The sequence below is a fragment of the Suncus etruscus genome, chromosome 14 (genome assembly GCF_024139225.1).
Source record: "Suncus etruscus isolate mSunEtr1 chromosome 14, mSunEtr1.pri.cur, whole genome shotgun sequence".
In the NCBI taxonomy this organism is placed as follows: Eukaryota; Metazoa; Chordata; class Mammalia; order Eulipotyphla; family Soricidae; genus Suncus; species Suncus etruscus.
The window spans coordinates 88238274-88290927 of NC_064861.1; the positions used below are offsets into that span (position 1 = coordinate 88238274).

The 52654-nt window shown below is 46.3% G+C and overlaps 2 protein-coding genes, 1 long non-coding RNA gene and 1 pseudogene across 3 annotated transcripts; all 4 read left to right on the plus strand.

Annotated features, from left to right (window-relative positions):
- Positions 1-2074: 2074 nt before the first annotated feature.
- LOC126028288 (zinc finger protein 45-like) lies at positions 2075-10144 on the plus strand. The gene is made up of 4 exons (XM_049787330.1): positions 2075-2117; positions 3272-3452; positions 5131-5226; positions 8148-10144. Exons 1-4 carry the CDS (start codon positions 2103-2105, stop codon positions 9944-9946), a joined length of 2091 nt encoding a protein of 696 aa, XP_049643287.1. The 5' UTR covers positions 2075-2102; the 3' UTR covers positions 9947-10144.
- A 10519-nt stretch (positions 10145-20663) lies between these two features.
- On the plus strand, positions 20664-29669 carry LOC126028219 (zinc finger protein 234-like). The gene is made up of 4 exons (XM_049787266.1): positions 20664-20968; positions 22714-22795; positions 24637-24763; positions 27645-29669. The coding sequence occupies exons 2-4, from the start codon at positions 22781-22783 to the stop codon at positions 29123-29125; spliced, it is 1623 nt and encodes a 540-aa protein (XP_049643223.1). The 5' UTR covers positions 20664-20968; positions 22714-22780; the 3' UTR covers positions 29126-29669.
- Positions 29670-30758: 1089 nt separating this feature from the next.
- On the plus strand, positions 30759-39985 carry LOC126028562 (zinc finger protein 226-like; annotated as a pseudogene).
- Positions 39986-40120: 135 nt separating this feature from the next.
- On the plus strand, positions 40121-45510 carry LOC126028293 (uncharacterized). The gene is made up of 2 exons (XR_007502415.1): positions 40121-40348; positions 45044-45510. It is a non-coding gene; the product is annotated as an uncharacterized LOC126028293 (long non-coding RNA).
- The last annotated feature ends 7144 nt before the right edge of the window (positions 45511-52654 follow it).

Consider the following 52654-nt stretch of genomic DNA (forward strand, 5'->3'; position numbering starts at 1 on the left):
TCTTTTATTGGTGGTAGGGGCACACCAGATGATGCCTTGGACTTAATCCTGATAGTGCTCAGATTACAGTGTGGGACTGAACTGGTTGGCTGCATGAAAGGCAAGCAACTTACCCACTATAACCCTACACCTATTCTTTGTGTAACCTTACACACAAGAAAGACACTCCCATTTCTGGGACCGGTTTTGGGGAGGTTATAAAAGGTTTTGCTGAGGGGCAAAAGGAGATTTGCCTGGATGGAGGTCTGAGGAGAAATAGCTGGAAGAAGCAAGACGCAGGGCAAGCTAACAAGACCGTGCTTAAATAGGTTTATGATATAGGCCACCATGTTGGCCAGGGATGAATAAAGCTGATATTTCCTGAGCCTGTTGGTGAGTGGATTTTCTCCTTGCCGCCACCCCAACAGCTGAAGGGGGTTGCAGAGCCACGTGGTCCTGGGCTGGAGGAGAAAGGCTTCCCTGCATCCTCCCATCACCATCCACTGCCATCCGAGCCTATCCTAAGGGCTCTGATACAACAACCCACTATACATCAAAGTCCTCAGGGGTGGCTCCAAGCAGTTTGTGTGGTCCTAGGGATCAGTCTGGGGCTCCAGTGTATAAAGCACATGTTCCCCTCCATTGGCACCATCTCCCTGGCCCCTGGCCTATCTCTTACTCTGAGTTCTTCAGTTCTCATTTCTCTCTCTTGTGAGATTCCTGCTCCCAGCTGCTGATGTTTGAAATATGAGAGAGGAGGGCCTAGAGGAACAGCTCTGGGATTAAAACTGCCATCAGGGTGCCGTTTCTTTTTCTTTTCTTTTTTTTTTGGTTTTTGGTTTTTGGGTCACACCCAGCAGCGCTCAGGGGTTCCTCCTGGCTCCACGCTCAGAAATCGCTCCTGGCAGGCTCGGGGGACCATATGGGATGCCGGGATTTGAACCACCATCCTTCTGCATGCAAGGCAAATGCCCTACTTCCATGCTCTCTCTCTAGCCCTCTTTCCTCCTTCGTTAAGGGAGCACTTTGAACCATCAGTATTTATCAAGAGCTTCTTTACGCATCAAGACCTTGCCTAGGTCCTTGTTTATTCTTCAAAGTCATCCTATGATATCCTATCCTAAGAATAGCCATCCTATTCTTCACAGTCACCCTTGTTTATTCTTCACAGTCACCTATGATGATCATTGTTTTGATGTCATCAGAGGTGGTTTTGCTAACTTGGACTAGTGTCCCATGGCTAATGCCGTAGTTTCTTCCCCCTTTGCATAGTCCTGATTAGACTATGGACCTCTGAGCTCTACCAGGGGTTTCCTCTGAGTACTACTGGATGTGGCCCAAAAACCTGGAAAAAATAAGACAAGGGATCAGAGAACAAATACAGCTGGTGAGATGCTTGCCTTGCCCATGGCTGACTGGGCAGAAGTCTTACCTTGCACAGGGCTAACCAGATTTGATCTTTGTCACCACATATCCTATGATCCTAAGTACCTCTTGTGTGACCCAGAAAACAAAAGATGAAGAGCAGAATATCAGACTCTGAGGCTAAAGGTGATGGGAACTATAGAGTGGCCACCCCTGAAGGCTTTTGAGGCTCAGCTGTGTGTTCTGAATATCACCTGCTTTGCTGCTGCCTTCTCTGCTAAGAGATAAGGCTTCAGACAGTATTATTAGAGCTTCTCTGTGGAGACTGGAGCCATCCTTCCAACTGATAAATGCTGCGTTCATGTCACCTTGAGGAAAGAGCGCCAGGGCCGTGTCCTGCCCAGCAACCAGAGCTCACAACAGCATTGGCCATATTCTTTTTTTTTTTTTTTAATATATATTTTTATTTAAACACCAGGGTTACAAGGTTGTTCATAATAAAGTTTTTTATTCCACATATAGTTCATGTAATGTATAACAACCTTCACCAGTGTACATTTCCCACCACCAATGTCAACAGAGGCAGGCATTTTTCTTCTCTCTCTCTCTCTCTCTCTCTCTCTCTCTCTCTCTCTCTCTCCATTGTGGATTGTACTACTCCAAATGAAGGGGTCATTGGCCAGATTCTAATGGCTTTTTTCTCCCTCTCTTCTCATCTTTCCTCAGACTCAGTCTTTCCAGAGGAGGAGGAGATCAAAATGACCAAGTTCAAGGTGAGTCAGGCTTGTCTTTCTGAATTTTTTAATTTTTTACATTTGGGGCTTATACAGGGCAGAGCTTAGGAGCTTGCTCCTGGCTCAACACTCAGGAGTCACTCCTGCCAGTGCTCAGAGAACCATATGCCTGGGATCAAACCCTACTCAGCTGCATGCAAGGCAAGCACCCTCCTCACTGTACTGTTACTCTGGCCCCTAATTTTTTTTCTAAATTGAAAGATGTTTGTTCATGATCTGATACTTACTGCCTGTTTTTCTTGAGAAGGATTTGAGCAGTGGGACTTGAGCCCCTCTTGCATGTCCAGTGAGAGGTACTGCTCTCCTTTGTACCTTAGTGTGGTCGCCTTTTCTTTTCTTTTCTTTTCTTTTCTTTTTTCTTTTGGTTTTGGGTCACACCTAACAGAGCTCTATACTCAGGAAATCACCCCTAGCAGGCACGGGGGACCATATGGGATGCTGGGATTCAAACCAGCATCCTTCTGCATGAAAGGCAAACATCTTACCTCCATGCTATCTCTCCGGCCCCAGTGTGGTCGTCTTTTCTAACTTGACCAGTCAATCGCAGTGGCCAGTGAAATAGGACATGGCCTAAGGCACTTGCTTGCATGTGGCCGGCACAGACTACATCCACTTAAGACACATTGTACCCCAAAACACTCCTGGGAGTGATCCCTGACCACAGCCAGTGTGGCCCAGAAACCAAAACCATCTACAATCAATTGCAGTGAAAAGAATCTCCACTTTCCTATTCCCTTACCAAAAAAACATTTTTTGTTTTTCTTTCTTAGCCGTCTATTTGTAGTCATCATATTGTAGGTTTGATCCCTGGCATCCCTACAGTCCCCTGAGCACTGCCAACACTAATTCCCAAGTGTAGAGCCAGGAGTAAATCCTGAGCATTGCAGAGTGTGGCCTGAAAAATCCCCAACAAACAAGCTGAAAGACCAGTTTTAGTCACTGTGGCTGATATGGTGGATCAGGCATGTTCTGCTGTCAGAAAGAATTGAGAGGGAATCTGGGAGAAAAGAACCTTGCACATTATAACTTGGAAGCTTCAAAATCCTTGATGCTGCTGTGTTTCGCCTTTTTGGGTCTTATCCTAAGGGAATGAATAGTTGGAAAATTGAGGTTCCCTGTGTTTGGGGTTGCAGGAGGCATTGACATTCCAGGACGTGGCTGTGATCTTTACAGAGGAGGAGTTGGGGCTGCTGGAACCTGCACAGCAAAAACTGTACCAGGACGTGATGCTGGAGAATTTCCAGAACTTTCTTTCCGTGGGTGAGGATGAGTCCCAAGGGACTGAACTTCACCTGCCTTGGGGGTGGCAAGCTGGTAAGCAAAGGGTTATGTGTCCTTGATGAGTCCATTTTTGGAGCTCTTGAACTGGCTTCCAGTTTGCTAGTACTTCTGAGAGACAGAGAGAGATGGCCTTTTTCCTAGTCTTTGTTTTCTTTTGATTTTGCTTTTTTGGGAGGTCACACCCAGAAGTGCTCAGGGGTTACTCCTGGCACTATGCTCAGAAATTCCTCCTGACAGGCTCTGGGAACCTTATGGGATGCCAGGAATTGAACCCAGATTGACTGCAAGTGAGGCATATGCTATCTCGGTGGCCCCCTATTTTGATTTTGTTGTTGTTCTCGTGTGTGTGTGTGTGTGTGTGTGTGTGTGTGTGTGTGTGTGTGTGTGTGTGTGTGAGTGTGTGAGAGAGAGAGACAGAGAGACAGACAGACAGACAGACAGACAGACAGATAGAGAGACAGAGAGTAGGGAAATTACTCCTGGTTCTGGTGCTCAGGGGACCATGTGGGGGTGCTTGGAACTGAACCCAAGTGGACCTCATAAAGGCAAGTGTCCTACCTGTGCTCTAGCTTCTAACTCTCAGGGTGGCCCTCTATATTTGGGTTCCTACATGTGTTTGCTTGCTGGGGCTTGCACTCTTGCTGTGCTGTCTACACACTTTAGTCTCAGTCACTGGACCATTTGTTTTCTGTGCTCTAGGGATCACATACTTGGTTATAATCCTGGATTCCTAATAACAGTTTCCAGGCTGCCATTCAGAGCATGTGAATGGTGCATGTGAAGGATTTCAAACTTGAAATTCTTTTTTTTTTTTTTGTTTTTGTTTTTGTTTTTGGGCCTCACCTGGCAGTGCTCAGGGGTTACTCCTGGCTATCCGCTCAGAAATAGCCCTTGGCAGGCACGGGGGACCATATGGGACACTAGGATTTGAACCAACCACCTTAGGTCCTGGGTCGGCTGGGCTGCTTGCAAGGCAAACGCTGCTGTGCTATCTCTCCAGCCCCCAAACTTGAAATTCTTATACTTGTAAGACAAGTATTCTACCACCTAGCTTCCCCAAGTCCTTCTAGACATTCCCCGCAGCTAAAGTGTGTTTTCTAAATGGACTACACACTGACAGCTTGCCCTTTATTTTGGCCTTTGTAAAATAGTGGTCATCTCCAATTAGCAGCTCAAGAACCTGTGCCAATAATTGGTAATGCTATATATATATATATATATATATATATATATATATATATATATATGTATGTATGTATATGTATGTCAGAGAGAGGACTTAAACAGCAGCCTTTTTGTCTCAGAATGAGACTAGACATATGATGAAATAGAATATTTTGGAGTGGGGAAAAAAAAGAAATAGAATATTTTTTTGAAAAATTTTTTTCTGCTGTAATTTATACTTAAGTCCATACCTCCTGGGTTTCTGTCCTTGATGGATTGTTTGGACATTTAACATATATTTGAACATTTATCTGAGGATTGTTTGTTTGGTCCACACCTAGCAGTGATCAGGGGCTACTCCTGGCTCTGTGCTCAGAAATCACTCCTGGCAGGTTTGGGGGACCAGATGGGATTCCAGGGATTGACCTTGTTGGCTGTGTGCAAGGCAACAGCCTACCTGAAATGCTACAGCTTCAGCCCCAAGCAGAGGATTTCTTGAGAACCCTGCAGTGTTGTGTCTGATGTATTGGTCCATGTCTTTCTTCAGGGCATCAGTTTTTCACACCAAATGTGCTGTCCCAGTTGGAGAGAGAAGAAAAGCATTGGATGCTAAAGACAGCCCCCTGCAGTGACAACAGCTTGGGTAGGAGCCTTGTGAGTTTGTGTGAGTCCTGTGCCCTAGTCCTTTCTTAAAGGCCAGACCTAGATGGGACCAGGCCAGAGATTACTGAAACCAACTTGGGTTGCACTTTTACTCTTTTACTTGGCACTTTTTTTGGTTATTGTTTGTGGGGGTGCAGTTTGGGCGACCACAGTAGTGCTCAGGGTCTGTTCCTCTCTCTGTGCTTAGGAGTTATGAGGTCTCAGCTTACAGTTTTGCACAGAAATCAAAGTCATGGGAAAAGGTTCGTTTCAGTCAGGGGATGTCGAGCAATTTTTGGATCTTATGGAGCCAGCCAAGCTTCTAGCTCTCTGCCGCTTTCCCTGGCACTTTTATTAGCCAGAGTTTAATATAAGTCATCTGAGAGTCAGCGTTGAAGTAATTAAAGTTACTTGTACTAATTGACTCGAAATAGGTGAAAGGAAAAAGTAAAGTGATTTTACAGTTGTTTGGCAATAGTAGTGACCCTGACAGTGCTTCGGGATTTGAACCAAGATCAAGCAGGATACAGGGCAAGTACCTTAACCTCTAGACTTTTTCTCTGATGGGCCCTAGGAGCCAATTTTAGGTTTATTTTGTTTTGTTTGTTTGTTTGTTTTTTAGACCACACCTAGCAGTACTCAGGGATTACTTCTAGCTCTGTGGTTATGAACTACTCCTGGCAGGTATAGGGAGACAAGGTTGGCTGAATGCAAGGCAAATTCCCAACCCACTGTACTACTACTCCAGACACCCTAAGAGCCACTTTTAAGGCAAGTTTCCTAAGAATATATCAACTTTTAATCTGAGAAGAGAAATTCTCAGAAGTTAACTTTCAGATGGCACTATCTCTTTTAATACTTATGGGGTAAAAAGGACTACTTACCTTTTTTCTTTTTTTTTGGTTTTGGGCCACACCCTGTGATGCTTAGGGGTTACTCCTGTCTGTGTGCTCAGAAATTGCTCCTGGCTTGGGGGACCATATGGGCCACCAGAGGATTGAATCACGGTTCGTCCAAGGTTAGCACGTAGCAAGGCAAATACCCTACTGCTTGCGCCACCACTTTGGTCTCAGGACTACTTATCTTTTTAATTATCTATGGGGTTTGTATGTGTGTGGATAGTATTAGCCAGTATTTTAATAGATACATCTTTAGTATTCACAAAGTACTACTAATATTTTTCTATTTTGTCTCAAGCTATTACATTTATTTTAATCTCACTAAATCTTACCCTTTACTAAAAAAAATTCACATAGGAGAATGTATTTGTATCCATCAATTTTATAGTCTACTTTACTAAGTCTCCACATACTAATTACTTGAAAAAGAAAATTTTCACACATAGCAAAGAGTGCAACAATTTCAGAGGTAATCCAAGGATTCATAGGCACTTTCAATGCCTTTTTTTTTTCTTCCCAAGTATTCTTGGCATGATTTTGTGATTAATATGATGCTTTTAAACCAGTGCCATCCATTTTAAGCCAACATCTGCGAAAACCTTTTAGTCACTCAGAAAAATTGCTTTTTAAAAAATCTTCTTCCAGTATTATGATCAATTATATGATGCATTTTTTAAATAAATAAAAAAATTAAAAATCTCCTTCCAGGTCTGGAGTGATAGTTATAGTAGGGAAGTTATTTGCCTTGCATGCAGCCAATCTGGCTTTGATCTCTGGCACCTTATATAAAAGAACCAAACAAATAAACAAAAGAACATTTTATTTATCTTATTCTTTTCTTTTTTGTTTTTTGGGCCACACCCAGCAGTGCTCAGGAGTTACTCCTGGCTCTGTGCTCAGAAATCACTCCTGGCTCCGAGCACCATATGGGATGCCGAGGATTGAACCTGTGTCCATCCTGGGTCAGCTCCATGCAAAGCAAATGCCCTACCACTGTGCTACCACTTTGGCCCAAAATCTTTCTGTTCTGGGGAGCAAGAGCTATCTTACAGAGTATGAACATAATACTCAAAGATGATAAAAAACAGGGCCAGGAGTACTGGTCCATGGTAGGAAGCTTGACACAAAGAGGGGCAGGAAGTGCAGTTAGGCAGAAAAGGGAGCACTGTGACTATGATAGTATGATAGTTGGGAATGATCATTCTGAACTATAACTGGGTGCTGAAAGGAAAAAAATGGCTGAGAGGGGTGTGTGTGTGTGTGTGTGTGTGTGTGTGTGTGTGTGAGAGAGAGAGAGAGAGAGAGAGAGAGAGAGAGAGAGAGAGAGAGAGAGAGAGAGAGAGAGAGAGAAGAAAAGCATCTTCAATAGAGGCAGGCTAGGGGGATGGAAGACTGGAGAGAGAGAGAGAGAGAGAGAGAGAGAGAGAGAGAGAGAGAGAGAGAGAGAGAGAGAGAGAAAGAGAGAGATTCAATAGAGGCAGGCTAGTGGGGAAGGACTGGAGATAAATTGGTGATGTTGGTGGCAGGAAATGTGCACTGGTGAAGGGATGGGTGTTGGAACATTGATTGCATTGCCCAAATAACAGAACCCGGGAACCTAGACTACTATGTGGAAGTGTCCCCTGTCCCCACCAATGAGACCTCATTGGGGCTGGAATGATAGCATAGCAGAATAACAACAACACATTTTTTTAAAAGGAAGAGAGGCCTCAATAAAGAGATATAATTTGAAGAAAAATTCACAGAGAAATGTTGCATGCTGGGACTAGAGTGTTAGCATCCCTGAGTGTAGCTCAATGCCCACTTTTCTCCCCTCAAATTGTGTGATTCTAAGGGGTTTCGTTTCATTCATGCATCGTAAGTGGGAGCATAAAAAAATCATCTCTTGCCTTCCAAAGGCCTGTAAATCAGGATACACTATATGGTGATAATGTCAAATGGAGTCTTCTCCTTGACGCCTGTGTCTAGTTTTAGCTTGATGGAGTGTTCACTTCCCATCTCCCCATTCTCTGTGTTCTTTCAGGAAACAAGACTCTGAATGCATTGGAGTCTCTTCAGGAAGTTGGCTCAAAGGCCCTGCCACCTGGAGAGACTTCCTGCTCATCAATGTGGCAACAGGTGACAAAGGAGTTGACCAGATGTCAGGAATCCATAGTAAATGTTCACATAGCCACCTCTCAGTTGGAAAAACAAGGTGATGCCCTCTCAAAAAATGAGAGCTGTGGCAAACGCTTCTATCCAAATACACATCTTCAGGTGCATCACAGGATTCACAGTGAAGATAAACCCCCTGAAGGGGAGGAAGGTCTGGTTCCCGGCATTCCTCTTCAAGAGAACCAGGTGGCCCTGGCAGGCCAGCAGCCCTACAGATGTGAAAAATGTGCCAACACCTTCCATTGGCTGTCAAGTCTTCAAGCCCATCAGAAAATCCACAGCAGAGAGAACTCACCCAGGCATAACACGCTGTGTAAGGGTTTCTCTCAGGAGATCCCATTTTCTCACCAACGTGTCACTCCCAGAGAGAACCCACACTTATCTGAAGAGCAGGGGATGGATGTACAAGAAAGCTCACAGGACCATGAGCTAGAGAATTCCCACAAGTGTGAGAAATGTGGGCTAGTCTTCAGTCAGGGCGAGTCACTGCGAACTCACCAACGGCTTCACAGACGGACCAGACCTTACCACTGCAGTGAGTGTGGGAAAGGCTTCAGCTGGCTCTCCCGACTCCAGGCGCACCAGCGGGTCCATACTGGGGAGAAGCCCTTCAAGTGCGAGGTATGTGGCAAGTGCTTTAGTTACAGCTCCCACTTCAATATTCACTGCCGGGTCCACACTGGGGAGAAGCCTTACAAATGCGAGGAGTGTGGGAAAGGCTTCAGCGTGGGTTCCCACCTACACGCCCACCAGACGAGCCACACAGGCGAGAAGCCGTACAAATGTGACGAATGCGGCAAAGGCTTCTGCCGTGCTTCCAACCTTCTGGACCACCAGCGAGGCCACACTGGTGAGAAGCCCTATCAGTGTGAGGCCTGCGGGAAGGGCTTCAGTCGGAGCTCGGATTTTAACATCCATATCCGTGTGCATACGGGAGAGAAGCCGTACCGGTGTGATGAGTGCGGGAAGGGCTTCAGCCAGGCCTCCAATCTGCTGGCCCACCAGAGGGGCCACACGGGAGAGAAACCCTACAAGTGCGACTCCTGCGGGAAAGGCTTCAGTCGGAGTTCGGATCTGAGTGTGCACTGCCGGATCCACACCGGAGAGAAGCCCTATAAATGTGAGAAGTGTGGCAAGGCCTTCAGCCAGTTTTCTAGTCTTCAGGTGCATCAGAGGGTCCACACGGGCGAGAAGCCCTATTGCTGTGCGGAGTGTGGCAAGGGCTTCAGCGTGCGGTCCCAGCTCCAGGCCCACCAGAGGTGTCACACGGGCGAGAAGCCGTACCAGTGTGAGGAGTGTGGGAAGGGCTTCTGCCGGGCCTCCAACTTTCTGGCTCACCGTGGTGTGCATACAGGTGAGAAACCCTACCGCTGTGATGTGTGCAGCAAGCGCTTCCGGCAGAGGTCCTACCTCCAGGCCCACCAGAGAGTGCATACGGGGGAAAAGCCATACAAGTGCGAAGACTGCGGCAAGGTCTTTACCTGGGGTTCGTACCTACAGGCCCATCAGCGAGTCCACACGGGGGAAAAGCCCTATAAGTGTGAGGAGTGCGGGAAAGGCTTCAGTTGGAGCACGAGTCTTGTCACTCATCAGCGTGTCCATGCTGATGCTAAGAGCGGTAAAGACTTGGCCTCATTAGGCAATTCCTGTCGGAGGGAAACTCAGTAAGATGCTCTTTATTTCTCAGACAGAGTTCCACAAGTGACCAATCCTCAGGCCTGTCATTGTTTTCTTTATCAACTATATCAGAACTTGGTTTGATCAGAGGGCATTATTCAGATCTGGCTTTGGGTCCACACCGCAGGAAAGTCTCATGAAGAATGGAGACATCAGGACTCGGTTTAGAAATGTGATACATGACAGATTCAGAACGAAGAAGACCAGTCTACAGAGAAAAATATAAAGAGCAAGACCCCAGAATATCTTCTACAGGATCTGGAGCGATAGTGCAGTGGTAGGGCATTTGCCTTGCATGCGGCTGACCCAGGACAGACCTGGGTTCAATCCCTGGTGTCCCATGTGGTCCCCCCAAGCCAGGAGTGATTTCTGAACGCATAGCCAGGAGTAACCCCTGAGTGTTACCAAAAAAAAAAAAAAAATCTTCCACAAAACATATTCAGTGAGTAGGGACAGTTTTGACTCTCACTCTCCTCTGCCCTTTCGCTGCCAACACCTTGTTGATGTTCCAGATACTGTTGAGCGAGTGAAAGAGTGGGCCATCCTGTGACCTTGCACTTTGCAGAGTAATTCAACAAGATTTGGAAGATGTGTGAATTAGACACAAGTTCATTTTCCCTAACCCTGCGGGGCCTGTGAACTAGTTCTCTCCTCTTGCAGAGGGCAACTCATGAGAGGGTCCAGAGAACATTTTTGCCTGGCTGTGACCAGCACTTTGAATGCTAAGAGTGCCTTTTCAGGTGTCATCTGCGCACAGGAGCCTGCATCAACTCATGTTTGTTTACAGCATCGTGAATTTTGACAAGTGTGCGCACTTGGCGTACTCGCTGAGATCAATGTACATAAGGTTTCTGTTAAACTACGGGTTTTCCTCATCACATTTCCTTTCAGTCTCACCTGGACTGGCAACAAGTACATTTCTGTTCCCTGGAGTAGTTTTGTCTGCTCTTGAGTTTCAAATGGGCTCCTTCTGTACTCCTATGATTTAATGAATTAATGCGCACTATGTATGGCTTCTTTAATCACACAAATGGTAATTTCTGGAGATTCAGAGAAAGCTTTTGACCAAAGTCAACATCCAGATTAAAAAAAAAAAAAAAAGAATTCTTCAGGACCAAAGAGACAGTACAGGGGCTAAGGTCTTGCCTTGCACGCAGCTTCTATCTCTCTATTGCATATGGTTCCCTGAATACTGCCTGAAGTCATCCCTGAACCCAGAGGCAGCTGTAAACCCTGAGCACCCCTGGTTATATAGTCCAGACCCCCTATCCCCCCAAAATTATTTAGATAAAAATTATTTGATGCTCAGGGGTTACTCCTGGCTAAACGCTCAGAAATTGCCCCTGGATTGGGGGGACCATATGGGATGCCAGGGGATCGAACTGCGGTCGCAATCTTTCCTTGCCTAGCGCTTGCAAGGCAGACACCTTACCTCCAGCGCCACCTCGCCAGCCCCGATAAAAATCATTTATAGGAAATCTTTAAAGCTAACCTTTATTTTTTTTTAGTTTATGGGTCACACTCGGCGGTGCTCAGGGGTTACTTCTGGCTCTGCACTCAGAAATCACTCCCGGCAGGCACAGGAGACCATATGGGATGCTGGGATTTGAACCATCATCCATCCTGGATTAGTTGAATGCAAGGCAAATGCCCTATCACTGTACTGTCTCTCTGGCCCCAAAGCTAACATTTTTTTTTAAGGAACAATTTATATATAGTGACATCAACTTATTTTGGGAGGGTGTGTGCTCCTGGCAGTTCTCAGGACTTACTCCTGGCTTTGTGTTCAGGAATCACTCTGGCAGCGCTGGGGAATAGAGGGTGGCACATTGGATGCTGAGATCATCTGTGTGAAGGCAAGTGGCCTGCCTGCTACATTACTGCTCCAGTAGAGAAGTATCATTCTCTCTTCTCATCTTGGGGTTGTTTTTTTTGGGGGGAGGAGGTTGGTTTTAGGGTCACACCCAGTGGTGCTCAGGGGTTACTCCTGACTCTGCACTCAGAAATTGCTCCTGGCAAGCTCGGGGGACTATAGAGGATGCCAGAGATTGAACCCTGGTCTGTCCCAGGTTGGCCGTGTGCAAGGCAAATGCCCTACTGCTGTGCTATTGCTCTAGCCTCGGTTTGTTTGTTTGTTTTCTGCCCGCCAGCTCGCCCCTGTTTTGTATTTGTTTTAATTTGGGCTACCCACAGCCTAGCTGGAAGGCCACCAAGACTACATTTGGGCATGTAATGTTGGGGATCCAACTTGGGCCTCATATGTGAAGCTCCATCTCTTCCTAAGCATCATTTCTGATCCCTCATTTTCTTGTTTTGGTAAATACTGTCAGATGTTATCCCTCTGTAACCAATAAGACACTAAAGAGTTCCAACCCCCTCCATCTACATTTCTTTGTTACACATTTCAAGTTGGCCTCTTGGGCTGGAGCAGTAGTACAGAGGGTAGGGGGCTTGCCTTGTATGTGATCAACCTGGGTTCTATCCGTGACATCCCTATGGTCCCCCCACCCCACCCCAAACACTACCAGGAATGATTTCTGAGTGAAGAGCCAGGAGTTACCCTCCACTTTGCCAGGTGTGGCCCCAAACCAAAAATAAAGTCAGTCTCTTTACATTCTAGCCACCACCCCATTGGCATCTGTTTTTTCTCTGTGTAATTTACCTTTTCCAGAATGTCTTACGTCAAATCCGACATTATCTCACAAAGTGCCTCACTTCCTTCACTGGATTCATCAGTGAATACTTGTGTTGTTGGTGGTTCTTTTATTGCTTTGTGCCACTCGAGAGTATTTTGTTCATCTGCTGTGAGGATATTTGACTTAGCAGTTTTAGTGATTATAAATAAGACAGCTAGTGTCCCGTCCTGCAGGACTCCGTTATTCCGAGGGTATAGAGGGGACCCAGCCTGAAAAGAGAATGGGGGGAAAGAAGAGACGGAGACCAAGTAAAGTGCATTATTAAGGTCTCCTTTATTGAGAGGTACAAGCTCTTTTAAGCATGATTAAGCAGGGGGTGGAGAGGAAGCAAAATGGAACAGCCAGCATTACAGACAGTCTCTACAGGGAGCATCCTGTGAGTAAACTTTACATGCTATATTTACACAGGAACCATTTTCACCCTAAGATAGTAAAGCTTCAAAGATGTCTCAAGCTTCCTGGAATGTGTGGCTGATAGGATGCTGCAGCATTTCTCTGATCTCTTGGGCTAGTTAATAGCTAATGCCTAGGTTACATATTCAGGCCACATAAAGTAGCTTATCCTGCAGAATTCCATATCAGGGTTTGGTCTCTGGCAGTCTCTGACAAGCTAGAATCTGGAGAGAAAGTACAGCATGTAGGGTCCTCTCCTTGCACATTATAGACCTGGGTTCAATCCCAAGTACCCCATATTGTCCCTGGAGCCCCACCAGGAGTGATCCCTGAGTGCAGAGCCAGAAGAAAGCCATGAGCACTGCCCAGGTGTGACCCAAAAGCCAAAAATGAAAAGCAGTTATAAAACACTAGGGGACAGGAGTATGTCAAATTAACGATTCTTTGTCTTAATACATAGAGATAAGAAGGAATACATGGGAATAGGAGGAATAGGATCTTTAGGTTGTAGGTAAGACCATAACTATGTAAACCTCACCAACTTTCTTTTTTTTTTTCTTGTTTTCTGTTTTTGGCTCGAACTTGGCAGTGCTCAGGGGTTCTTCCTGGCTCTATGCTCAGAAATCGCCCCTGGCAAGGCTCGGGGGACCATATGGAATGCCAGGACTCGAACCACCATCCTTCTGCATGCAAGGCAAATGCCTTACCTCCACGCTATCTCTCCAGCCCCTCTCACCAACATTCTAAAATGGGTATACTATCTTACATTCCCATGATCATTGCATATTTCTCTCCATCTTTTGCATTTCAAAAAACTTTCAATGGAGCTGCACTACAGTGGGTGAGGTGCTTATTTTGCATGCAATTGACCTTGGTTCAATCCCCATTACCCCTTGAGTCCCCACCAGAGTGTTCTCTTCCTGCAGAACCAGGAGTAAGGGGCCCGGAGCGATAGTACAACAGTAGGGTGTTTGCCTTGCACAGGGCTGACCTAGGGCTGACCTGGTTTTGATCCCTAGCGTCCCATATGGCTCCCCAAGCCAGGAGTGATTTCTGAGTGCAGAGTCGGGAGTAACCCTGGAGCATCACTGGGTGTGGCCCAAAAAAACAAAAAGAAAAGAAAGAAAAAAAGAACCAGACGTAAGACCTGAGCACTGCCAGGTCTGGCCCCAAAACAAAAAAATCCAAAATGCTTATAGTGGTTTCTTTGTCTTTAGTTACATTTCTTTTTTTTTTTTTTTTTTTTTTTTTGGTTTTTGGGTCACACCTGGCAGTGCTCAGGGGTTATTCCTGGCTCCAGGCTCAGAAATTGCTCCTGGCAGGCACAGGGGACCATATGGGGCACCGGGATTCGAACCGATGACCTCCTGCATGAAAGGCAAACGCCTTACCTCCATGCTATCTCTCCGGCCCCTTTAGTTACATTTCTTATCCTGGGTAAGTGAAGTATCTTTATATATGACTACATAAAACAAGTTTCATCACTTTATATTTTCTGGGTTGAACTTTTTCTCATGCATGATTTTTAATTTATTCTGGATACATGTCTTTGTCAATTCCATGTTTTGTAAATTCTGTTTTGTGTTTTGTGGGAGTTTTTTGGGTCACACCCAGTGGAGCTAAGGAGTTAGTCCTGGCTCTTTGCTCAGAAATCACTCCTGGCAGGCTCAGGACCATATGGGATGCTGGGATTCAAATCACTGTCCATCCTAGGTTGGCTGCATGCAAGGCAAATAAATGCCCTATGGCTGTGCTATCTCTTCAGCCCCTGTTGTTGGTGTTTTATGTCACTGAAAATATTTTTATTTTGCAGAACTTTAAATTTTTCTTTTTTTTTTTTTTTTTTTTTTTTTTTTTGGTTTTTGGGCCACACCCGGTAACGCTCAGGGGTTACTCCTGGCTATGTGCTCAGAAGTCGCTCCTGGCTTGGGGGACCATATGGGACGCCGGGGGATCGAACCGCGGTCCGTCCAAGGCTAGCGCAGGCAAGGCAGGCACCTTACCTCTTGCGCCACCGCCCGGCCCCGTACTTTAAATTTTTCATGCATTTCAGTTATCAATAAGTTTGTTTTCATCTCATAACTTTGGACAGGACACAGCTCATTGTGCTTATGTACTTGCTGGATACCCAGCACATTATTCCATGAGCACCAGGCTGGGAGCTGCTCCTGAATACTGTTCTGTTTAAGGTCACAGTATTTTGTGTTTTTCTTTGGAGGTTGGGGTCATACCTGGAGATGCTTTGGGATCATGGAGGACAAACACCTTACTACTAGTATTATCTCCAGGGGCCACATATAGATATGCTCAGGTTTACTCCTGACTCTGCACTCAACTAGCACACCTGGTGGGGATCAGGCCCAGATAGCTGCTTACAAGGCTAGGGCCTTCACCCCTGTACTATCTCTTTGGAATCCCACAATGCTCTTTGATTTCCTCCACCCTAAGTTTGATAGTTTGAGTTTTCACATTTAGATTTATGATCCATGTGGCTTAGTTGTCATGAATGTGAGGTCAAGGTCTAATTGTCTTTACATATAAACATTCCATGAATTATCCTCTCAGCAACAGGCAATGGGGACTATTACATCTTGGTGGAACATGCATGGACAATGTGAAATTTTTTTTTCCTTTTTCTTGTTGATTCCACTTTCATGTCTATCATTTTTTCTATATGTAACTCTGGCCCACTTTTTATATTTTTCCCAAATTATTTTAATGCTTTTCCTGTTCCCTCCCACCTATGTTGGGTTAATCAGTCTTTACCCTAAATTGGTACAGCGTCTCAGACTTTATCTTTAACCACTATGGCTTCTCTGGACAGGAGAACCTCTAGAGAGGCTCTTTTCCCCAACCTATTTTCCACGTTGGGAGTGGTTCTGTCTTCCCATAAAGACTTGTCCACTCGATCTCTCATTGTGATGGAAACATAGTCCCTGGACTCATGTTTCATCTCTCTCTAGCCTGGTTTGGATTACTTCATGCTGAGGATCTGCTCCAGACAAGCTTCCCCTTCCCCCTCAAGATTGAGAAATAAGGATTTATCCACATTTCTACACCTCTGCATTTCCAGAATAAACCCTTAATCTCCAGCATGCAAGGCATGAGCTTTCACATTTAAATCACATCCCAGTTCACAAATATGTTTGTATTCTTGAAGGGATGTGAGAGGGGGTAGTGCCAGGGATTGAACCTGGAGTCTGAAACAAGGCATGTGCTCTGTTACTGATCCACATACCCAGTCTCATAATATTTTTGTAATTTTTTATGATTTTGATGTTGGGCCACACCCTGTGGTGCTCAGGAATCACTCCTGGGTGTTTTCAGAATTTACTCTTGGCTCTTTGTTCAGTGATTGGTCTTGGAGGGATTCAGAGGGCAAAGGAGGGGGACTATATGTGATGTTAGTGATTGAACCAGGATTGTTTGCTGTATTTTGTTTGTTTTGCTTTTGGCACTACACTTAGCTGTGCACAGAGCTAACTCCTGGTTCTGTGCTCAAGAATCAATCAGGAATCACAAAATATTGCTCAGGGGATCTCATGGGTGACAGGGATTGAACCCAGATTGACTGTATGCAAAGCACTGTAGTACTATCACTCTGACCTAATGCTCCCTGTTTTGAACATTTCCAAACACCAGTGTCATGAAAGGCTAGAAAAGCAAAGTCCATGAATATTTCTCTTGCACTGGTGTTAACCAGTTTGCAAACTGTGAAAATACATATCTGTTAAGTTGCCCAGTCTGCTATATTTTTTATGATAGCCAAAGCAAACAGTCATACACATCAACTGATTTGTTTTTGTTTCCCTAACAGCAAATTTTGTTTTTATTTTTTTTAATTTTCTGGTCCATACTGGCACTGATCAAGGGTTTTCCTGGATCTGCCTTCAAGAATGACTCCCGGTAGAGCTCTGGGGACCATATCAGTTGTAGCAGATTGAACCTAGATTGGCCTCACTCAAGGGAGGCACCCTACCCAGGCAGCAGATTTTAAATAGCTAGACTTGGGGTGGGTGGGGAGGAGGCGGAGATTGGTCCTTGGGCAGGAGGAGATGTTTTGCATATAGGAACTCAGGTTCAGTCCCTGGCAACACATAAGAATTTCATGAGGGAATTTTTATAAACTGGCTTCAAAAAGGAATGGCAATGGGGACAGGAAAGGCAGAACAGTGAGTAGGATATTTATCTTAAAAGGAGCTGACTGGGTCGGAGAGAGATAGCATGGAGGTAGGTCATTTGCCTTGCATGCAGAAGAATGGTGGTTCGAATCCTGGCATCCCATATGGTCCCCCTGAGTCAGCCAGGGAGTGATCTCTGAACATAGCACCAGGAGGAACCCCTGAGCGCTGCCGGGTGTGACACCCCCCCAAAAAGGGGGGGGACTGACCCAGGGGCTGGAACGGTGGCACAAGTGGTAGGGTATTTTGCCTTGCATGCACTAACCTAGGACGCACTGCAGTTCGATCCCCTGGTGTCAGGAGCGATTTCTGAACATAGAGCTAGGAATAAACCCTGAGCATCACCGAGTGTAGCCCAAAAAGCAAATAAAAAAATGGGGGGGGGGGGCTGACCTGAGTTCAATTCCTGGCACTTCATATGGCTCCCCAGTACCATCAGAAGTGATCCTTAGAGTACAAAGTCAGGTATAAACTCTGAGCGCAGCAGGTCTGACATATCAACAATAAAAAAAACAAGAAGGCAGGCAATAAGGAATGATAAGGATGTCAAGTCTAGAACCAAGAAAAATGAGAAACTGATCACTTCAGAGACATGTGGAATTAACTCATCAAGAAAGAGTAATCTCATTTTCTCTAAATATTTTATATTTGTATACATTTTCCATTTATGTCTATCATTTATGTACACAGGTGCACACAGACACAGATGTTTTAGGGCCATAGCTGGCAATGCCCAGGTTCTGTGCTCATGGATCCCTCCTTATGGTACTCAGGAGACCAGATGGGGTGCAGGGAATCAAAGCCAGCTCAGATTCATGCTAAGCAAATGCACTGCTCAGTCCTTACACTGTCCTTCATTTGCATCCATTTGCATAATGCTAGTTCTAGCCTTCCTTGATTCTTGGCTTTTTCTTCATAAAATCTTTTTTTGTTTTGTTTTGTTTTTGTTTTTGGGCCACACCCGGCGGTGCTCAGGGGTTACTCCTGGCTGTCTGCTCAGAAATAGCTCCTGGCAGGCACGGGAGACCATATGGGACACCAGGATTCGAACCAACCACCTTTGGTCCTGGATCGGCTGCTTGCAAGGCAAACGCCGCTGTGCTATCCGGCCCCTCTTCATAAAATCTTAATGTCCTAGATGCCAAATTCTCTCAGCATATCCAGTCTTTGGAGGACAGGATGGATTCCACTTCCTAAGGGCACCTTCTGATGACATGGCTCTAAGTCAAATAAATCCTCTACTACAGCAACAAAATAACCTGCAATAGCAATTTGCTGAATGTCTGTATTTTACAGATATAGTATCATCAAATACTATTCTGTATCAGATTCAAATATATTATGCATAGATGGATTTATTCATGCTCACTTATGGCTATTTTACAATGTGTAAATTTATCATTATCTTTTCTAATATAGATGTATTATAGGGAATCATTGGGCAGTAGCCAGATCTGGGTTCTTTTTTTTTTTTGGTTTTTGGGCCACACCCGGCGGTGCTCAGAGGTTACTCCTGGCTGTCTGCTCAGAAATAGCTCCTGGCAGGCACGGGGGATCATATGGGACACCGAGATTCAAACCAACCACCTTTGGTCCTGGATCGGCTGCTTGCAAGGCAAAAGCCGGTGTGCTATCTCTCCGGGCCCCAAATCTGGGGTTCTTAATAATAGTGCTGGCATGAGTATCCTGGAATATTTGTTTGGCTGATTGCATAGGTATATTTTTTTGAGTTTTTTTTTTTTTTTTTTTTTTTTTGGTTTTTGGTTTTTGGGTCACATCCGGCAACGCTCAGGAGTTACTCCTGGCTCCACACTCAGAAATTGCTCCTGGCAGGCTCAGGGGACCATATGAGATGCTGGGATTCGAACCAATGATCTTCTGCATGAAAGGCAAATGCCTTACCTCCATGCTCTCTCTCCGGCCCCTATTTGAGGAGTTTATATATAGATTGAAACAAAGAGTTAAGAAAATTTTTAGTTTTAGATACGTCCAAAAATGATTCTGTATCGTTGAAGTAATTCATTACTAGGAGCTGCTTGGAAGTATTGGCATTTTTCTGTTATTGCTGCTTTTTTTGTTTAGTTTTAGCTGTGTCAGAGTGGTGATTTCTCATACTAACTTTATAACTGATATCTCCTTTATAAATGATAGTATTTAGTAGCTTCACACGATTCTTGGTTGTCATCATTATGTCCTACCACTGGTGCAGGAGCTGAGGTTAACATCTCTCAAAACGCAAAATGGTCTCACTCATTTATGGGTTTTAAGAAAAATGAAAGACATTCTTGCAATAATAATTTTCAGACACAAAAGAGAAAAGAGCTGGAAGTTCCAGCTCACCTCAGGAAGCTCACCACAAAGAGTGATGAGTTTAGTTAGAGAAATAACTACATTTTGAACTGTCCTAATAATGAGAATGTATGAGGGAAATGGAAAGCCTGTCTAGAGGACAGGCGGGGGTCGGATGGGGAGGAGGGAGATTTGGGACACTGGTGATGGGAACGTTGCACTGGTGATGGGTGGTGTTCTTTACATGACTGAAACCCAAACATGTAATCAAGGTGTTTAAATAAAAAAAAATATAAAAACAAACAAACATCTTCTCTCCACTTTTTGTTTGTTTGTTGGTTTTTCGGCCACACCTTGCCTCCCCAAAACCGTTCTACCCCTCCCACTCTTCAAGCCCTCAACTTTAATTAACTCTAATCCAGATTATATTAAACATTTCCTCCTCCTTTCATCTCTCCTTAGTCCCTACATGGAAACACTTCCACTTCATTCACCTTATTTATTTTTCCTCGAAACTCTTCGTTAAACTTCCAGCATTGGAGCCGGAGAGATAGCACAGCGGTAGGGCATTTGCCTTGCATGCAACCTATCCAGAGCGGACGGTGGTTCGAATCCCGGTTATCCCATAAGATCCCCGTGCCTGCCAGGAGTAATGATTTCTGAGCACAGAGCCCGGAGGAACCCCTGAGCGCTGCTGGGTGTGACCAAAAACAAACAAAATAAACAAACCACCTTCCAGCATGACCGTAATAATCGCAGACCTCCAGATTTAGGCGATTCGTGTCTAATTGAAACTCAACTTTCCACTAGGGATTCAGCCAAGTGTTACCGGTAGGCATGGCCCCACCAGTAAGAATTGTGGAAAATGTAGTTTTCCAACGCCTAGGCTCACAGGCACTTCCGGTCGGGCACGCTCAGCTCGCGATCAGCATTCTGGGAAATGTAGTTCACGAGGGTTCTAAACGGCACTTCTTCGCGCAAGGGATTGTGGGGATTGTATGCAGCGCCCAAGGCTGTTCACAGGCTCTTTCGGTCGGCCGAGCGCCACTCGCGATCAGCATTCTGGGAAATGTAGTTCACGGGGGAGTCCTAAGCGACACTTCTTCACGCAATGGATTGTGGGGATTGTATGCCTGGCGCTGCCCGGGTGCAGGTAGGCTGATCGGGGGGCGTATCTGTCACTTCTGCCCAGGTGATCCACTTTCCTTTCTCTTCTCCCGCCATGAGCGAACCGTGCGTTTCCCGACCTTTATGAACTACCCTCGGGCTTGCTTGGGTTCGAGGGGAGCCGCTGCTGTCGGGGCCGGGGCTGGAGGAGGGCTGAGGGGGCCTTTAAGAGGAGCCTGTCATCCGGTCCACGTTTTGGGGCGATCGGGTCTGGCCTCTCCGGGGCTGGACGGTGTCGGTGGCCGGGGGACACCCCCAGCCCGGCGTTTTGCGCCCACAAAGTCCGGGTAAGTCCGGGCCTCACATGTCCGGCCCTGTCTGTGTTTTCTTGTCATATTGGGGCGTCGTCGATGCCCACCCCAAGAACTGGGTCCCACCCCCAGTTCATCTCCCGCCAGTCGTGGCTTGGGTTTTTTGGGGTGCTGGCTCCCCGTAAGGTATCATACATCAAGCTCCAGCTTGCATGCAGCCCTCCGTGGAGGGACTCCCCAGTGCACTCCTTTGGGACTCGCCCCCAAACCACTCCTGGCGGGGGACAGCTGCAGAAAGAGGACTTGACCTCGCTCGGAGCACAGAAGTGGTCGCAATGCAAACCCTGCGTCCCTCCCTGCACCACTGAAGTGGTCCTCCTTGCACCACTGTCCCTAGTGATTAAGTCTCCGATTTTATTTATTTGGTGTTCAGGGGTGACTCCTGGATCTGCACTCAGAAATCATTCCAGGCGGACTCAGGGAACCATATGGGATAGTAGTTCCCCACTGCGCCCCATAGGTTCCCTGAGCACTGGTAGGAGAGATCCCAGAGCACAGAGCCAGGGGTAAGCCCTGAGTACTGCTAAGTGTGGCTCCAAAACCAAACCTAAGCCAAACTAATATTTCTTTCTCTTGGTTTGGTTTTGTTTTGGCTACCCCCATCAATGCTCTAAAGTACTAGGGATCAAACTCTGTAGGCCATGCAAACGCCCTATCTGCTGTACTATGTTCCAGACTCCCAAAAACTTTTCACACACATTATTATGGAGGCAAAGGGGCAGAGTTCACAGATTCTTCAAAGTTTTGAGTGCATTCCATAAAACAAGATCATTGTGTCCGCATCTCAGGGGACCCTTCCTGTCCCAGTATCTCTTGGTAAATATTAAATTTCAAGTGTGATTTCATGTTACAGAACAAAGAAAATTGGATGGTCTTCAGAGTTTCAGCTTGGAACACTATATGAGCTGAAATGATTTCTCCTAGTTGTAAAGATGCCAAATTGAGGAAAAGAGGTTGAGGAAAAGAATTGGTTATAACTTTTATTTGGGGGTGTGGGCTGAATGTGGACCCCTTATACATAGGAGGCAAGTGCTCTCTCCTGGGTGTATTCCTGGAGATGTTAATAATTTGTGTAAGATGACATCGTGGGACTGGAGCAATGGTACAGCAGGTAGGTTGTGTGCTTTGCATGGATGAGATCAGCCCAGGTTTGATCCCTGGGATCCCATGTGATCCTTTTCTTGAACCCCTCAGAAGTGACCCTTGAATGTGTGATACTCTTCAAAAGGATGACATAGATAGTGGGATATTGAGCCAACGCTTCTACTCAGATAATATTTCAAGGATTCTTTTAGGGGAGGCAATTGGGTCACACCTGGTGGTGCTTGGCAAGGACTGTTCCTGGCAAAGTGCTTGGGCGTCAATCCCAAAGGTGCTTTGGGGGATCCTATGCAGTGCCAGGAATCAAACCAGAGTTGGATGCATGCAATACCAGTGCCTTCATCCCTAAATTCTCTCTCCGCCTTTGATGGAGATGACACTACTCATTAGGTCCATCACCTCAACTTTCTTCTCACTTCCTTGTTATCATAAGGGGCAACAACAGCCCCATCCCCATGTTGTTAAGAGTGTACGTGTACTTGTGCATGTGTGTACATGCTGCACATGGCAATAGCTCATGCCGCCAACTCAGCTGCCCTTCTCATGTGCACAGCACCAATGGCCCTGGGTGTGCAGCCGCTTTGTAAGTCATTCCCATGTCCTTTTTTCTGACATTCCAGTGTCGGGCCAGTTATCTTCAAACACGCCAGCCCTCAGGATCCACGTCTCCAGGAGTAGGACAGAAGCATGACCACGTCCAAGGTGTGTCTCTGCTTTCCCTTTTTTGCTATTCAAGTTTCTGCTCTCAACTCACATGGTCACACCTGGGCTTTGGGGTTTGATATAGTGTGTGTGATGTCTGGGGTTGAATCCGGGCCTCTTGCGTGTACTCCTGAACTACACACTTGTCCCTTTGTCTATTGTGTGTGTGTGTTTTATTTCCTTTTTTCGGTGGTGATTCCAGTAGCAGGTGTTGAAGACCTGTTTTCTTATACTAGTTTCCCCTAGTTTTATTTGTTCTGTTTTGCTTTTTTATTTTTTGGTTTTTGGGCCACACCCGGCAGTGCTCAGGGGTTACTCCTGGCTGTCTGCTCAGAAATAGCTCCTGGCAGGCACGGGGGACCATATGGGACACCGGGATTCGAACCAACCACCTTTGGTCCTGGATCGGCTGCTTGCAAGGCAAACGCCACTGTGCTATCTCTCCGGGCCCTTTGCTTTTGTTTTTGGGTCATGCTCAGGACTTACTATTGGCTCTGAGTTCAGGGATCCTTTCTCACAGTGCACAGAGAATCCTGTAAAGTTCCAGGGTTCAAACCTGGGCTGGCACATAAGTGCCTTACTCACTGTACTATCTTTCTGTCCCCCTTCTTAATTCCCACCTTTGTTTTTCTCTTTTTCTCTCACCACCCAGGTCTCATGCATGCAGGGCTTGTGCTTTACCACTAAGTCACATCTCTAGCCTTAGAATTGTCAAATCCAACCCGGTGAAATAGACTCTTCCCCACTATTGCTTTATACTGGTAGAGTCGGAGATTTTCACAGACCTATAGTCTCTCTTTCCTGAGCCACAACCCTGCAGTTTTTCCTTGCTTATCTGCTTAATTCTTTATATATTTCTTTCTTCTTTTGAGGAGGTATACCCACACTCCGCAGTGCTCAGGGCTTACTCCTTACTCTGGGAATCACTCCAGGTGAGGCTTAGAGTACCCTATTTGGTGCTGAGGATGGAGTCTGGATTGTGCCTCATGCTAAGCAAGTGCCGCTACCTGCTGTACTATCATTTTGGTCCAGTATGTTGCCTTTCCAGACAAAGTGCTGTGCTTTCAGTTCCTTTGTAGTTGAGAATGCATGCCTTTTAATTATCCATTTTCTCCTGGGGCTGCAGAGATAGTACAGGAGTTAAGGCACCTGCCTTGCAAATGGCTGGTCCTGTTTCAAATCCCAGCTCCTCTTAAAGTGCTCCTACAGGATCACCAATAGGGGTTACTCCTGAGCAAAGAGCCAGGAATAGCTCCTGAGCACTTTTTTGGTTTGTTTTGGTCCACACTCAGTAGCCCTCTACTAGAGCTCACTCCTGATAGGGCTTGGGGGATCCTATGGGGTGCCAAGGATCAAACACAGATCAGCCATATTCAAGGCAAGTCACTACCTGCTATATTATTGCTCTTGACCTGCCTGATCAATTTTGGATATGGCCCCAGAACAAATACACCCATCAGTCAGTCATGCATGCCTTCCTGTCTGATTTTGACACTGTGTTATCCATTTGCTAACTGAAGAACTTCTTGGTTGCTTCCAGTTTTAAGCTCAACTAGAAGCTCAATTATCTATAGAGCCTTTATTTTGAGAGTCTGTGTGCACCTCATGGGCCAGAATCTTGTGTTTCTGCATTTATCCTATAGAAATTCTGATTCTAGAGGATGGAGTGTCAGCTCTTAAGTCACCACAGTGGATAGGAGACACATGCTAAAGTTGACCCAGGATCAAGCTCCCCCATCTGCCTGGAAGTCTCAGCCAGCATCATGGATCTGCTGAGTGTGGACCCCCTCTCTTAGTGGAGACATCTGTAAGGGGAATGTTCTCTGTGTTTTGTTTTGTAGGACATGGTGACATTCAAGGACGTGGTGGTGGTCTTTACAGAGGAGGAGCTGGGGCTTCTGGAGCCTACTCAGCGGAAGCTGTACCGGGATGTGATGCTGGAGAACTTCCGGAATCTTCTCTCTGTGGGTGAGGAGAGCTTCCTCTAGCACCCCCTGAACTGTCAGCACCCTCCTCCACTAGGAGTATGTTTGTATCTTTAGACTTTACAGACTTTGAGTATACAGAGAGAAGCGTTTGGATTTCTGTCACCAGCAGATTTGTGCTTTGCTGAGAACCTGTTGGGTGACAGGTAGACTGTGATACATTCGTCTTTTTGTTTTTGTTTTTGGGTCACACCCAGCAGTGCTTAGGGGGTTTCTTCTTGACTCTGCACTCAGGAATCACTCCTGGCAGTGCTTGGAGGACCATATGGGATGCTGGGGATTGAACCTGGGTTATCTGAGTGCAAGGCAAGCACCATCCCTGATGTACTACTGCTCCAGCCCTACCTTGTTTATTTTTGACCCAGTCAGGACTTCTCCAACCATTCTGCTGAGCCCTAATACCTGTTTTTTTTTTTTGTTTGTTTGTTTTGGTTTTTGAGTCACATCTGTCAGTGCTCAGGGGTCACTCCTCTGTGATCAGAAACCACCCCTAGTAGGCTTGGAGGGCCATATGGGATGCCAGGATTTGAACCACCATCCCTCCTGAATTGGCTGCATGCAAGGCAAATGCACTGCCACTGTGCTCTCTCTGGCCCCCTGTACTACCTTTTTTTTTTAATGAAACAAATTAAGTAGCTAGTATCAATTCCTACTCCTCACTCTTATAAAAAAACTCACTCATCCAAGAGGAGACACAAGTTTGCATTTAGGCCATTTAGACCGTGGTCTTGACAAACTCCTATTTCTTCAAATGGGCTGGGAATCAAAGGGAGGGTGCGGGGAATTGGAAGAATATTCTCTAAGACTCTGAAGAGATAAGTCATAAGAGCCTATTGGGGGGGTCACTCCGAGCAATGCTCAGGGCTTACTCCTGATTCTGCTCTTAGAGGGCACTCCAGGCAGGGCTCAGAGGACCCTATTGGGTTCTAGGGATTGAACCTGGATTGGCTGTGTGCAAGGCAAGCTCTTGCCTGCTATACAAGCTTTTTTTTTTTTTTTTTTGGGCCACACCCGGTGAAGCTCAGGGGTTACTCCTGGCTATGAGCTCAGAAGTCGCTCCTGGCTTGGGGGACCATATGGGATGCCGGGGGATCGAACCTCGGTCCGTCCAAGGCTAGCGCAGGTAAGGCAGGCACCTTACCTCTAGCGCCACCGCCAGGCCCCTATACAAGCTTTCTGATCCACAAATTTTCTAGTAAATTTTACTGAGCACATGTTGGTTTTAAGTATGTGACTTTGCATGATGACAGGGTAATGCCTTTCAAATGGGATAGGATGCATTTAGGAAAGGAGAAGTTGTACATGATGCATCTAGCAGCCCATTGAAGGGGGATTCCTCATTTGGATCACTGCTTACTTTTACTGTTGGGATACCAGCTTTTCGAACTTTTTAAAAATTCTATGTTTGGGGGCCAGAGCAGTGGCACGAGCAGTAGGGCATTTGCCTTTCATGCATTACCCTAGGACGAATCACAGTTCAATCCCCTGGTGTCCCATATGGTCCCCAAAGCCAGGAGTGATTTCTGAGTGCATAGCCAGAAATAACCCCTGAGCATCACAGGGTGTAGCCCAAAATCCAAAAAAAAAAAAAAAAGTTCTGTTTGGGCAGAAGATATAATACAGTCATTTGCCTTGCACGCAGTCAGTTCCTGGCACTGCATCTGACTGATCCTCCAAGCATGCCGGGAGTGATCCCTGAGCACTGCTATGTTGACCCCAAACCAAAGAGAAAAATAAAATACCATCTCATCTTTACTTGCCATGCCTTATTTTTTTTTCTATTTTAGTTTTTGGGCCACACCTGGAAATGCTCAATCAGTCCTGGCTCTATACTCAGGAATTACTCCCTCACAGTGCTCAGGGCTCATTCCTTGGAATGCCAGGGATTGAGTCCTTGTCAGCTGCTTGCCAAACAAATGCTGCACCCACTCCTTTGGTTTCGATCTCCTTTGATTTTGTTTATCACTTCTCTCCTCCTAGTGAAATAGAATCTGCAGGCAGAGAACTTTCATTGTTGGCTATTGTATATAAATGACTTGAATATTTCTGGCATGTGGCAGATGTCTGTAAATGCTTAGTGGGTATTTCACGGATGAGCCAGGGATGGCAAGCTCACTGTTCTCTGCTGCTGAGGTATGCTTTGAGAGTTTTTCTCCATTTTATTTTCCCACATGCTTTTCATAAAATACTTCCTGAAAGTATGTTGATTTGCCTCATGTGACAGAATTTATCGCCTAACTTCCTATCCAAGAGTTTACACTGCCTCTGAAGTGCACTAGAAATAAGAGATTAGCCTAATGCATCGGTTCATGAGGAAGTCTTTGATTTCTAACTTGCACCTCACAGATATGATTTGAGGAGGTTTTGAATTGGCCTGTCAAGGGTAGCTGGTCTTCTGGGCTACCTCTTTAGTGGGCAGATAAGTGAGAGTCCATGCTATACCTGAGAGAGACAAAGGGAGCATTCATTTGAGTCAGTCATGTTTCCTATTCTTTTTGTTTTGTTTTGGGGGGGTCACACCTGGCAGCGCTCAGGGGATACTCCTGGCTCTAGGCTCAGAAATTGTACCTGGCAGGCTCAGGGAACCATATGGGATGGCAGGATTCGAACCACCGTCCTTCTGCATGCAAGGCAAACACACTACCTCCATGCTATCTTTCCGGCTCCATGTTTCCTATTCTTTTTTTTCTTTTCTTGCCTTGTTCTCTCTCTCTCTCTCTCTCTCTCTCTCTCTCTCTCTCTCTCTCTCTCTCTCTCTCTCTCTCTTTTGTTGTGTGTGTGTTTCCTATTCTTGACTAAACTACACTGCAGAAGTCCCTAACGAGGCTTTTACTTGACCACACTTGTTTTCTCTGTCCTCATAGGAGTCAAGATCCAAGAAGAGATGGAGCATGTTCCAGAAGCAGGGCCCTGTGAAGAACTCGCCTGCTGGTACATCTGGCAGCAAGTGGTTCGTGACTTTCAGAGATGTCAGGTGGCCATGGTCAAGAAGGCTCAATTCCAGAAACAAAGGGGCTCTCTGGGCCAGGTGGGGCCAAAACTGTTATTAAATCAACCAGACCTGAATCTTTCCCAGAGAAGCCGGTCAAAAAAGTCCTTCAATGACGTCTCCAGCATTGAGCTTCCTCAGCCACTGGACCTTGGGGAAAAGTCCTACATGTGTCACGAATATGGAAAAAGCTGCTTTTCCAGTTCCATTTGTCACTTGCCCAAGAGAGTGCACCCAGGAAGGAAGGTTTGTCATTGCAGTAAGGAGCTCAGGAAGAGCTTGCATCTGCCATCACCACAGAAAGTTCCTACCGGGGCCAAACCATTCACATGTCAGCAATGTGGGAAAGCCTTCAACCACCGAGCAACGCTGAGCGATCACTGCAAGTTACATGTGGGAGGGAAAGTATATAAGTGCGAGGAATGCAGCAGGGCCTTCCTGCATGCCTGCCATCTTCGCTATCATATGAGAGTCCATACTGGGGAAAAACCGTTCACCTGTGGCATCTGTGGCAAGACCTTCCGCCGCCGATCGGTCCTCAACATTCATTACGGGGTCCACACTGGAGAGAAGCCTTACAAATGCGAGGCGTGTGGGAAATGCTTCACATGGAGCTCAAACCTCCGCATCCATGAGCGGGTGCACAGCGGGCAGAAGCCATACCAGTGTAACACCTGTACGAAGAGCTTCTTTTCTCGCTCCAGCCTGAACCACCACCAGATGGTCCATACCGCCGACAAGCCTTTTCGCTGCCAGGAATGTGGGAAAAGCTTCCGGTGGTCCTCACACCTCCTGACCCATCAGCGTGTGCACAGTGGCGAGAAGCCCTTCAAATGCGGGGTCTGCGAGAGGGGCTTTGTGCAGAAGTCACACTTGCAGGCGCATCAGAAGGTGCACAATGATGAGAAGCCCCACAAATGTGAGGCGTGTGGGAAGCGCTACAAGACAAGTGTGGACCTGGACATCCACCAGTGTGTCCACACTGGCGAGAAACCCTACGGCTGTAAAGTGTGTGGGAAACACTTCAGCAAGGCCTCCAACCTGAAGCTCCATCAGCGCATCCACACGGGCGAGAAGCCCTACAAGTGTGAGGTGTGTGGGAAACTCTTCAGCCAGTTGTCCCACCTGCAGTCGCACCAGCGTGTGCACACAGGGGAGAAGCCATGCCAGTGCGAGGTCTGCGGCAAGCACTTGTGCTCCAGGTCCTACCTGAAACTCCACCAGCGGATCCACACGGGAGAGAAGCCATACAAGTGTGAGACGTGCAGTAAGGTGTTCAGCCAGCTGTCCCACTTACAAACCCACCAGCGAATTCACCGCAGGGAGAGGGCATACAAGCATGAGATTGAGTGGTGATCGTATGGGGCTCAGGACCCAAGTCTAAAGTTTCCAGTTGACACCCAATGGAGCAAGAGCAATAAGGACAAGGGGGAGGGAGAGGCCTAGTATGCTCTCCATAGGAATCCCTGAGCCCCACCAGGAGTAATCCCTGACCTCAGCCAGGTGTGTCACAGAATAGTTCCTGGTCTTGGATGGTTTTACCCAGTCCAGCTGGAGGGGGACCTTTGGTTCTATGAAATGGCTCAGCCAGAGAGCTGTGGGACCTGTCAGAGTGAGGCCATGCTATGGAGAACCCTAGTTCTGGGGTGCAGGAAGTGCTTTGTCAGGATCTCACAGTTATATTCACATTCAAAATACAGGTCTTGGGTATAACTTGTGTGGATGTTTTGAAAACCTCAAAAGATGGACATACGGTAGGTCATATTTGGGTTCATTGCTCCACTGGGTGGGTACAGCCCTCCTCGAGAATAAAGGTAAAGATGACTATTAAAGGTAATGTCTAAGAATGTCATTTTCCTGCCAGCAGGAAGTTTGCAGCTGTTTCTCACATCAGCTGAAGTGGTCACTGTGAAGGGAATGGTGACATCACCAAGGTAGCTTCTGTAGCCAAGTGCCAGACCACTTCTTGCTCAGAACTGAGAAGACAATAGGTAACACCTTACCTATGTGGTGGCAGGTCAGTCATAGGAAGTGTCACAGGAGAGACTGGCTGGTTTGTGGTCTCATGTGACTTGTCCACACCCAGTGACCATAGCTGATGTTTCAGCTTTTGTGGTGCTGCTGGTTTATCTTCTTTTGTCACCTTGGATTTGGATTTTCTTTCCTGAACCCAGAGCGTTTCACTCTCTGATTTGAAACTATCTTTGGTGGGGATTCTTAAAGGTCATTCTTTTTTGTATCAGTTTTGGGGGGAGTTGTCGGGTGCACTGGATATGCCTAGAGGCCACTCTCAATTTTGTTCCCCGAGGATTGCTTACTGCAATATGAGAGGAACCATACGGTGGTGCAAGGGATTGAGCCTCGGTTTTCTGTGGCAAAACATGTACTCAGCCTTTTGAGTTATTTGCCCAATATCAAAGCAATATTTTCATTTAAAAATGTAATGTATTTATAAACTGTGTTGTGTACAGTGTGTTTATACAACGAATCAATACAGTTTTCAGTGTGTAGTTCAATGTATCATTTCAGTGTATGTTTTTCACTTATATCGCTTGGGAGCTGGAATGATAGGGCAGCTCTTGCTGCACATAGCTGGCTTGGGTTCAATCCTGAGTGCAGAACCAGGAGTAAGAACCTGAGCACCACCAACTGTGGTTCAACAACCAAAATAATGATGATAATAACAATAAAAAATATTGTTATGTAGAGAGTTTGGTGCATATTACTTTTTTTTTTTTTTTTTTTTGGTTTTTGGGCCACACCTGGCGGTGCTCAGGGGCTATTCCTGGCTGTCTGCTCAGAAATAGCTCCTGGCAGGCACGGGGGACCATATGGGACACCGGGATTCGAACCAACCACCTTTGGTCCTGGATCGGCTGCTTGCAAGGCAAACATCGCTGTGCTATCTCTCCGGGCCCTGGTGCATATTACTTTACCAACTTTAAGCACCCAGTTCTATTCCAAAGTGATCATTCCCATTATCATTGGGATGACGTCCCCTTTCATCAAGATTTCTCTTTGCTTCTATAAGAACCCAAAGATGCCAACAGAACACGGCACCTTCACGCGATCGCAAGTTATCTTTTGCCTTCCTTTGCTTGCTTCTCTGTGGTGAATTTGACCTAGAAGCCTCCCTACTCCTTAGTGAACAGATTCCACCTCTTCTGAAGCTTCTTTCAAGCAGGTGCTTCCCTAGGGTGGCCGGCAGCTACTTTCCAGGGGGGTGCGGCCCGCAGGAGGCGGGACCCCTGCAGCATCTTTGGCCCTGTAGGCGGGAGCTCCGGGAGGTCCTGCTTAGGCGTTAACTGCAACGCCGAGCTGACAGTTTAGTTCCATGGGATTCTGGGAATTGTAGGCTCGAGAGCTCAGAGTGAGGAATTCTGAGAAATGTGGTCCAGGGTCTCATCAAGGACCTTGCGCTCACGAAGCGGGTAGGGGATTCTGGGAAATGTAGTCCAAGCGCTCTGACCTGTCGCTACCACTTCAGTCCCCCGCAGGATTTATTTAGGTTATGCTAAGAGTTGGCACCTTCACCCAGGTGGGAGGACCACCCCAGGTTTCTGCTGTGCTCCAGTCTTAAGCGTTGTATCCTGGCCCTTTTGTGCTTGTAGTCATGGTTGTTTTCCTGTTCAAAGAGAGGCTCCTCAGGTCAAAGATATATAGTACAGCTATTGGGGAGTTTGCCTTGCATGCATATGACATGGGTTTAATTCCTGGTACCCAACACGGTCCCCTTAGTTCAGAGTCAGGAGAAGCCCTGTGCACCGTTGGTGTGGCCCCAAACAAAAACAAAACAGAGATGCTCATCATCTGGGGGCTGCTTAACTGATGCCCTATACTGTACTCTGCCCCCGGCCCTATGGGGAACCCGTCCAGTACATAGCAAACACACTGCAGGTTCCCTACAGTGCTGAGAGAGAAGTACATCTGTACCCATGTACCTACATCAGTGTCTAGTTCAGTCCCTCAGACCTCCTGCAGGAAGGGTAGTAGTTAGGGAGGAGCAGTCCTAGAGGCTATGCCCTGGAGCACTACACCAACTTCAGTCTCCTTCAGGTCTCTCTGCCCAGGACTCTGCATCTCCTGGCAAGGAAAGAAGTCACGAGCAGGTTCAGGGTAAGTCGGGTGGCCATTGTAGCTGTGACAGTGCCACTGAGATCTCATAGGAACGTGTGGGTTTTCCTCAAGGAGGTTTCACGTGTTCAGGACTTATTCTAAAAGTTTCATTTGTTGGGGCCGGGTAGGTGGCGCTGGAGGTAAGGTGTCTGCCTTGCAAGCGCTAGCCAAGGAAGGACCACGGTTCGATCCCCTGGCGTCCCATATGGTCCCCCCAAGCCAGGGGCGATTTCTGAGCACATAGCCAGGAGTAACCCCTGAGCATCAAACGGGTGTGGCCCAAAAAACCAAAAAAAAAAAAAAAAAAAAAGTTTCATTTGTTTTCGTTTTCCTTTCAGCTTTTTTTTGTTTTTATTTTTTAGGCCACACTTGGCAAAGCTTAGGGGTTACTCCTAGCTCTTAACTCAGGAATTATTCCTGGTGGTATACAAGGGACCATTCGGTTTGCCAGGGATTGAACCTGGGTTGGCCACATGCACGGCAAATATCTATCCATTGAACTATTCTCTCCAGACCCCAGCCCTGCATTTTAAACACAAAAACAGATATTTTCAGTGTTTGCATAGTGTCAAAGGGTGGAGAGTCAGTATTTTTTTGTTTGTTTTTGTTTTTGTTTTTGGGCCACACCCGGCGTTGCTCAGGGGTTACTCCTGGCTGTCTGCTCAGAAATAGCTCCTGGCAGGCACGGGGGACCATATGGGACACCGGGATTCGAACCAACCACCTTTGGTCCTGGATCGGCTGCTTGCAAGGCAAACGCCACTGTGTTATCTCTCCGGCCCGAGAGTCAGTATTTTAACTTGGCTAACAGATTGGAGGAGGAGGAGATGGGAGGAGGAAGACTTTCATTCCTGGACCTGCTGTCCCTTTGGGTTGATTCCATGTAGGACACAGCTCCTCACCTGGGTTCCCCCTGGGAACCTAAACACGGTTGACACTGATGTAGTGATGTTTCAGAATTGTTGGTAATATTCATGAAAAATGGATGTCTTTGTGGGGTGGGGATGCAGTTCAGCCAGCCAGCCACACCAACTTTACCTGCATGAAATCTGTTTGAATTTAAAAATTTTCCCTCAAACACACACATAAAGTTCCCCACTTCCCAACACACATGTAAAGCATTGTCAGGTAAGGGTGCAACACTAAGTGTTATGGGGACTCACCTCTTAACAGGTCACTGAGCCTCTGGAAACAGTGCTTTGGTTTTCCCTGTAGTGCTTTGGATGAGACTGTGGGATTGGGGTGTGACTGATGGGACAGAGGAGGCAGGACTGGGTGGGTACCATTCATCGAGCCCCAGTGTAGTCCCCTCTCTTGCCCCCAATTACCCATTGGGTATTGTCTGTAAGTCTGAAGTTGTGATTGTTGCAGGAGGTGCTAACATTTCAGGATTTGGCTGTGGCTTTCACAGAGGAAGATCTGGGGCTACTCGAGCCTGCCCAGTGGAAGCTGTATTGGGACGTGATGCTGAAAAACTTCTGTAACCTGCTATCTGTAGCTGATTCTTTCTGTCTGGATGGGATGGGAATCTACATACAGATTTCTAAAGATGAGAATGATATACTCACTCATGATGTGGATGGTTCCTGTGGTCCTGGGAACCCAGAAATTCAAATATTGAGAAACCAAGAGTCTTGGAAGAAAACTTCCTTAACAGAGTCACAAAAAAGCCAGAATCAATACCAGCTAATTTCCATGGAAAATAAGCGATGTTGGTATAAAGAGGATGTTGATGTCATCAGTTGGATTTTACCTTACCTCCTTGATTAGGTAGTACACAAAGCTGAAAAACCTTATTATTTTGATAGTTACTGAAAAAATAGCCTAAAGATAGTAATATTGAATCAGAAAAATATTATTCATATGAGACAAAAACCTCACCAATATTGTGAGTGTTCAAAAACCTTCATTGATCTCTCCTATTTCAATGTTAATCAACAATTCCACTCAAAAGAGAAGGTTTATACATGTAGTGCATGTGGAAAAGGATTCCGTTACAGCTCAGTTCTTCATATTCATCAGAGAGTTCATGTGAGGGAAAAATATTTCAAGTGTGATGAGTATGGAGAGGAATTTGAGCAGAGTTCTTATCATCAGACTCATCAGAAAGTCCACACAGTTGAGAAACCATTCACTTGTGAGCCTTGTGGGAAAGCCTTTGGTCATAGATCAGCATTTAACTGTTCATTGTATAGTCCAAAAAGGAGAGAAACCTTATCATTGTGAGGAGTGTGGGAGGGTTTTAGTCACATATCACACCTTCAGGACCACCAGCAACTCCACACTGGGGAGAAACCATTCACATGTGACGTGTGTGGCAAGAGTTTCAGTCGGAATTCACATCTTCAGTCCCATCAGAGAGTCCATTCAAGAGAGAAACCATACACGTGTGAGAAGTGTGGAAAGGGCTTCCTTTGTAGCTCAAATCTATACATTCATCAGAGGGTTCACACAGGAGAAAACCATACAAATGTGAGGAATATGGTAAAGGCGTCAGTCGCCCATTAAGTCTTCAGGCCCATCAAGGAGTTCACACTGGGGAGAAATCCTGCACTGGTAATGTATGTGACAAAGGATTTACATTGAGTTCGAATCTACAGGCACATCAGACAGTTCATACTGGAGAGAAACTATTTAAATGCCAAGTGTGTGGGAAGAGCTTCAGGAGGAATTTTCAATATCAGGTTCATCTAATGGTTCACACAGGAGAAAAACCCTATAAATGTGAGGTCTGTGGGTCCAGAGAGATAGCACAGTGGCGTTTGCCTTGCAAGCAGCCGATCCAGGACCAAAGGTGGTTGGTTCGAATCCCGGTGTCCCATATGGTCCCCCGTGCCTGCCAGGAGCTATTTCTGAGCAGACAGCCAGGAGTAACCCCTGAGTACCGCCGAGTGTGCCCCCCCCAAAAAAAACAGGTCTGTGAGAAGGATCTGTCAGAATTCCTATCTCCAAATCCATCAAAAGACCCATGGTGTCGGGAAACCTTTTAAGTGTGAGGAGTGTGGGCAAGGCTTTAATCAGAGTTCCAGACTTCACACTCATCAACTGATCCACACTGGTGAAAAGCCATACAAATGTGAAGAATAGGGGCTGGAGAGATAGCACACAGGTAAGGCATTTGCCTTGCATGCAGAAGGACAGTGGTTCGAATCCCGGCATCCCATATGGTCCCCCAAGCCTGCCAGGAGTGATTTCTGAGCACAGAGCCAGGAGTAACCCCTGATCGATGCCGGGTGTGACCCTAAAACAAACAACAGCAAAAAAAACCCAAAACAAATAGTGAAGAATGTGGGAAGGGATTCAGTCATAGAGCAGATCTTAAAATTCACTGTAGAATTCACACAGGAGAAAAAAACCCTATCATTGTGAGGAGTGTGGAAAAGTCTTCAGGCAGGCCTCAAATATGTTGGCCCACCTCAGAGTCCACAGTGGAGAGAAGCCATTCAGATGTGACGCATGTGGGAAGGACTTCAGTCGCAGTTCACATCAAGCCCATCAGAAAGTTCGCACTGGGAAAAAAAACCATATAAATGTGAGGAATGTGGGAAAGGCTTCAAGTGGAGCTTGACATGCACCACAGAGTCCATATAGGAGGGAAGCCATGCAAGTGCGTGGAGTGTGGTAAGAACTTCAATCAGGCCTCAAGTCTTCAGCTTCATTAGAGTGTCCATACCGGAGAGAAACCATACAAATATGACATATGTAATAAAGTCTTCAGTCGATCCTCACAGATCCAGTTTCATGAGAGAGTTCAACCAGGGGAGAAACCTTACAAATGTGGAGCTCTGTGGTAAGAGCTTCAATTGGCGATCAAATCTTACAGTTCATCACAGAATTCATGCTGGCAGTAAATCTTATAAATGTGAGAGGGAAGGGATGATAATCAGTCCACAGTAGAAAAAAAAATGTTATATCATTTTTGTTTGTTTTTGGGCCACACCCGGTGCTGCTCAGGGGTTACTCCTGGCTATACGCTCACAGATTGCTCCTGGCTTGGGGGACCATTTGGGATGCCAGGGGATCAAATCTCGGGCTGTCCTAGGCTAGCACACGCCAGGCAGATGCCTTATGTCCTGTACCACCACTCTGGCCCCTCTATAAAATAATTTTTTTTTTTTTTTTGGTTTTTGGGCCACACCCTGTGACGCTCAGGGGTTACTCCTGGCTATGCGCTCAGAAGTTGCTCCTGGCTTCTTAGGGGACCATATGGGACGCCGGGGGATCGAACCGCGGTCCATCCTAGGCTAGCGCAGGCAAGGCAGGCACCTTACCTCCAGCGCCACCGCCCGGCCCCAAAATTATTGTATCTTTTTTTATTTTATTTTATTTTATTTTATTTTTTTTTTTTTTTTTGGTTTTTGGGCCACACCCGTTTGAGGCTCAGGGGTTACTCCTGGCTATGTGCTCAGAAATCGCCCCTGGCTTGGGGGGACCATATGGGACGCCGGGGGATCGAACCGCGGTCCGTTCCTTGGCTAGCGCTTGTAAGGCAGACACCTTACCTCTAGCGCCACCTTCCTGGCCTATAAAATAATTTTTTAAAAATCCTTGTGTCATATGAATTCTTGCTGTCCTCAGGTTCAAAAGAAAAACCCATCATTATTAAAATCATTGTTTCAGCAATAATCCTTATCTCCCTATCATGAGATGGCATAGGGGAAAAAAGCCCTGTAAGTGTTGTAATAAGGGTTTGACTTAGAACTTGGTTCTTTGTTACATGGTGGACTGGAGTAATAGTTCAGCAGGTAAGGCATTTATCTTACATTTGTTCAACCCATTTTGATCTCTGGCACTACATATGGTCTCCTGAGCTGGTCAGGAGTGATCCCCAATATAGCCAGGGGGTAATCCCCAAAGCATATTATTATACAGGAGAGAGGCCTTCAAAAGGAATAGTTTTGATCAGATCTTGTACAAGAATGTCAGAATAAACATACCAAAATTTATGCTCACTAGACAGGAAGTATATTTTAGTTCTTTTTTGATTTTATGCCACACCCAGCCTTGTTCAGGAATTACTCCATTAGGTCTCGGGGGTGGGGGGACCATATGGGGTGCTGGGAATCAAACCTGTGCTACATGTAAGTCAAGAGCACAATTTGCTGTACAATTGCTCCAGCCCCTAACATACTTTAGTTCTGAATCTATATAGTCTCTAACAAGTATTTTTACTTTAATATTTAATTAGCAAATGAAAAAAACTATATCTGACAACTTTGTTGAGGTCATCTCTCACTTCATTAGAAGTTATAATTTGTGTGGGGAAAAGTTATATTTTGAGCATTCACCAAAAATGCAGATGTAATAAAATTATCCAGGGGAGTAGTTAAAAATGTTAGAAAGCTATTGAAAACTGTCTTTACATTAATTTGGTATTGGCTGTTGTAAACTGATGTGCCACAGCATAGGGTGGTCAGCCCACCAGATGTATCCTCAGATTTTCCTGGTGGGCGAACTGAAATAACCCCTACGGGGTTCCTCAAAAGGCCTGCTGAGGACACCTTTTTCCCTCTTCGTGGATGGTTGAGGAATTTCCGAAGAAATTCTTGGCATTACATTTTCGGTCCTTTGGCTATCTCTCCTTTGTAAATCTCGGGCAAAAATTGTGGCCTTTATCAAATAATTTGGCTCAGAAATTCCAGGACCAAAGATTTCAAGAGAACCCCTTTCTTGGATAATATTTAGAACTTATAAGTTAAGACTGTTTTTTTATTCTCTTTTATGTTCTTGCAGCTGAAGTTTTTGGTAATCAAGGGCAATTTGAAGTTGATTGTTAAAAACTGTCCTGAGTGTTGTTACCTTTCCTTTTGCAATTAACTTTGCCTTGTTATGGTAATTATCATCCTTGACATCTGTGACTGGCTTACCACTGTAAAAACCTCTGTTTGGAAAATAAACTCTAGCACTCTTGCCAGGAGATGTGTTGACCCCACATACTCTGTGTGTGTGGTTATTACTTTTTCGACATTATCCTGTTCGGCTGCCCATGTTCCTGCTTTCTTCTCGTGAAGGGCTCCATCCCACTAGAATTGCTGAGACGTAGAACCCTGCAGCACTGCTGTTTGCCCCATGAATTTATATAATCAGGCCCTGTCGCTGTGAACTTTGCTGAGTCTGCTTGGTTTTCATCTATTCTGGTGTAGCCTGCTACCCATGATTCTGAAAAGTAAGTTTCTTCTTTCCTTCATACATTTGTGATAATTATTGTCAACAATTCACCTTTTACATTTGACTTATAACATCTGTGATGCTAATTTTTTATTATATATAAAAGATAATACATGTCTAATGTATATTATACCTATAAAAAGGACAAATATATTTGGTTTTGTGCCATAGCAGGGGGTGCTCAGGGCTTACTCCTGGCTCTGTACTCAGGATCACTACTAGCAGATGCCAGAGGCTGGCACTGTGGTATTGCTCTGGCCCTGGACAAAATTCTTATACTAATTAGGTACAGAAGTATATTTAGGGGGCTGGGCGGTGGCGCTAGAGGTAAGGTGCCTGCCTTACCTGCGCTAGCCTTAGATGGACCGCGGTTCGATCCCCTGGTGTCCCATATGGTCCCCCAAGCCAGGAGCGACTTCTGAGCGCATAGCCAGGAGTAACCCCTAAGCGTTACCGGTGTGGCCCAAAACCCAAAAAAAAAAAAAAAAAAAAAAGAAGTATATTTATGGATAAGGCTTTTGCAGTATATGCTAATGATGGTAAGAGAGAAGCTCAGGAGGACCAGTCGATGGATGGTATGAAGCTTCTCACAAAGATCCGTGGGAGTGGAGTGAGGGCAGAGGAAACAGTAGGAGCAGGAGAGTGGAACATGATCACTCGGGACAAGAACTGGGTGCAAAGCCAAAGAGATAGCATGGATGTAGGGCGTTTACCTTGCATGCAGAAGGATGGTGGTTCGAATCCCAGTGTCCCATATGGTTCCCCCTCCTCCTGAGCCTGCCAGGAGCGATTTCTGAGCTTAGAATCAGGAGGAACCCCTGAGAACTGCCAGGTGTGACCCCAAAACAAACAAACAAAAAAAAAGTCTATGGAAAAAGTAACTTACTCTAGAAGCACTCCACATAAGAATGTTTAGTAACTTAATTTAAATAAAATATATTTAAAAATTAAAAAAAAAAAAAGAAAAACGGTGGGGCAATGGGATATTTCTGAGTAAAACCTGCCTCTCAGGCATCTCACAAGGTTACTTGGCAAAACATCCCTGGAGAGGGAGAAAAGCTTCTCGGAGGCAGCACCTGGTTTTTTTTTTTTGTTGTTGTTGTTCGTTTTTTTTTGGGGGGGGGGTGACGCTCATGGTTACTCCAGGATCTGCTCTCTGAAATTCCTCCTGGCAGGCTTGGGGGATCATATGAGATGTCAGAGATTGAGCCTCCATCAGTTCTAGGTTGGCCCAATGCAAGGCGAAAGCCCTAATTTGGGTTTTATAGGATAAGTACAGGGCCGGAGTAGTGGTGCAGGGCTTAAGGCGTCTGCCTTGTGCAATAGACTAGGACGGACTGTGATTTGATCCCCGGTATCCCCATATAGTCCCCCAAGCCAGGGGCGATTTCTGAGCACAGAGTCAGGAGTAATCCCTGAGCATCAATGAGTGTGGCCCAAAACCAAATTAAGAAAAAAAAAAAAAAGGACAAGTACAAATTCTCTGGAAATAGAAAAAGGAACCAATGGGCTTCTAAAAAGAGACAGCAACAGACAAGCAGAGAAAAGTCAGTCCTAGAAGACAGAAACTAGGTTGAAGAGGACATTAAGACTCAGAAGCCCAATGGATGAGAATGGGACGTGTAGGCGTGAACACTCAGGCCCCAGCATGCCTTGCGGCTCCTGAGGAGCTTGGGCGGTGGAGGTCACAGGTCACAGGTCACACGCCCTCCCCTGGGCCGCCACATGTGTTTTGAACAGATCCTCTTGGGGGCCCAAACCACTAACTGCTTTGGCGGGAGATCAGCCAAAATTCAGGACAGAAAAGGCCGGATGGAGCCGGTTTGGGCCCACACTGGAAGTGCTGGTTTTCCAGCCATCTACTTCCGGTCGCCATGTTGCAGTCACCTGGGGCCCTGGAGCCAGAAGTTGAAAATGGCGGCAGTTAGTTAGATCCTGTCTCCCTGAGGACCAGAACACCCTCCCCCCCCCAAAAAAAAAACGTTCGACAGTTCGTTTCCTTTATAACGTAAGGAACTGCTTAGGGTGCAGCCCTCAAAGGTGCGTCCCGTCACCATGCCATTCTGGTTAGTATCTCTCCTAAGAGACACTTGTCCTTCCACACTGTCCCATGGGCAGCTCCTGTCTGGTTACTCTGTGGGCATCTTCGTCTTCTAGAAAATGACCATTGACGTGTATTTTCTTCCAGAAACTATCAGAGACACCAATGGCACCTTCTTCCTCCTTTCTCGTCTGGTCAGGAATGAGCGACCCCCTGCAGAGTTCTCTTAAATGAGCCTTTCTTCACCAGTGATGGTAAGAGACAAGGCTCAGGAGGACCAGTCGATGGATGGTATAAAGCTTGGAACAGAGGTCCATGGGAGTGTAGTGAGGGCAAAGGAGACATAGGAGCAGGAGAGTCAAACATGATCACTCGGGACAAGAACTGGGTGCAGGAGCCAGAGAGATAGCATGGATGTAGGGTGTTTGCCTTGCATGCAGAAGGACCGTGGTTCGAATCCCGGCGTCCCATATGGTCTCCCCACCCCCTGAGCCTGCCAGGAGCGATTTCTGAGCTTAGAGCCAGGAGGAACCCCTGAGCGCTGCCAGGTGTGACCCCAAAACAAACAAACAAACAAAAAAGAAGTCTATGGAAAAGTAACTTACTTTAGACTCATATTATAGCGCTTCATATAAGAATGTTTAGTAACTTAATTTAAATAAAGTATATTTAAAAAATTAAAAAAAAGAAAGAAAAACGGTGGGGCAATAGGATATTTCTGAGTAAGACCTGCCTCTCAAGCATCTCACAAGGTTACTTGGCAAAACATCCCTGGAGAGGGAGAAAAGCTTCCCGGAGGCAGCACCTAATTATGGTTTTGGGTTTTTTTTTTTTTTTTGGGGGGGGGTGACGCTCATGGTTACTCTAGGATCTGCTCTCTGAAATTCCTCCTGGCAGGCTTGGGGGATCATATGAGATGTCAAAAATCGAGCCTCCGTCAGTTCTAGGTTGGCCCAATGCAAGGCGAAAGTCCTAAGTTGGGTTTTATAGGACAAGTACAGGGCCGGAGTAGAGGTGCAGGACATAAGGCGTCTGCATTATGCAATAGACTAGGACGGACTGTGATTTGATCCCCGGTGTCCCATATAGTCCCCCAAGCCAGGGGCGATTTCTGAGCACAGAGTCAGGAGTAATCCCTGAGCATCAATGGGTGTGGCCCAAAAACCAAATTAAGAAAAAAAAAAAGGGGCCCGGAGAGATAGCACAGCGGTGTTTGCCTTGCAAGCAGCCCATCCAGGACCAAAGGTGGTTGGTTCGAATCCCGGTGTCCCATATGGTCCCCGTGCCTGCCAGGAGCTATTTCTGAGTAGACAGCCAGGAGTAACCCCTGAGCACCACCGGGTGTGGCCCAAAAACCAAAAAAAAAAAAAAAAAAAAAAGGACAAGTACAAATTCTCTGGAAATAGAAAAGGAACCAATGGGCTTCTAAAAAGAGACAGCAACAGCCAAGCAGAGAAAAGTCAGTCCTAGAAGGCAGAAACTAGGTTGAAGAGGATATTAAGACTCAGAAGCCCAATGGATGACAATGGGACGTGTAGGCCTGAAAGCTCGGCCCTAGCATGCCTTGCGTCTCCCAAGGAGCTTGGGGGCTGAGGTCAAAGGTCACAGGTCACACGCTTTCTTTGGGCTACCTCGTGTGTTTTGAACAGATCCTCTTGGGGGCCCAAACCACTAACTGCTTTGGCGGGAGATCAGCCAAAATTCAGGACAGAAAAGGCCGGATGGAGCCAGGTTGGGCCCACACCGGAATGGCTGGTTTTCCAGCCATCTACTTCCGGTCGTCATGTTGCTGTCACCTGGGACCCTGGAGCCAGAAGTTTAAAATGTGGCAGGTAGTTAGATCCTGTCTCCCTGAGGACCAGAACCCCCCCGCCCCCCCCCCCCCAAAAAAGTTCGACGGTTCATTTCCTTTATAAGGTAAGGAACTGCTTTGGGTGCAGCCCTCAAAGGTACACCCCCCCCCCCCTTCACCATGCCCTTTCTGGTTATTTCTCCTAAGAGACATTTGTCCTTCCACACTGTCTGGTCAGGAATGAGCGACCTCCTGCAGAGTTCTCTTAAATGAGCCTTTTTTTCACCAATGATGGTAAGAGAGAAGTTCAGGAGGACCAGTCGATGGATGGTATGAAGCTTCTCACAAAGATCCGTGGGAGTGGAGTGAGGGCAGAGGAGACAGTAGGAGCAGGAGAGTGGGACATGATCACTTGGGACAAGAACTGGGTGCAGGAGCCAGAGAGATAGCATGGAAATAGGGCGTTTGCCTTGCATGCAGAAGGACGGTGGTTCGAATCCCGGCGTCCCATATGGTCCCCCCCTTGAGTTTTCCAGGAACGATTTCTGAGCTTAGAGCCAGGAGGAACCCCTGAGCTCCGCCAGGTGTGACCTCAGTGTCTAAAAGGAAGAGGGAGAGTTAAGAAGAAAGAGAGAGATGAGGGAGAGGGAGAGGGAGGGAGAGAGAGAGGAGAGAGAGAGAGAGAGAGAGGAGAGAGAGAGGGAAAGAGGGAGGGAGGGGGAGAGAGAGAAAGAAAGAAAAGAAAGAAAAGAAAAGAAAGAAAAAAAAGTATCTACCATAGAGCCAAACAGGGACAGAAAGGAAACTGGGACCGTTCATGGGGGTGGGGGAGAGGTGGGAGGGAGAGAAGAGAGTGGGGAGGGAGAGAAGAGATGGGGGAAGGGGGTAGAGAGGTGAGGGAGACAGAGAAAGAGAGGGAGAGGGAGGGAAACAGGAGAGGAGAGAGAAGAGAGGGAGACAGAGAAGAGATGGAGAGAGGGAGGGAGGGAGGGAGGGAGGGAGGGAGGGAGGGAGGAAGGAAGGAAGGAAGGAAGGAAGGAATGAAGGAAAAAGGAAGGAAAAAGGAAGGAAGGAAGGAAGAAGGAAGGAAGGAAGGAAGGAAGGAAGGAAGGAAGGAAGGAAGGAAGGAAGGAAGGAAGGAAGGAAGGAAAAAAAAGTAAAGTGTTTACCATAGAGGCAGACGGGGACAGAAAGGAAACTGGGTCTGTTCGTGGTGGGAAGTGTGCACAGGTGAAGGGTGTTGGACTTTATATGATTGAAGCTCCATCATGAACAATTTTGTAACTATCTCAAAGTAATTGAAAAAAACTTTTTTTGGGGGGGGGGCCACACCTGGTGACACTCAGGGTGTTACACTTGGCTATGCACAGAGAAATCGCTCCTGGCTTTGAGGACCATATGGGACACTGGGGGGTCGGACCGTGGTTCGTCCTAGGGTAGTACGTGCAAGGCAAATACCCAACTGCTTGTGCCACTGCTTTGCCCCTGAAAAAATTATTAATTAAAAAATTGAGGGCCCGGAGAGATACCACAGTGGTGTTTGCCTTGCAAGCAGCCGATCCAGGACCAAAGGTGGTTGGTTTGAATCCCGGTGTCCCATATGGTCCCCCGTGCCTGCCAGGAGCTATTTCTGAGAAAATAGCCAGGAGTAACCCCTGAGCACTGCCTGGTGTGGCCCAAAAACCAAAAACCAAAAAAAAAAAAAAAAAATTGAGCGGGTTGCAACTGAGGTCCGGAGACCCATCAGGCAACATTCTTGTCTTGCCTTTATGTTGTGTGTCTGGGGTCGTGGTCCAATCCTGCCACACTAGAATCCAGTAGGCTTTGTGTTTACTTCCAGGAGAGAGTTTGAAGGTGGTTAATGCAAGTGGGTAGATTTCCCAGCTGCACCAATAATTTCCTAATGTCCTCTCAAGACTTTGATGAGGGGGAGGCATCAGGCCAGAGAAGTGGAAAGAGCTTCCCAGGGCTGCAGCTTCTCAGAGCTGGAAGAGGCTACCAAACTGAATCCCTGCTCACAGCTTGGTTCCCGACCTTGGACTTTTGACCTCCAGAAATGTAAGAGAACAAATTATGGTATTCTGAGCTCTGTGGGTACTGTGTTTTAGAGCAGCCAGTGGAAATGACAATACTCTGGAACCTTCACCAATTTGGAAAGTTTTCTATTTCTCTCATTCTCCACCCCATGGGCACTGGTCTCCTGAGTCAGGGAAGGACAGTGTGGAGTTTGGCGTTAGGTTGGGTGGGTATAGGGTCAGTCCTGGCCCATTGGTTAGTTTCACTTTTATTTTGTCTCTGAACCCCAGTTTGCATTTATTGAGACTCTGGGTGTGAATTTTCTTTTTTTTTTTTTGGTTTTTGGGCCACACCCGGCTGTGCTCAGGGGTTCTCCTGGCTGTCTGCTCAGAAATAGCTCCTGGCAGGCACGGGGGACCATATGTGACACCGGGATTCGAACCAACCACCTTAGGTCCTGGATCGGCTGCTTGCAAGGCAAACGCCGCTGTGCTATCTCTCTGGGCCCTGGGTGTGAATTTTCAACGTGTTGGGGTACACAGACTGAGGTGGACTCATAGTGGGTTTACTAGAGTTTTGTTAAGCAAAACTGACTATCAATGTTTTTTTTCAAATTGTTGGTCTTTTTTGTGGTGGTGGGGGGCAGCCACATCCAGCAGTGCTCAGAGCTTACTCTTAGATCACTTTTTGGCAGGGTTGAGGGATCCTGTGAGGTGGGAATAGAATGCAGGTTTGCTTCATGTAAGACACCAACCACATCCTACCCACTGTACTGTTTCTCTGGCACCACATTGTTTTCGTTAGTATTTTTGGTTTTGAGCCACATCTGGTGATGCTCAGGTTTTGCTTCCTGGTTCTAAGTTCTGTAATTATACTTGTCAGTGCTTGAGGAACTACATGGGATGCTGGGGATCGAATCTGTTGGTCATGTTCAGGGCAAGCTCCCTCCTTGCTGTACTATCACTCCAAATCCAGTTACTGTTTTATGTTGCTGCTGTTGTTGTTTTTTCAAAAACAAAGTTTATTAGTGCAAGGGGATATATGGTGTCAGATGTATTTACCTTTCTCCTGCCACTTTCTCAGGTGGATCATGCAGTTTTTGTTCTCTGTGGATGCTAATAAGCTGTTTATTTTTCATTAGTCACCTTTGCTTCAAACAGAAGGATTCTAACCTGTGTGTGTACACTCTGGTGTTTGATGATTGAAGCCTCGCCCAACTCGCTGCAAAAATGGAGCTTCTCCTGTGTGTATCCTCTGGTGTGTGCTGAGACTTGACATCTGACTGAAGCCTCGCCCACACTCCCACAAAACATGGAGTTTCTCCCTGTGTATGATGAAATGTGACCTTTGCCTGAAGTTGCGCCCACTCTTCCTGCAAACATGGGGCTTCTCCCCCGTGTGTATCCTCCAGTGTCTGATAAGACGTGACCTCAGAGTGAAGCCTCGCCCTCACTCCTTGCAAACATGGGGCTTCTCTCCTGTGTATGTCCTCTGGTGTGCATTGAGACTTGACCTCCAACTGAAACCTCGCCCACACTCTCTGGAAACATGGGATTTCTCCTCTGTGTGTGTATTCTGGGTTGTCATAAAATTTGATCAAACAGTGAAGTCTTGCCCAGGACTTACATACTTATCCCTTAAAATTCTTAGCATTCCTGTGGCTGAAGAGATAGCACAGCAGTAGGGCATTTGCCTTACAAGTGGCCGACACAGGACCAAAGGTGGTTCGAATACAGGCATCCCATATGGTCCCCGTGCCAGCCAGGAGCGATTTATGAGCAGATAGCCAGGAGTAACCCCTGAGCGTCGCCAGGTATGGCCCCCAAAAACAAAACAAAATTCTTAGCATTCCAATCCCTGCAACTACTCTACACCTGTGTCCTTTGGATTTTCTTTTTGCCCTGTGTTAGTTTTTTTCTCCATTGTTATCTCATGCTTATCAGAGCTTTCTCTATTTGAAATAGTCTAGAAAGGGCTGTTGGAATTCTTTTATGCCTTATATTCTTAGTCAAAGTTATGGAACTTACCTTGTCCTTTTGATTCTCGAGAGTGTTGTTCTGTGGCTTGTCAAATTTCTCATATGGATGAGAATGTTGCTGCCATTGGTTCTGATCGTGTGGATAAAAATTCTCTGACTGACGGTGCTTTCTTGCAGATGTTCCTGAAAGGATCTCAGAAGGATGACTAAGCTTCATATGGAGAAAGTTCTGAATGGAGAAAGCCAGGGAACAGAAGGGACGTGAATGGATTTCTGGCTTTGGTTCTTTTTTTTTTTTTTTTTTTTTTTTTTTTTTTTTTTGGTTTTTGGGCCACACCCGGTAACGCTCAGGGGTTACTCCTGGCTATGCACTCAGAAGTCGCTCCTTGCTTGGGGGACCATATGGGACGCCGGGGGATCGAACCTCGGTCCGTCTCCTAGGCTAGTGCAGGTAAGGCAGGCACCTTACCTCCAGCGCCACCGCCCGGCCCCTGGCTTTGGTTCTTGATTTGTGAATTTACTCTTCCACTTGCTGTCCACTTTATGCCCAGATTTGTCTCCATACCAGACAAACAGTTCACAGCAGGTTCAGTAAGAGATCTGCCTGTGATATAGAAAGGCGAAGAAGTTCTGGTCTTCATCCTTTGTGACACTCTTCACATACCTCATCTAACTTTCCAAAGATTCGTCTGTTCTGTCCACATACTCTTAGTGATTTCTCCCTTTGTCGATCAGCTGGGAGTCCACGCTGTTGGCTGCCTCTTCATTGTCTGTGATCTGGCCCTTCATACGAGCCAAAGTACAGACCCACTGGCAAGTCGGAAGCCTCATTCCATACTCCCAAGTCCAGCCTCAGAGATGCCTGAGGGTGCTCAAACCATGTGGCAGAGTGAAAGATGAGTGGTTACAAGGGCCCTTAGCTACTGCTCTGTCCTTTATAAATATAGGAGGTCCATGAATAGAGCAGTTGTTGAAGAATTTTTGACAGTTTTCACAATCTGCACATTTTACAATGTGCAAGCACACTTCTTGGTAGCCTCCCCAGGGCTCCACCTTCCAACCAGGAGGTCAGCAAGGCTTCACCCTGCAAGGCCCTACTGCCTGGAAGTGCTCGTATGTCTTCAGCATCACTTCTCTATAGATTTTTCTCTGACAGACGTCCAGCCATGGCCACTCTTTCGGGGAGAAGCTCATGGGCACATCGTGGAAGGTCACCATGTTCTGGGGACAGGACGTCACACGGTGAGGCCTCATCTTTTCCAGCTCCAGCTTGGATCATTCCAGAAGAGCAGCAGCAAGGCCCTTTGCAGAAATTCCAAATATCCCATATCTCAGGGAAAAATGACTGGCGATTCTTGGTTCTTCTGTGACTGAGCTATCTGCTTCTTAGGTGTGGAAGTCTTGCGTGTGGAAGTTCCAGTGTGGGTATCCTTTCCCCCAACTTCTTATTTATCTCACCTGAATGATCAGAACTGCCAACACATTGAATGGGTGGGTAGAGGAGTCTGCATGGGGGGTGAGAGAGGGGATAAGAAAGAGAGTTAGGGGCCCGGAGAGATAGCGCAGCGGCATTTGCCTTGCAAGCAGCTGATCCAGGACCAAAGGTGGTTGGTTCAAATCCCGGTGTCCCATATGGTCCCCCGTGCCTGCCAGGAGCTATTTCTGAGCAGACAGCCAGGAGTAACCCCTGAGCAATGCCAGGTGTGGCCCAAAAACAAAACAAAACAAACAAACAAACAAAAAGGCGAATTGCAGAAGCGAGAATTGGCAGAAATGAGAACCAACAGCGAGATTCAACAGAGAGATTCAGTACCCGCAATTCAGCAACAGATTCAGCAGCAGTAGCATCTGCAAAGGAGTTAGTCAGCCTGAAAAAAAGCAGCTGAAAGGGAGACAGAGGCTGAGAGAGCCAGAAGGAGCAGAGAAGTAGCTGCTAGGAAAAGGCTTAGTATAGAGCCCATGTGAGGAGGTATACATGGTGGTAGGGACTGTGAAATAAAGCTGCTGACTCTTGGAACTTTATCTGACTGCTTTGTGAATCTCTCTGCCATCACCCTGCAATCTTCAGACCTGCCAGGCTGTAGGGGCTGCAGGAGCTGGGTCAAGCCCAGAAAGGTCTCACCATCCCCACACCAGCTCTAGAACTCTTAATATACTAAAACAACATTCCAGAACCTGTTTTTTATCCCCTTAATCTTGTGTGTGTGTGTGTGTGTGTGTGTGTATGTGTGTGTGTGTGTGTGTGTGTGTGTGTGTGAGAGAGAGAGAGAGAGAGAGATAGAGAGAAGAGAGAGAGAAGAGAGAGGAGGAGGAAAGAGACAGGAGATAAAAGGAGACAGAGGAGATAGAGGGAGACAGAAACAAAGATAAACAGAGAGGGAGTCAGGAAACACAAACAGGACAAGGAGGGAGACAGAGATAAATAATAGAGACAGGAAGAGAGAATAACCCAGGTGAAAGAGAGCGAAAACGTATTGATGATTTTTAAAAGAAAATGAGTAGGGCTGGGGATGTGGCTCAATGGTGAAGTGCTTGAGATCTGAGTTCAATCCCCAGCAATGCCAATTAAATTATTAAACAAATAGGGCTGCCAGTTCCAATTCCATTCCACACCCACATTTCCTCAGCAGACCAATCTGGGACTGAGCAGAGAACTGATGAGATGCAGTGGACCTCAAACTTTTAAAACAGGGCCAGTTCACTGTCCCTCAGACCATTGGAGGGCCAGATTATAGTCAAAATAAATTCCTGTGCACACTGCATATATCTTATTTTGAAGTGGAGAAACAAAATGGGAACAAATACAATAAGTGGCCTGTGGGCTGTAGTTTGAGGACCACAGTTAGAGGATTGTTGTTGGGGGACGAATTGGCCAAGGAAACCCAGGGCTGACAGGGTTCAGCTCCAACAAAAATGGTGAAATGGATGTGTGATGCAGTGAGGGACTGGAACCAGTCAGCACTGCCGATTGGGAAGTTGCTAAGAAAGCTGGTGTCTGCATTTGGCCATCATGTTCTTGCAACGCCCCCAAAAGCCAAAAGCTGACAGAGGCCGGAAGCTAAAATGCTGCAATTTACAAGGGCCCTGGGACTGGAGAGACACAGTACAGGGCTAAGGCACTTTTTTTTTGTTTTTTTTTTTTTTTTTTTTTTGTTTTTGGGCCACACCCGGCGGTGCTCAGGGGTTACTCCTGGCTTTCTGCTCAGAAATAGCTCCTGGCAGGCATGGGGGACCATGTGGGACACCGGGATTCGAACCAACCACCTTAGGTCCTGGATCAGTTACTTGCAAGGCAAACACCACTGTGCTATCTCTCCGACCCCTAAGGCTCTTTCCTTGCCTGCAGTTGAGGCCCTGTTTAAAGGTGCCTGGCATTTTGGTGTCTGGCACTAACGTTGGCAAACGTGTGCCACAGAGGAGTGGCTTTGGGAAATGAAGCCATGCCTAACTCCCACCTTGGGCAGATTAGAGCAATTTCCTCAGACTCCCTAATCCTCTTGCTCCTTCCGCGGGAGAAGTCACTTAGGCCTTTAAAATACTCAGGCCTGATAGCCCCAGCATCTGTGTCTTCCCCTATGTCCTCCCCATTTCTCAGCGGGGTGCAGCTGGCTTGGTACTCAGAGGAGCAGATTAGATGGCTTGATTCTGCCCGGTGCTGCTGGCTTTCATCGCCCACTTCCAAATGGGAGCAGTGGATGGAATTCAGCCCACAATCTGCCCTTTCACACCAACCCCACCCCCAAGTCTGGGCTGCAAGTCAGAAAGGATCTCCTTTTCTGATTGTAATCATGTTACTCAGTCATGGAACTCAGTATTTCTCCACTGTCTCCACCATGGCCTCCTCCTGACTTTGTTTTCTTCCCAGGCACCCCCATCTCCACCGCCCAGACCTACTGATTGGCTTTCATGATCCCCACTGATATGATTTTCATCTTGGGAACCCACAGGGGATCCCTACAGAGAAATGCTGATCTAGGTAATTCTCTCTCTCATTTGGGGGCCACACCTGTATATACTCAGAGCTTTCTCATGACTCTGGCCTTAGGGATTACTCCTGGTGGATTCTGGGACCATATAGGGTGCTACTATATGGTGGGTGTACTGATTTTAAGGTTATTGTCCTCTCCACTGTATTATCTTTCTGGCTCTGCTCTAATTTTAGATATTCTGCTTTTTGTAATTCTAGATATTTCAGATTTTCTCTTTCTCCAGGTCTGCTTGATAAAAATGTAGGGTTTGGTGGGGGTTGTTGCTTTTTAGCATATGGGGGAGTGTTGCTTATTTGATTCCATTTGTGGTTTGGGCTCTCATGGTTTTATCAAATAATCGAGCAAAAATAGATGTTTTTCAGGGGTTGGAGCAGTAGCACAGCGGTAGGGCATTTGCTTTGCACACATCCGATCCAGGACAGATGGTGGTTCGAATCTTGGCATCCCATATGGTCCCCTGAGTCTGCCAGGGGTGACTTCTGAACGCAGAGCCAGGTCACACCATGGGATGTGATCCAAAAATAACAACAAAAGATGTTTTTCAGGAAGAAATTCCTCCATGAGTCCCCCAGGTTCCAATCCTGGTTTTTTTTTTTTTTTTTTTTTTTTTTAAGGTAATTGGTATGGCTGCATGAAAATCCCGTTTGTTGCAAACACTTTTTTTTGTTGGTTTTAGGGCTACACCTGCCTATGGCCCTGGCTAGCTGCTGCATCGGGGTTCAGAAATTAACTTCTGGTGTGCTAGCTCTGATGCTTGCAAGGCCTCCCCGCTTTGTTATGGCTCGGCCCCCCGAAGTGAACACATTCCTTTCTATTTGTCCTTGACCATTGTGTTAACATGCCAAAGTAATCAGCACCTTTGTTGGCTTGGATGGATGTTGCGGGGTGGGCACTGGGGTTGCAGGAGCAGATGCCGTTTGAAATGCAAAAATGTTCCTAGTAGCTGCATCCACTCACCTGTCAACCACAGAGCCCCAGTGTTTTGAAAACACTGGTTGTCTGTTTTTTATTTTTTTTCTGGAGGGTGGGGCACACCTGGCAGTGTTCAGGGTTTACTCCTGACTCTGCACTCAGTGATCATTTCTCCCAGGTTTAGGGATCAGAGAGGATGCTGGGATCAAACCCATGTTGGCTCTGTGCAAGGCAAGTACCCTCCCCTCTGTAATATCACACTTGTCCTTTTTGTCTTTTGGTGTTTTCTGAGCCATGCCAGTGTGTGACTAGACTAGCTCTGTTTGGCTGCATGCAAGGCAAGTGCACTACTCACTATTCTATTATTTCTCCAGCCCTGCAGATCTTTGGTTTTCAGAATGATTGTGGCTTTTTGGGGTGTTTTATGATTCCACACAAATTTTATCAGTGATTGTATTACATCCTTGAAAACTATCATTGGGATTTTGAGGGGTGGTGCACATCTGACAGTGCTCCGGGCTTACTCCTGACCCTGTGCTTAGGGATCACGCCTACCAAGGCTTGGGGATCAAATCTGTGTTGGCCTCATGGAAAGCAAGAGCCTTACATGTTGTACACTGTCCAGCCTGTTACTGGTATTCTCATGAGAAAATCATCCTTTATAATAATTTGAGTAGGATGACATGTGATGGCAGAACATTGTTGAATAAGTATTTTCTTAATGGCTTCAACTGTCAGAGGCGAATGTAATAGAAAATTTATTTGGCATTTCTGAGTGCATAGCCAGGAGTAACCCGTGAGTGTCACCGGGTGTGGCCTAAATGCAAACGAAAAGAAAAGAAAATTTATTTGGCATAAAACTTAAATTTAGGGGCCGGAGAAATAGCACAGCAGTAGGGCATTTGCCTTGCATGCAGCAGATCCAGGACTGAGGGTAGTTGGAATTCCAGCATCCCATATGGTCCCCCTTGCCTGCCAGGAGTGATTTCTGAGTACAGAGCCAGGAGTAACTCCTGAACGCCTCTAGTGTGACCCAAAAACCAAAAATCACAAAAACTTATAGTTACCAGCCCATATAGTAATTAAAAGAGTGGGTTGTCACTGGCCCTGCAGGAAATATTTCAGGAAAGGACTGGAGATATAACACAGCAGGCGAGGCTCCTGACTTGTACAGGACTGACCGGAATATAATCCCCAGCAGCTCACAGGTTCCCTGATCACCACCAATTGTGATTCCTGAGAGCAGAGCCAGTAATAACCCCTGAGCATCGTCAACTGTGGCCCCAAAACAATAACTGCCACCACCACCACCAAAAATAAAGTTCTTAAGGAATTCTATAAAAGGAAAAGCAATCCCATTTGAAGTAGCAAAATATCCAGAAAACAAAATGTTTTATTTCTGGAGAATCATCATGGGGTGTCTTTTCAAGCTTCAGCCTCCCCTCCAAACTGTTAAACCTAGATCACTTTAGATTCCAGACACTGTATTTCCTGCTCTAAAATGTACTTGTGAGCTGGAGACTCAGAGGGCTAGATCACAGGCCTGGCCTGCAGGTTTGAGTTTTCATCACCAGCAATACCTGGTCCCAAGCTTTGAACATTGCCAGGTATGGCCCCTAAGCTAAAAATAAAATTAATGAAAATACAATTTTTATTTGCTTCTTTGAAGACAGGCCTTATTTCCTTGCTGAAATTTCCGTTTTGCTGCTTCACATTCTATCACTGCAGGTCGTTCTAAAATTTGTTCATGTAACTGCAACATATGGCTCAAATTAGGATGGTCAGTGTTGATTTTCTTTTGTGCATTGGTCACGCTATCTTAGTGTTCTTTTGTTGAATAAATTAGATTGTAACACTGATATTTTTAATAGAC

Bases quoted from the DNA above. Each gene is read 5' to 3' on its own strand.
- LOC126028288 (XM_049787330.1), top strand. The intron at 3,453-5,130 runs GTAAGCAAAGGG...GTCTTTCTTCAG, and splicing joins GCCTTGGGGGTGGCAAGCTG to GGCATCAGTTTTTCACACCA. The intron at 5,227-8,147 runs GTAGGAGCCTTG...GTGTTCTTTCAG, and splicing joins CTGCAGTGACAACAGCTTGG to GAAACAAGACTCTGAATGCA.
- LOC126028219 (XM_049787266.1), top strand. The intron at 24,764-27,644 runs GTGAGGAGAGCT...CTGTCCTCATAG, and splicing joins CCGGAATCTTCTCTCTGTGG to GAGTCAAGATCCAAGAAGAG.